The 72,089-nt window shown below is 43.7% G+C and overlaps 1 protein-coding gene across 2 annotated transcripts; it reads right to left on the bottom strand.

The window, feature by feature from the left end:
- Positions 1 to 16,304: 16,304 nt before the first annotated feature.
- LOC140734856 (alpha-1A adrenergic receptor-like) lies at positions 16,305 to 56,412 on the bottom strand. 2 transcript variants are annotated; one of them, XM_073059462.1, is made up of 2 exons: positions 55,115 to 56,412; positions 16,305 to 18,078 (listed from the first exon to the last, which is right to left on the bottom strand). In XM_073059462.1, exons 1-2 carry the CDS (start codon positions 56,025 to 56,027, stop codon positions 17,618 to 17,620), a joined length of 1,374 nt encoding a protein of 457 aa, XP_072915563.1. In that variant the 5' UTR covers positions 56,028 to 56,412; the 3' UTR covers positions 16,305 to 17,617. The 2 variants fall into 2 exon arrangements, with proteins under 2 accessions (XP_072915563.1, XP_072915572.1); XM_073059471.1 differs by having other exon boundaries at positions 17,917 to 18,078; positions 55,119 to 56,412.
- Between the last annotated feature and the right edge of the window lie 15,677 nt (positions 56,413 to 72,089).

The raw sequence follows: 72,089 nt of genomic DNA, 5'->3' as shown, positions 1-72,089 counted from the left end.
GCTCTCGAAGCTCCCATTTTAAATAACTGCCACCAACCTGCGAGAAATCCCTCTTGGTAAAGCTCTGTTGACACTGCTGATAGGCCATGTATGTTGTGAAATTTGTTGTTACATTGTCGTAGTACAATAAAATACATAATAATAGAGAAAACAAAAGTGAATTATGTTAAGTATATGTATATTAAATAGTTAAATTAAATAAGTAGTAGAAAAAAAAGTAATGAGGCAGTGTTCATGGGTTCAACGTCCATTCAGAAATTGGATGGCAGAAGGGAGAGAAGCTGTTCCTGAATCATTGAGTGTGTGCCTTTAGGCTCCTGTACCTTTTTTCTGATGGTAGCAATGAGAAGAGGGCATGTCCTGGGTGGTGGGGGCCCTTAATGATGGATGCCACCTTTTTGAGGCATCGCTCCCTGAAGATGTCCTGGTTATTATGGAGGCTAACACAAAGTACTCTGCAGATGCTGTGGTGAAATCAACACGTACAAACAAGCTGGAGGAACTCAGCAGGTCGGGCAGCATCTACCAGCCTTCTCCTTCCCACCCTCCCCCCACCTTCTTTATGGGGCCCCTTCTTCAGTCCTGACGAAGGGTCTCAGCCTGAAACGTTGACTGCTCGTTTCCACGGATGCTGCCCGACCTGCTGAGTTCCTCCAGCTTGTTTGTATTATGGAGGCTAGTGCTCGTGATGGAGCTGACTAAGTTTACATCTCTCTGCAGCTTATTCCAATCCTGTGCGGTAGCACCCACCCCCCACCCCTCAACCCATACCAGATGGTGCTGCAGCTAATTAGAAAGCTTTCCATGGTACATCCTGTAGAAATTTACAAGTGTCTTAGGGGACATACCAAATCTCCTCAAAAATGAACTACAGCCACTGTCATGCCTTCTTTGTAGCTGAATCGATTATATTGGGCCCAGGATAGATCCTCAGAGATGCTGACAACTAGCAACTTAAAATTGCTCACTCTTTCCACTTCTGATCCCTCTGTGAGGACTGGTGTGTGTTCTCTGTTCTTACCCTTTCTGAAGTCCATAACCAGCTCTTTGGTCTTTTCAACCAATGTACATTGGACGGTTGAATAAGATTGACTAGGAGAGTGGTATAATAATAGAAAATGCTGGGAGCTCTGAGTGGATTATTCAACATCAATGAAAAAAGCTGTTAACAATTCAAATCCTCGTCCCTTTACCAAATCAGCAGACTGCCCTGGTAATCCTGAATAATGTTATAAGTACAGGTCGTCTCTGGGTTATGACAGTTCCTGTGAACTGTTCGTAATCCTCTTCTGCATTTATAGGCGGTACTTAAGTTGGGTTTTCGTAAGTTGGTGAGGCCCTGTGACCTTATTTGACTTGGCAGTCTTGATTAAATTCTGCATTAAAAGTGAGTATTTTGGATGAACCATCTCGACACCTGTAATATTGCAGCAGTTTTGAGAACTGGGTGGAAGTAGCCAAGTTAATTTTTTCATCTTGGGTGCGGTCTGTGAAGAGTTTGTACATTCTTGTCACTGTGTGCGTTTCTTCTGGGTTCTCTGACACGGTTAGCCTAGCGGTTAGCGAAATGCTATTACTGTGTCATTGACCCAGGTTCAATTCTGTCACTCTGTGTAAGGAGTTTGCATGCTTCCCCCCTCCCCCCCCAGTGACCATCTGGGTTTCTTCCTTCAAGGGCCTGTTACCGTGCTGCATTTCAAAATAAAAGTAAATCCCAAAAACATACTGGTTGATAGGTTAAATGGCCACTGAAAATTGCTGCTGATGTGTACAGTACTGCGCAAATTCTTAGGCACATACAGTATATATATCTAGGGTGCCTAAGCCCTTTCAAGTCAAGTTACTTTTTATTGTCATTTTGACCATAACTGCTGGAATAGTACACAGTAAAAACGAGACAACTTTTTTCAGGACCATGGTGCTACATGAACAATACAAAAACTACACTGAACTACCTAAACCAACACAAAAGCTACACTAGACTACAGACCTACCCGGTACTGCATAAAGAACACAGAACAGTGCAGGCATTACTAAATAAGAAACAAGACAATAGGCACAGCAGAGGCAGTAGGTTGGTAGTCTGATGGCTTGAGAAGTAATTTTATGTATTGCACTGTATCGCTGCCGCAAAAGTACACAATTTTCATGACGTTTGTGAGTGATGATAAACCTGATTCTGACATGGGTCTCTATTGTGGACTGAGAGGGGGAAGGGGGCAATGAGAGGGGAATGATGGTTGGGAAAAGGGGAAGGGAAAAGTGAGGGAGGAGGAAGTAGCAGAGAGACATTCTGTAATTACCAATAAACCAATTGTTAGGAATCAAATGAACTTGCCTGCTGTCTCAGGTCGCTGCATGTCTGCACCTGCATCACCCCGCCCCGGCACTCCTTTCCTTCCGCCTGTCCCACATCCCTTCCGCTGTGCCCCAACCTCACCATTCCCAACATCCTTTGCTCCTGCCAGATTTACAAACTCACTCTCCGCTCCACATTGACAAATATAGTACTGTGCAAAAGTCTTAGGCACCCTAGGTATATACATGTGTCTAAGACTTTTGCACAGTACTGTAGCTGAGTCTTATACTCAGCAGGGGCTTGATGGGAATGAGGGGAGAATAACAATTGGATTAATGTAGAATTAAAATGTCAATGTGGTGGTTAGTGGTTGATATGGACTTGATCAGTTAAAGGGCCTGATTCTGCACTATATTTTCCAGTCTCCCCGACTCTTCAACTAAAGAGGAACTGGAATTCACTGACTTGGAAACAACTGAACAGCCAATTCCCCATGAGTGAGAGCTGGATTTACATGTCTCCTGTTCAGATAAGGGGACTGCAAGATGGGGGGCGATTTTAACTGTCAGGAGCTACAGAACAAAAGATCTGAAACAATGGCAAAGAAAGGTAAGTTCTGAGATAAATGGTTAAAATTTGATCTGTGTTATTACAAAAATGATGTGACAAGTAACATGGTTTGTAAGAACATACAATGTTTGCATTGCTCCAGAGGAATTTTCACATGACAGAAATAGCTCTGTTTAGAAGATTTGGGCAACCCAAACGAGTATTTTTTAAGCAATATTTTTATGCAATGATAAAACAAATTGTAAAGCTGGCCGGTGGCGTAGTGGCATCAGCATCGGACTTTGAGTTGAGTGGTCCCGGGTTCAAACCCAGCCGGTTCCTTGCGTGCTTTCCTTCTGAGCTGGGTTGAGTGCTGAGCTGGCGAATCGGCCTCGTAAAAAAAACCTGACAGAAGTGCTAAAGAAATGGCAAAGGTTGCTGCCCGATGCACCTCAAGGTGCAGGAAAGCTCAGCCAAAAAGGCCGCGAGTGAAGGTGGATTCAAAGTGGATGTTGCTCCTCTTTGGGAAAGGAGGTTTATCTTCTCTCTGTTTTACTGTCCCAAAATGCCCCTCTGAAATAGAAATTTATTTATTTATTGATGGAGATACAGTGTGGAATAGGCCCTTCCAGCCCTTCAGTCCACACCATCCGGCAATCCTCTAATTTTATCCCAGCCAAAGTCACAGGACAATTTACAACAACCAATTAACCTGGCAACTGATCCTTCTTTGGACTGCGGCAGGAATCTGGAGCTCATGGAAAAACCCCCTCGGCCATTTTGATATATCTGCTTTTATGTAAGTACATTCCCGAGATGTCGGCTTTACAGGCTGAACTTACATTCAATTGCTCTTCCATAACTGTCCTTGAGAAGGTGGTGGTGAGCTGCCTCCTTGAACAACTGCAGTCCTCACGGTGTGGGTATACAGTCCTCGCAATGCTGTTAGGGAGAGAGTTCTAGGATTTTGACCCGGTGACGGTAATATCTTTCCAAGTCAGGATGGTGTGTGGCTTGGGTTGCAGCTTCCAGGCGATGGCACTCCCCACGTTTTTGTCGCTGTTGTCCTTCGAGCTGGTGGAGGTCGCGGATTTGGATGGTGCTGTCTAAGGAGTTTTGGTGAGTTGCTGCAGCACATTCTAGATGGTACAATCTGCTGCTATTGTGTGGTAGAATGACTGAACGGTTATGGATGGGTACCACCCAGGTGGCCTGTTATGTCTTGTTGGATCTGTCCTCAATCAGATGAGCACATGGAAGTTACAAGAGTGGTATATACAGAACTGTGCAAAAGTCTTAGGCACATGTATATCCAGGGCATCTAAGATTTTTGCACATTACTATAGTAATTTTATGTACTGCCACAAAAAAAAAATTCATGACATATGTGAGTAATGATAAACATGATTCTGATATGGGTCACTATTGTGGATTGAGAGTGGGAAGGGGGCAGGGAGAGGGGGAATCATAGTTGGGAAAAGGGATAGGGAGAGGGGAGGGAGTGAGAAGCACCAGAGAGACTTTCTGTAACGTGTGTCTGCACATGCGACACCCCTTGCCCCCGGCACTCCTTCTCCGCGCGGTCCTCCCTCGCCATTCCCACCATCCTTTGCACCCGGCGGATTTACAAACTCGCTCTCTGCTCCACATTGACAAGTATAGTACTACGCCCAAAACGTTTGCACAGCACTGTAGGTTTGGATTGATAGTGTACGACCTCTGATTAACATATCGGAGTCAGAGAGTCATAGTCAGTTACAGAACAAAAACGAACCCTTTGACATAGCTCCTCCATGCTGACCAAGATGTCTGTCCAAATTAGTTCCATCTGCCTATGATGGTCCCATATCCCTGTAAACCTTTCCTATCCATGCATCTGTACAAATTGCTTTTAGGTATTGTACTAGTCCCACCTGCCTCTACAGCTTCCTCTGGCTACATGTTCCACATACACCCCACTCTCCGGAAAAAAATTGACCCCCAGGTCCCTTTAAGATCTTTCCCCTTCCACCTTGATTGATCAGGGAGGAGGTACAGGGCCTGAAGACACACTTTCAAAGTGTTAGGACCAGCTTCTTCCCCTCTGCTATCAGATTTCTGAATGGACAATGAACCTATGTAAACTACATCAATATTATTATATAATTTATTTTCCTCTTTTTTGGACTGCTCATTTAATTTAATTTAAAAATATGTATTTCTTATTGTAATTTAGTTTTATTATTGTTATGCATTGCAATGTGACGGCAAAGTTCACAACATATGCCAGCGCTATTAAACCTGATTCTGATGATTTATATAGTTCTACAAGGTCACCCTCAGCCTCTCTTTATAACTCGAGACCTGCAGTCCCTGTAACGTCCTTGTGAATCTTTACTGCACCCTTTTCCAGCTTATGATATCCTGAACAGCGCACGATGTGCGATGTCACCAGTGACTCATACGTGTCCTAACTCCTGTCCTCAGATGTCTGACTGATGAAGGCAAGTGTGTCAAACTCCTCTTTCACCACCCATTTATCTGTGTTACTCCTACCCCTCTGTCTTTCCAATCGACAACAGACTCTGTGTCCCGACTCTTTGCCGTGTGAGTCTTGCCCTGCTTTGAGTAACCAAAATACAACACCTCAAGCTTGTCCAAGTTTAACTCCCTTGCTCATTCCTTGCCCCACTTAGTATAGATCCTGTTGTAATAAGATCTTAACATCATAGGATATAGTAGCAGAATCAGGCCATTTGGCCCATCAAGTCTGCCTGCTACTCCATCATGGCTGATCGATCTTCCGTCTCAACTGTATTCTCCTGCCTTTGACACACTTAGTCATCAGGAACCTATCGACCTCTGCTTTGCAGTAAATACACCCAATCTGTCTGTGGCAATAAATTCTACAGATTCACTATTCCCTGGCTAAAGAAGTTCCTTTTTATCCCTGTCCTAAAGGATTCTGAGGTTGTGCCCTCTAATCCTAGACTCCTCCACTATAGGGAACATCCTAGAGAAAGCCTGCAGATGCTGGATATCAAAGTACTACTCATGAAATGCTGGAGGAGCTTAACAGGCCAGGCAGCATCAGAGGAAAAGAGTAAATAACTGATGTTTCGGTCCGAGACACTTCATCAGGACTAATCAAGGGTCTCGGATTGAAACGTCGACTGTTTGTTCTTTTCCATATATGCTGCCTGGCCTGCTGAGTTCCTCCAGCATTTATGTGTTTTAATAGGAAGCATCCTCTCCACAACCACTCTATCTAGGCCTTTCAATATTTGATAGGTCGCAATGAGCCCCCCCCCCCCACCCCATTCTTCTAAACTCCAGCGAGTACAGACCCACAGCCACCAAATGCTCACACGTTAACCCTTTCATTCCCAGGATCATTCTCCTGAACTTAAACAACCTTCTTCACTTTCTGTTACGCTGCCAGTTTGGATGTCATCTGCAAACACACTCAGCTCCAGAAGGATTTAGCCACAGATGCACAATAAATCATGTTGTTAACAGAAAGTGAGGCAGGGGGCCAGGACCTTGTTGCTCAGGAGCTCAGAGCGCTCACAGGGAGTTAACGTCTCTGGGCAACCATCTGGTCATTTGCTGCCAGGTTTCCGACGTTCCATTCCGTAGGAGGAAGGGGTATCCTCAGAGGGATCAGCATTAGGATTCCTGGGAAAGCGGGATGAGGCAGCAAAGCGTAGGAGCCATAGAAATGTCATGTATCTCAGCGTGAATTAGGTTGAGCTGGAAGAAATGTTATAAACCACAGAACAAAAGGGCATAGTGAAGGAAGTTTATGTATTTGACACCTGGACAGTGTCAATTGAGAATATAGCTGAGCCAGCTCTCCAGTCCTGTGGACCATCCCACGGTGAACCATCTAGAAGACTGGACAAGCAGCTGGTGGTGCTTGGGACCTGACATCTTGTGGGAAAAGTACTATTTGAGAGATTACAAATCTCAAAGGTTCCTTAATATTGTTATAGACGGGGGGGGGGGGGGGGGTAATGGAGACAAGCTCCCGCTACCTATTAAGTGCTCCCAATGGTGTGCACCTCAGGTAGCCTCTGACAACCCTATCCAGCTCATGGCCTTCAGGGTGGCTTAGCTACTAAGCCCAGCAGAACTGTTCCTACTGATAGAAGGAGCAAAGCTGGGTCACTGGTGCGTTGAAAGCATTCTCTTCAGGCAGATGAGGCTCTTCAACGATGGTTGACATCTCTTCTAGGAGAAGGAGAACTCTGATTTCAATCCTCCGCTGTCTGGCAGCTATACCTACTCATGGGGAAGGCTTTGGGAGTAAACTGATGGAAAACTCTGGACCTGGAAACCCTAAGGCAGTCCTACATTGAGTTCAATGCTGACGGGCAACTCCTGCGACACAGCTGGTACCAGACTGCATCAATCTCTGCTGTTCGTTTGGGTTCATCAGATGCATGGAGAAGGGAGCTTGCTACACGGGCAACAGAAAGCTCCCCATATTTTACTGCCCTGGTCTGCGTATCTAGAAAGCTAGGACGCAATGTTCATGGTTGACCCTGACTCCTGGAGGTCTCTCTATAAATCTCATATTGACACTTTGATAATTTATAAACCAAATGGTTAAAATAATAGGATTGCTCTGGTAGGAATTTGAAGAAATTAAGGCAGTGCATACTTGTATGGAGAACGACTGGGATTAAGGCTGTATAATAAGGAACTAAATAAGGTTTGGGATGTACGTGAAGAAATGTATAAGAAGTTGCCTTCCAAGTTGACCAGCAGCAGTGATGCCTCAGACCAACCACAGATGGAGATGACACTGAGTCAGCGACTCAGAAAAGAGCTGGCCAAGATTGAACCAGGTTCATCAGGAGTGGGTAATACATGAATACAGGTGGAGAGCTTTGGAAGTTGTGGAAGTAAAACTACAGAACTGGGCAAGTAACTGAAAGGTAATAATGAAGCTTAAGAATTAAGTGATTGCTTGAAACTATGTGGTGAAGCTTCAGAATCAGAATCAGGTTTAATATCACTGGCATTTATTGTCATGGAATTTATTGTCTTTGCACTAGCAGTGCAATGCAACACACAGTAATAGAAAAAAACTGAATTACAGTAAATATATACAGGTCTGCCCCGCTATCCGAAAGTAGAGTGTTCAGCGAAACATTTCGTAAGCAGAAATGGCATAAAGCGAAGAATCAATTACCATTAATTTATATGGGAAAAATTCTTGAGCGTTCCCAGACCCGAAAAATAACTTACCAAGTAACACATGAAACCTAAAATAAAACTAACGTATAGTAAAAGCAGGAATGATTTGATAAATACACAGCCTGTATAAAGTAGAAATAATGCATGTACAGTGTAGTTTCACTTACGACTATCGCTATTACACCCATCAATCCAGTCAAGCTATAGACTTTCCATTTTATCCATTACTGGATGCTGACTAAAAGAGACCACTTTGCTACTAGCAGAACCAATAGTAACATCGGCAGCTTTCAAGATTCGTTCTCTCTGCGTGTAAATAGTACGAATGGTGGACGCAGGCAAGTTCAACGCACGTATAATGTCTTTATTTCGTTCACCACGATCGAAGAGCTTAATTATGTCCAGTTTTACGCTAAGCGTAACACCCTTACGCGCTCTCTGAGGCTTTTCTGATACCTTAGGACACATCTTGCTAACGGATGCACAAAATACATCGAGATAGGCACCTTTCTGAACTATGGCAGTTTGATGCTGAGTGTAGTTCCCGGGGAAGGCGCTTGGTGGCGCTGCCTCTGTAACGACTCGCTGTAAAACAAACGCTGAACGCTATTTTCGCATTTCGTCTTTATTGTGTAAAAGCGAAAACCCTCTTCGGATTTCCTTTGGTTAGCGAAAACAGGTACTAATGTAGGTATTTCGTAAAGGCGAAGTGTCGTAAAGCGAGCTTTCGTAAAGCAGGGGATACCTGTATTTTAAATAAGCAGTGCACTAATGGAAATAAAAAAAGTACTGAGGCAGTGCTCAAGGGTTCAACATCCATTCAGAAATCGGATGGTGGAGGGGTAGAAGCTGTTCCTGAATCATTGAGTGTGCGACTTTGGGCTTCTGTACCTCCTTCCTGATGGTAGCAATGAGAACAAGGCATGACCTGGGTGATGGGGGTGCTTAACGATGAATGTCCCCTTTCTGAGACATTGCTTCTTGGAGATGTCCTGTATACTATGGAAGCTAGTGCCCATGATGGAGCTGACTGAGTTTACAACTCTTATGCAGCTTATTTTGATCCTGTGTAGTAGCCCCCCCTCCCCACTGCCCCGTATACCATGCAGCCAGTGAGAATGCTCTCTGCAGTACATCTGTAGAAATTTGCTAGTGTCTTTGGTGACATACCAAATCTCCTCAGACTCCTAATGAAATGTAGCCACTGATGTGCCTCTGTAGCTGCAACCCAGGTGCCAGGGTCAGGGATGTCTCAGATCGCGTCCACAACATTTTGGAGAGGGAGGGAAGCAGCCAGATATCTTGGTACATATTGGTACCGAAGACATTGGAAGGAAACACAATGAGGTCCTGAAAAGAAAATTTAGAGAGTTAGGTAGAAAGCTGAGAAGGGTAGTAATTTCTGGATTGCTGCCTGTGCCACGCGCCGGTGAGGGTAGAAACAGGATGACTTGGCAGATAAAAACCTAGAGAGAGCAACTAAAAAAATCATTAGAAGAGAAAAGATGAAAGCAAGCTACCAAATAATATCAAAGTAAACGTTTTTTCAAGTATGTTAAAAATAAGAGAGAAATGAGAGTGGATATAGGACTGCTAGAAAATGAGGCAGGAAAAATAATAACGGGGGACAAGGCGATGGCTGATGAACTAAATGAGTATTTTGCATCAGTCTTCAAAGTGGAAGACACTAGCAGTGTGCCAGATGTTGCAGTGTGTGAGGGAAGAGAAGAGGATGCAGTTACTGTTACAAGAGAGAAGGTGCTCAAAAAGCTGAAAGACTTAAAAGAACGTAAGTCACCCGGACCACAGGAACTGCACACTAGGGTTCTAAAAGAGGTAGTGTTAGAGTCTGTGATGGCATTAGAAATGATTTTTCAAAAATCATAGGACTCTGGTGTGGTGCCAGAGGACAGGAAAATTGCAAATGTTACTCCACTCTTTAAGAACGAGGAAGGCAGCAGAAAGGAAATTATAGACCAGCTAGTCTGACCTCAGTGGTTGGGAAGATGTTGGAGTCAATTGCTAGGGATGGGGTGATGGAGTACCTGGTGACACAGGACAAGACAGTACAAAGTCAGCATGGTTTCCTTCAGGGAAAATCCTGCCTGACGAACCTGTTGGAATTCTTTGAGATTACAAGAATGATAGATAAAAGGGATGCAGTTGATGTGGCATATTTGGACTTTCAGAAGGCCTTTGACAGGGTGCCACACATGAGGCTGCTTACCAAGTTAAGAGTCCATGGTATTACAGGAAAGTTACTAACATGGTTAGAGCATTGGCTGATTGGAAGGAGGCAGCGAATGGGAATAAAAGGATCCTTTTCTGGTTGGCTGCCAGTGACTAGTAGTGTTCCACAGGGGTTGGTGTTGGGACCACTTCTTTTTATGTTGTATATAAATGATTTAGGTGATGGAATAGATGGCTTTGTTGCCAAGTTTGCAGATGATATGAAGATTGGTGGAGGGGCAGGTAGTGTTGAGGAAACAGGTAGGAGGCAGAAGGACTTAGACAGATTAGAAGAATGGGCAAGAAAGTGGCAAATGAAATACAATGTTGGAAAATGCATGGTCATGCAATTTGGTAGTAGAAATAAATGTGTGGACTATTTTCAAAACAGGAAGGAAATAAAGGCATCTGAGGTGCAGAGGGACTTGGGAGTCCTTGTGCAGAACACCCTGAAGGCTAACTTGCAGGTTGAGTCATTGGTGATGAAGGCAAATGCCATGTTAGCATTAATTTTAAGAGGTCCAGAATACAAGAGCAATGATGTGATGCTGAGGCTTTATAAGGCACTGGTGAGGCCTCACCTTAAGTATTGTGAACAATTTTGGGCCCCTTATCTTGGTAGAGATGTTCTGGATTTTGAAAGGGTCCAGAGGACGTACATAAGGATGATTCCAGGAATGAAAGGGTTATCATACGAGGAACGTTTGATGGTTCTGAGTCTGTTCTCACTGGAATTTAGAAGGATGAGGGGGGATCTCATTAAAACTTTTCGAATGTTGAAAGGCCTAGACAAAGTAGATGTGGAAAGAATATTTCCCATGCTGGGAGAGTCTAGGACAAGGGGGCACAGCTGCAGGATAGAGGGGTGCCCTTTCAAAACAGAGACGCGGAGAAATTTCTTTAGCCAAAGGGTGGTGAATTTGGGATTTTTTTGCCACGTGCAGCTGTAGAGGCCAGATTGTTGGGTGTGTTTGAGGCAGAGATCGATAGGTTCTTGATTGGACATGGCATCAAAGGTTACGGGGAGAAGGCTGGGAACTGGGGTTGAGGAGGAGATAGAAGAAAAGGATCAGCCATGATCGAATGGCGGAGCAGACTTGATGGGCCAGATGGCCTAATTCTGCTTCTATGTCTCAGCATCTTATGGATATATTTGGTCCAGGATAGCTCTTCAGTGGTGTGACACCCAGGGATTTGCAATTGCTCACTCTTTCTACTTCTGACCCCTCTATGAGGACTAGAGTGTGTTCCCCTGTCTTACCTTTTCTGAAGCTCACAATCATTTCTTTGGTTTTGCTGATGTTGAGTGCAAAGACGTTGCTGCAGTACCACTCAAATAGCTGATACGTCTTGCTCCTGTATGCCCTCTCGTCACCATCTGATCTTCTGCCAACAATATTTGTATTGACAGAAAACGTACAGATGACATTTGAGCTGTGCCTAGCCACATAGTCATGGATGTAGAGAGAGTAGAGAGTAGAGCAGTGGGCTAAGCATACATCCCTTTGAGTTGTTTGAATCAATCATATTTAATAAAGAAGCATAGTCGTTAGGCAAAGTCAATTATCTGTTGTGTTTTTATAGTGTGGTGTATTTAACTGGGAATATAAGATTATAAGATATAGGAGCAGAATGAGGCTATTTGGCCCATCAAGTCTGCTGTGCCATTTCATCAGGGCTGATCCAATTTTCCTCTCAGTCCTAATCTCCTGCCTTCTCTCCATAACCCTTTATGCCCTGACCAATCAAGAATCTATCAATATCTGACTTGGCCTCCACAGCTGCTTGTGGCAAAGAATTCCACAGATTCACCACTCTCTGGGTAAAGAAATCCCTCCTCATCTCCATTCTAAAAGGATGCCCCTCTATTCAGAGGCTGTGTCCTCTGGTCTTAGACTGTCCCACCATAGGAAATATCCTCTCCACATCTACTTTATCAAGGCCTTTCACCATTTGATAGGTTTCATTGAGGTCACCCCACATTCTTATGAATTCTAGTGAATACAGGCCCAGAGCCATGAAATGCTCTTCATATGACAAGCCATTCAATCCTGGAATCATTTTAGTAAACTTCTTTTGAACCTTCTCCAGTTTTAGCACATCCTTTCTAAAATAAGGGGCCCAAAACTGCTCACAATATTCTAAGTGAGGCCTCACCAGCGCCTTATACAGCCTCAACATTACATCCTTGCTTTCAAGCTCTCGTCCTCTTGAAATGAATGCTGACATTGCATTTGCCTTCCTAGCCACATACTCAACCATCAAATTAACCTTTAATGAATCCTGCACAAGGACTCACAAGTCCCTTTGTGCCTCAGTTTTTTGTATCTTCTCTCCATTTAGAAAATAGTCAACCTTTTTATCTCATCTACCAAAGTGCATGACCATACACTTCCTGACAATGTAGTCCACCTCCCATTTCTTTGCCCATTCTCCTAATCTGAAGCCTCTCTACTTCCTCATAAAGGATTGCTCCCAACACAAACCCCTGTTGGACACCAGTGGTTACCGACAGCCAACCAGAAAAGTCTCCCCTTATTCCCAATCCCTGCCTCCTGCCAATCAGTCACTGCTTTGTCCATGATAGGATCTTTCTGTAACACCATGGGTTTGTAGTTTGTTAAACATCCTCATGTGTGGTACCTTGTCAAAGACCTTCTGAAAATCCTAGTACACAACATCAACCAATTCTCCTTTGTCCATCCTGCTTGTTATTTCTTCAAAGAATTCCAACAGATTTGTCAGGCAAGATTTTCCCTTGAAGATACCATGCTAACTATGGCCTATTTTATCAGGTGCCTCCAAGTACCCTGAGACCTCATCCTTAGTAATCGACTCCAACATCTTCCCAGCCACTGAGGTCAGACTAACTGGTCTATAGTTTCCTTTCTTCTGCCTCTTTCCCTTCTTTAAAAGTGGAGTGACATTTTCAATTTTTCAGTATTCCGTAACCATTCCAGATTCTTGAAAGATCATTACTAATGCCTCCCTGATCTTTTCAGCCACCCCTTACAGAACCTTATGGTGTACATCATCTAGTCCAGGTGACTTATCTACCTTCAGACCTTTCAGATTCCCAAGACCCTTCTCTCTACTTATGGTAACTTCACACACTTCATGACCTCTGACACCTGGAATTTCCACCATACTGCTACTGTGTTTTGCAGTGAAGACTGATGCAAAATACTTATTCAGTTTGTCCGCCATTCGTTATCCCCCATTACTACCTCTCTAGCATCATTTTCCAGTCGTCTGATATCCACTCTCATCTCTCATTTACACTTTATGTATCTGAAGAAACTGTTGGTATTCTTTTTAATACTATTGGCTAGCTTACTTTCATATTCCATCATTTCCTTCTTAATGACTTTATTAGTTGCCATTGCTTTGTTTTTAAGAGCTTCCCAATCCTCTAACTTCCCACTAATTTTTGCTGTATTATCTGTCCTGTATGCTCTTATGTTGGCATTCCCTTCTCTTGTTAGCCACTGTTGTGTCATCTTTCCTCGAGTATATTTCTTCCTTTTTGGGATGTGTATATTCCATGCCTTCCGAATTGCTTCCAGAAATTCCAGCCATTGCTATTCTGCCATCATCCTTGCCAGTGTTCTTTTCCAATCAATTCTGGCCAGCTCCTCTCTCATGCCTCTGTAATCTGCTGTAATACTGATACATCTAAATTTAGCTTCTCCTTCTCAAATTTCAGGGTGAATTTGATTGCATTATGATTAGATGCCCCTAAGGGTTCTTTTACTTCAAGAACTCTAATCAATTCTGGCTCATTGCACAACACCCAGTCCGGTATAGCTGATCCCCTAGTGGGCTCAACCTCAAGCTGCTCTAAAAAGCATCTCGTAGGCACTCTAGAAATCCCCCCTCCTGGAATCCAGCGACAACCTGATTTTCCCAATCTACCTGCATATTGAAGCCCCCCCCCCCCCCCCCCCCCCCATGCCCATGCCTATTGTAACATTGCCCTTTTGGTATGCACTTCCTATCTCCCATTGTAATTTGAAGGCCACATCCTTACTGCTGTTTGGAGTGTCTGTATACAACTCCCATCAGGGTCTTTTTACCCTTACAATTCTATAGCTCTATCCACAATGATTCCACATCTTCCAACCCTATGTCACCTCTTTCTAATGATTTGATTTCATTTTTTACCAAAAGAGCAATCTGCCCCTCTGCCTTCCTGTCTGTCCTTTCGATACAATGTGTATCCTTGGACATTAAACTCCCATGATTCTTTTTTTAGCCATGATTTAGAGATGCCTACAATATCACACCTGCTAATCTGCAGGTACTGCAGGTTCATCTACCTTAATTCTGTGTACTGCACACATTCAGATATAAGACCTTCAGGTCTGTATTCACCCTTTTTGATTTTGTCCGCCTTTTATGTTGCAACCCATCCTGTTGACTACAATTTTGCCCTATCAACAGCATCTCCTCACTACACATTGCCTCTGTTTGTAAAACAGTTACCTCATCTTCAGCACTATCATCTGCCTTTCTTATGATACTTCAAGCATTGAAATATAGGCAGCTCAGGACATCAGTCGCACCATGCTCAACCTTTCGATCCCTACCCTGCAATGGCTCCTGAATCGCTTTCCCCTTCCTGACTGTCACCCAGCTTGCTGTGTCCTGCACCTTGGGTGTAACTGCTTCTCTATATGTCCTATCTATCATGCCCCTCAGTGTCCTGAATGATCCGGAGTTTATCCAGTTCCAGCTCCAACTCCTTAACATGGATTGTTAGGAGCTGCAGCAGGATGCGCTTCTCACAATTGTAGTCATCAGGGACACTGGACGTCTCTCTGCCTTCCCTCATCCTGCAAGAGGAGCAATCAACTATCCTGCCTGGCATCTCCACTATCCTAGCTGAGAAGATATAAAGGAAGGAAGGAAGAAAGAAAAACTTAGCCTTGAGCTTTTCTTTCGTTTTGCCTTCTCTGACTGAAGCCTCTCTTCGCGGCACCGTCGAAGAGCTAAAGCCTCAAGATCACCACTCCAGATTTGTACACTCAGACAGCAAGGAGAGTAACTAGAGAAGCAGAGTGATTTAGAACATCTGTGCACAGATATGATGGATCTGGCTAGACACTTTCAAAGAACCACTGGCAACCAGCAGCTCCCCAACAGGTTGAGTCTCCGGGTTAATTGGATTCACCCAATATCTGGGATGTGACAAGTGGCAGGCATTGGGTCATTCTCCACTATTGTTGGACCCAACCGGAGGTCAAAAGGAAGTGCTTTAAGTTCCTCGGCATCCACATCACTGAGGATCTCACGTGGTCTGTATACACCAGCTGTGTGGTTAAAAATGGCACAACAGTGCCTCTTTCACCTCAGGTGGTTGAGGAAGTTTGGTATGGGCCCCCAAATCCTAAGAATTTTCTACAGGGGCACAATTGAGAGCATCCTAACTGGCTGCATTACTGCCTGGTATGGGAATTGTACCTCCCTTAATCGCAGGACTCTGCAGAGAGTGGTGCGGGCAGCACAGTGCATCTGTAGTTGTAAACTTCCCATGATTTAGGACATTTACAAAGATAGTTTTGAGAAAAGGGCCTGAAGGATCATTGGGGACCTGAGTCACCCCAACCACAAACTGTTCCAGCTGCTACCATCCAGGAAACGGTACCGCAGCATAAAAGCCAGGACCAACAGTCTCCGTGACAGCTTCTTCCACCAGACCATCTGACTGATTAACACACGTTGATTTGAGTGTATTTCTATCTTACAATGATTGTTCTATTTATTATAAATTACTATGATTGCACATTGCACATTTAGATGGAGACGTTATGTAAAGATTTTTACTCCTCATGTTTGTGAAGGATGTAAGAAATAAAGTCAGTTCAGTTCAATTCCCTCTCTTGTTTGCAGCCCATAGTGTTATACCAGGAAACCTCTCTCTGCTTGTATACCAGTGAGATCTAGACCAGGATTTGAATCATTATTCACTCATAGATGGAGATCAGAAAGAATAAATTACTTATTTCTTTATTTTACTTTTAAATTAATTAAGTGCTACAAAAATACCGATGTTTAAATGAAAATTCTTTCCAATGATTTACATCAATTTTAATAGTTTTTCAAATAACTTGAGTGTAAGAGAAGCTTAACTGAGTGTAAAATTGGCAGCCAACTTCAACAGAAGTTGGGAGTCAGCCTGCAATTTGCTGCCTGTTATGGCCTGTCAGGATCATAGAGTCATCAAGATGTACAGTTCATTTGGCCCATAGAGTCCACACTGACCATTCATCACCTGCTTTCACTAATCTTACTCTCTAATTTCATATGTTCTTAACAGGTATCATTTACAAATTAGCCCATGACTGGGACTAGGTTGTATAATACTGTTTTTGTTTCCTCGGACTCTTGTCAGCCTTATATTGATAGAGAGGGGAGGAATGGCAAAAAAGCTCTCCTCTTAACGAGAGATTTGCTGAAATTACTAATGAGTAACTTATACTGGCTACTGTCATCCTGAACCAGGCAGGAAACTAATCTGAGGCACATCTGAAATGTGCATCATCCATTTCCTTAAACCCAAGCTGTAAAACTTCCATTGGGAAACCACATTTAGAATAAACTTAAAACTAAAAATAACTAACTGGCCGATTTTGTAAAAACAGTGAACTGGGGTGAATAAAATAAAGATTACTTTATTTCCAAGCAAAATACTGTGATATTGCTTCAATTCTTACAACTGTCAAGTTGAATGTATAGCGCAGGTTTATTGTCGCAGAGCATTATGGGCAATAAAACCGCCATTGCAATTGGATGCTTATTTTGGCCATGTAACATGGAAAGATATCCTTTCTCTCTAAGTACCTCCTCCTCTGGTAGGAGGGATTTCACATTCATTGAACATAGTAAGATTTCACTTCATAGTTGAGATAAGAACTGGGAATTTTTTGTAGTACTTTTTAAAGAAATGAATTTATGTATATGCTAATATTTAGAACTGGTGTTAGAAACACATCACTTAAATTAAGTATAATGGATCCACATTCCAAGTAAACCTGCATGCAATTGATGAATTGTTCAAGATTGCAACTGAGCGAGCAGAGCTTGTTCATGCTTCAAGTAGATTTGTGTACAAGTGAAGAATTGTCTGAGGTTGTGAAGTCTCTCCCAGGGTGTTATACAACAGACAGGAGATCCTGTCCTTGTCGGGAATGGATTGAATAAATAACTTGGAAATTCTTTAATATTGTTTCAAAATTTATCACATTTGTTCAGACATGGAAATAAGCACATTTGGATAAGTCTTGAGATGCAATTTTTCAGTGTGTGTGGAAACAATGCTCAGTGTGGGTCGTTGTTCCATCGAGGGCTCCTCGTTTAAACAGGATCCCCATCATCGCCAATGGAGTCAGTGTGCAGTTTCATACTCGCTGTGCTGTGGTTGGAGACAGTGCAACAGGAACATATATTTGAGCCACCTTCTCCATCCAGATGGCGACAGTTTGGATTGCATTTACAGCTTGATCCATGATCCAAAAAGTACTTCCATTCGCACACCCTGTCCGACTTTGAGACCTTGTAGAAAGTTTCCTGGGATCCCAGGGAAAAACGTCTCATATCCTTGTCCCCTTCCTTGCCGTGGTTGCTCACTGACACATCAACCAAGGACGAACGTGTTCTGTGCCCACACTGGCCTTTCAGAATATTCTGGAATGCCTTTTTAAATTCTCGATTTGAAGAAGGATATATAATTGGGTTTATGCAGCTGTTGAAATAGCCGAGCCAAAATGTTATTTTGAAGATAATCTCTGGCGGTTTGTATGCTGGGAAAAAGGAACCTGTGTGGAAAAAAATGGGGGAAAAAGCTATTATTTAATTTTAAATCAATTATTCACTTTAGCAAACTTTCTTTAACAATACATAAGAAACAGTGTGACTTGATCGACACACAGTTCTGGATATAAGCCAAACTGTAATTTCAATAGTAGCTAAATTTAATACCCAACCGACCAAAGTTTCTATGTTTATTGGACTGAAGGTGGGATGAGAACACTATTTTTGATAAGGTAATTGGATATGGGAAATTGTCCCATGCAATTGGAAATGACTCTGCAGGCCAGACAGCATCCATAGAGAGAGAAACAGAGCTAATATTTCCAGGATTTCATGCGGAGTGAGCAACTGATACTGGCTACTGACATCCTGAACCAGGCAGGAAACAAAGCTAAGGCACATCTGAAATGTACATCATCCATTTCCTTAAACCCAAGCTGTGGAACTCCACTGGGAAACCACATTTAGAATAATCTTAAAACTATAAATAATGCTATTACAGCACCAGTGAATCAGGTTTGCTGGACGCTGTCTGTAAGGTGCTTGTACATTCTTGCTATAAGCATGTGGGTTTTCTCTGGGTGTTTCGGTTTCCATCAACTTCCAAAGACGTACAGTACAAGTTATCAGGTTAATTAGTCACATGGGTATAATGGACAGTCTGGGCTTGTTTAGCTGGAAGAGCCTGTTACTAAGCTGAATCTATAAACCTAAATCGAAATTTCCTGCTTTTAGATATCCAGCATCTGCAGACTTTTTGCTTCTTGAGAGAAACTCCAAATTAACTTTGCACTGAAAAAGGCTTTGCTGTTTTTTGCCCTAAATGTGCTTTTTCTTGTAAATACTGTGTGCAATTTATGTCTTTCTGTTTATACGATAGCACCTGCCTGTGCTGCTGCATGTATGTTTTTTCATTCTACTTGTGTGTGTGTGTGTGTATATCAGAATCAGAATCTGGTTTAATTCAGAATCTGGCTTAATTTCACTGGCATATGTGTTGTGCATTTAATACTTCAGTAATATTTGAGTTATCTTGTACATATATATAGTTTGATTAAACATTTTTATTTGTTTAAATAATCAATTATGGGTTATATGTATAAATATGTGAATTGCATATGTCATCACCCTACCACGTGATACGTGTGCACCTCACTTAAAGTAAACTCGAAGCTAGGCTCACATTTTGGACTCCTGTGTCTTCCGTTGTATTTGTTTAATGCTTTGAAGTCATAAAACATAATGACATGTAATGAAATTTGTCACTTTTCGCAGCTGTACATTGCAATACATAAAAACAAACTATAAATTACAATAATAAGAAAAAATATATATAAGGGGCAGTGCTTGTTGCTCTCACTTTCAGCTTTTGCCGCTGGCTAGCAGTCTTGCGAAAAGCAGAGCTGAATGTGTAACAGCAAGACTCATGTAGTGCCTTCTCACTGTTGACACACGGAAACTGAACTCCTTTTGGACTCAGGCTAAACTAGAGGATAGGGAGGAGGTCTGGCCCCTGCACACGTAGCACACAGGTCCACCGGTGTGTGGATATGCCCTGGTGAACCAGATCCCCAGCTGTGGGTAAATAGCCCCCACTGCCTTGTGGGCAGCCTCGGGCGAGATGAAACTGCAGGAATAAACCCAGGCAGCAGACCCAGAGTGGAGCTCCTAAGGTGGCTCGACATCACTGAACGTCCTTCTGGCAGCTCCTGCAGCCAAGCTGGTGCCAAACGTATTGCTTCATAAATTTTCCTTTGGACTACACTGATGAGGCTGAGAGGGGGATCTTGAGGACTGGGCATCTCAGGATCTCCACACCCAGCTTGTGATGATGATGTTCATCACCCAGTGTCCCTCGAGACAGACGGATGCCAACCACATATAATTAAATAAGTAGTGGAAAAAAAGAGCTAAGGAAGAAATAAGGAAATAGTGAGGTATTGTGCATGGGTTCATTGTCCATTCAGAAATCTGTTGGCAGAAGGGAAGAAGCAATTCCTTCAACATTGTCATATGTACCTGTGCTCGCCTCTGGCTTTGATTCCCAATATTTTTGCCCAACAGAAACAAAACAGACAAAGAGAAATGAGAGAGTGATATACCTGGAAGGTTTTAAATGCAAGGAAGAATCTGTTTTGTAGATGTCTGCAAAGATTAAGAATTTCAAGTTTTACACTACATACATTCTCTGATATTAATTGGAACCATTGAACCATTGAACAAAAATGTGACACAGTCATGTTCGTAAAATGTGTCAATTGTAGAACACTACGTTGATCAATTAATCTTCTGTATATATATGTGCTTGCTCTTGGGCTGATGTTGACATTCAATTATTTATTCCTTATTCTCGGTTGCTATCAGTGTGATTGGAATTCCCCTGCTGGCCAGACTGCATGGGGTTAATGACTTCTCTTTATTTATTTGTTATTTATATTTATTTAGAGATACAGCACAGTAACAAGCCCTTCTAAGCTTGTGCTGCCCAATTACACACGTGTGACAAATTAAGCTACTAACCGGGATGTTTTTGGAATGAGGGAGGAAACCCATGTGGTCACATGGAGAACGTACAAACTCCTTCCAGACATCAGCAGAATTGAATCCTGGTTGCTGGCTCTGTAACAGTGTTATGCAAACTGGTGTACTACCGCACCACCATTTTGTTCTTAGTGGTTTTGAAGAACTCTCTGGTAGATCCTGTTTCATAAGACCATATGATATAGGAGCAGAATTAGGCCATTTGGCCCATCGTTTGCTCCACCATTTCATCATGGCTGATCCATTTTCCCTCTCAGCTTCAATCTCCTGCCTTCTCCCCATATCCCTTCATGCCCAGACTATCAAGAATCTTATCAAGCTCTGCCTTAAACACCTCCACAATGTTTCATGTGCCTTGTTTGTTGAATTCCAATTCCAATCTGTGTTTGATGAGTAACACAGATCGGAACTCATAGCAGGTCAGTAATCTAGCACCATGACCACCATTACTGCCTAATCCCAATAACCGAGGTTAGTTCGGTGCAGCTCAGGAATGTAACCTTCTTGTTCACATACGAGGTGGCTGGAGCTACAGCTGAAGGAAGGTGACTTGTTTAAGTCATCTAATGCTTCAGTGCTCCCAGTATATCGCTCATGTCATGATGCAGCTAAAACAATTTCAGTGCTTTGAGTCTGCTTCTATAACCTGCGTCAATCCTCAAACAGATTCTTGCAGAAGTAGACCTGAAAAGAAGGAGATGAGGAGCACGAGGGATGGGGGAGGGCTGGGAGCACGGTGGTGGGTGAGGAGAAAGCAGTGGGATCAGTGGGGGGGGGGGGGGGGGAACGTGAAATGGTAAAGGGTTGGTGTTCATGAAAAATCATTGCACCAGGTTACTCTGCTATAATATATTGTAGGGATTGTGTCTATGACGATGACCCTATGGGCAAATGAAAATGGCATAAAAACAAAGTAAAATATTGGAAATACTCAGTAGATCAGGCAGCATCTGTGGAGAAAGAGACAGGATTAACCCTTCAACTTCTCTTCATCCAAATCAGGCAAGGTTAAGATGGACTAAAAAACAAACTGCTGGAGGAACTCAGTGGGTCAGGCAGTGTTTGTAGAGGGAAATGGACAATTGATATTTCAGTGTAACGAGCTCCGGCCTCCAGACAGCATTGGACTCTGAGGTTTTTAGAGTACTTGAAATGATTAATTGTTGCTTAACAAGATTCTTCAATTATTCAGAGTTCCTTGTGTTCTTCTCAGAATCAGAATCTGAATCAGGTTTATTATCACTGGTATCTGACGTGAAATTTGTTAACAGCAGCAGTTCAATGTAAGACGTAATCTAGCAGCGAGAAGAAAATAATAAATAAAATAATAATAATAATACAAAAATAAACAAGTAAATCAATTACGTATATTGAATAGATTTTTAAAAAACGTGCAAAAACAGAAATACTGTATAGTTAAAAAAAAGTGAGGTAGTGTCCAAAGCTTCAAAGTCCATTTAGGAATCGGATGGCAGAGGGGAAGAAGCTGTTCCTGAATCGCTGAGTGTGTGTCTTCAGGCTTCTGTATCTCCTACCTGACGGTAACAGTGAGAAAAGGGCATGCCCTGGGTCTGGAGGTCCTTAATAATGGATGCTGCCTTTCTGAGATACCGTTCCCTAAAGATGTCCTGGATACTTTGTAGGCTAGTACCCAAGATGGAGCTGACTAGATGTACAACCTTCTGCAGCTTTTTTCGGTCCTATGCAGTAGCCCCTCCATACCAGACAGTGATGCAACCTGTCAGAATGCTCTCACAGTACAACTATACAAGTTTTTGAGTGTATTTGTTGACGTTCCAAATCTCTTCAATCTCCTAATAAAGTATAGCCTCTGTCTTGCCTTCTTTATAACTCCATGGATGTGTTGGGACCAGGTTAGATCCTCGGAGAGATCTGGACACCCAGGAACTTGAAGCTGCTCACTCTCTCCACTTCTGATCCCTCTTTGAGGATTGGTATGTGTTCCTTCATCTTACCCTTCCTGAAGTCCACAATCAGCTCTTTCATCTTACTGACATCGAGTGCCAGGTTGTTGCTGCGGCATCATTCCACTATTTGGCATATCTCACTCCTGTATGCCCTCTCGTCACCACCTGAGATTCTACTAATAATGGTTGTATCGTCAGCAAATTTGTAGATGGTAGTTGAGCTACACCTAGACACACAGACATGTGTACACATAGAGTAGAGCAGTGGGTTAAGCACACACCCCTGATGTGCGCCAGTGTTGATCATCAGCGAGGAGGATACGTTATCACCAATCCCCACAGATTGTGGTCTTCTGGTTAGGAAGTCAAGGATCCAGTTGCAGAGGGAGGTACAGAGGCCCAGGTTCTGCAACTTCTCAATCAGGATTGTGGGAATGATGGTATTAAATGCTAAGCTTTAGTCGATGAACAGCATCCTGACGTAGGTGCTTGTGCTGTCCAGGTGGTCTAAAGCCGTGTGGAGAGCCATTGAGATTGTGTCTGCTGTCGTGCAACTTGCTCTTTGTAATGTGGTCTCCCAGTGCATCTGTTTAAGCTTACTAACGTTATTTAGGTAGGCTCGGGGTTTCTGTGTAACTTGTATTATTTAAGTAGATGCCAAATTAGCACTAATCACAGGGTCCTTCTTTTGAGAATGTTACGTCTCGCGGTTTTGCTTGGCTGAGTCACCGATGTTCTGTTCTAATAATTACAAATAAATTCTCATCATCGGCTCTACATCAGAGTCTGTCTTTCCTCCTCACTTGGCTTCCGATATTGCCAGCGCTCTTCATGGCATTCAGGTTGAAAAGCTTCATGTGGATCGAAAAGAGTGACAGGAGAAAGGCTATTAACCCTCTACTCCTACAGTTCAGATGAAGGTTCTTGACCTGAAATGTTGACTGCCCATTTCTTTCTACAGACGCTACCTGATGTCTATTTAGGCACCACGCCAGAGCGAAAAGCCCAGGGTGTCAGGGCCCAAGGTGAGGGATAGCCAACTCAGCTCTGGGTTGATCTATGAGACTCTGTTTGTGGACTTTGGATCAGAACACTATTTGCTTGCATATATTGTCTGCATGATGTGTTTTTTTTCTCGGCACATTAGGTGTTTGATGGTCTTTTGCTTATACAGTATGGGTTTTTTTTTCACGGCTAACTGTTAGGAGATGAATCACAAGGCTGTATAATTTATACATACTTTGATAATAAATGTATTTTGACCTTTCATCTGTTGGGTTCATCCAGAAGTTTGATTTTTTTTGTTCCAGATTCTAGCATCTGCATTTTCTTCTGCCTCCAAAGTTTGGAAGGAAGCAACTTTCTTTTCAAACATTTTGCATAAGAAAGATTTCACAAAGACTTATAAAATGTGATGCATTTTGAAGGTGTTTATTCAACTCTGCCAGGTCACCTATTATAGTTAGCAAAGAACTTCACTCACTGAGTGGGAAAGCAATCTGGAGTGATAACTGAAGGACAGTGCTTATTTAGTGAATCATTCTTTTCAAGGTACTTTGGACAAATAGATAAAGGTTTATTATGAGTATAATAACTACTCTTCATGTTGTGTGAATGTGATTCTGGACCCAGGATGTAAATGCAATCATGAAGAAAGCATGGTAACGCCTCTACTCTTCCTATAAAGCGAAAACCCAGTGGTATGAATGATGCTTCACTAACAGATGAACTCAACGCCTTCTATGTCTGCTTTGAAAGGGAGAACACAACTACAGCTGTGACGATCCCTGCTGCATCTTATGACCCTCTGATCTCTGTCTCAGAGGCTGATGTTAGACTGTCTTTAAAGAGAGTGAACCCTTGCAAGGTGGAAGGTCCTGATGGAGTACCTGGTAAGGCTCTGAAAACCTGTGCCGACCGACTAGTGGGAGTATTCAAGGACATTTTCAGCCTCTCACTGCTACGGGCAGAAGTTTCCACTTGCTTTAAAAAGGCAACAATTATACCAGTGCCAAAGAAGAATAATGTGAGCTGCCTTAATGACTATCACTCGGTAACACTCACATCGACAGGGAAGAAATGCTTTGAGAGGTTGGTTATGATTAGACTGAACTCCTGCCTCAGCAAGGACCTGGACCCATTGCAATTTGCCTATCGCCACAATAGGTCAACGGCAGATGCAATCTCCAGGGCTCTTCACACGGCTTTAGATCACCTAGACACACAAACACCTATGCCAGGTTGCTGATCATCGACTATAGCTCAGCATTTAACACCATCATTCACACAATCCTGATTGAGAAGTTGCAGAACCTGGGCCTCTGTACCTCCCTCTGTAATTGGATCCTCGGCGTCCTAACTGGAAGACCACAGTCTATGTGAATTGGTGATAACATATCCTCTTCGCTGACTATCAACACTGGTGCACCTCAGGGGTGTGTGCTTAGCCCACTGCTCTACTCTCTGTATACACATGACTGTGTGGCTAGACATATCTCAAATGCCATCTACAAATTTGGTGATGATACAACTATTGTTGGTAGAATCTTAGGTGGTGCCGAGAGGGCATACAGGAGTGAGATATGCTAACTAGTCGAGTGGTGCTGCAGCAACAATCTGGCACTCAACTTCAGTAAGACAAAAGGGCTGATTGTTGACTTTAGGAAGGGTAAGACGAAGGAACACATACCAATCCTCATAGAGGGATCAGAAGTGGAGAGAGTGAGCAGTTTCAAGTTCCTGGGTAGTGTCAAGATCTCTGAGGATCTAACCTGGTCCCAACACATTGATGTAGTCATAAAGAAGACAAGACAGTGGCTATACTTTATTAGGAGTTTGAAGCAATTTGGCATGTCAACAAATACACTCAAAAACTTCCATAGCTGTACTGTGGAGAGCATTCTGATAGGCTGCATCACTGTCTGGTGTGGAGGGGCTACTGCACAGGACCAAAAGAAGCTGCAGAAGGTTGTAAATCTAGTCAGCTCCATCTTGGGCACTAGCCTACAAAGTACCCAGGACATCTTTAGGGAGCGGTGTCTCAGAAAGGCAGCGTCCATTATTAAGGACCTCCAGCACCCAGGGCATGCCCTTTTCTCACTGTTAGCATCAGAGAGGAGGTACAGAAGTCTGAAGGCACACACTCAGCGATTCAGATGCAGCTTCTTCCCCTCTGTCATCTGATTCCACATATAACCATATAACAATTATAGCACAGAAACCAGGCCATCTTGGCCCTTCTAGTCCATGCCGAACGCTTACTCTCACCTAGTCCCACCGATCAGCACTCAGCCCATAACCCTCCATTCCTTTCCTGTCCATATACAGCTATTCCTAAATGGACTTGGAAGCTTTGGACACTACCTCACTTTTTTAACATACAGTATTTCTGTTTTTGGATATTTTAAATAAATTTTCAACATATGTAATTGTTTATTTATTATTATGTTTTATTTTATTTAGTATTTTTTTCTCTCTCTCTGCTAGATTATGTATTGCATTGAACTGCTGCTGTTAACAAATTTCACATCATGTGCCGGTATAATAAACCTGATTCTGACTTGCTGTGAAGTCTGTGGAGATTTGGCATGTCATCAAAAACTCTGACAAACTTCTATAGATTTGTAGAGGAGAGTGTATTGACTGGCTGCAGCACAGCCTGCTATGGAAACACTAATGCCTTTGAATGGAAAGGTAGTGGATTCAGCCCAGTTCATCACAGGTAAAGCCCTCCCAACCATTGAGCATATCTACATGAAACACTGTTGTAAGAAAGCAGCATCCATCATTGGAGACTCCCACCACCCAGGCCATGCCCTTTTCTCGCTGCTGCCATCAGATAGAAGGTACAAGAGCCTCAGGATTCACACCACCAGGTTCAGGAACAGTTACTACCCCTCAACCATCAGGCTCTTGAACGAAAGGGGGTAGCAAAATGGTTTTGGCATGGACTAGATGGGCTGAAGGCCCTGTTTCTGTGTTGTACCTCTCTATGACTCATTTGCCCATCCGTTGAGATGTTCCCCCAACCAATGATCTCCTTTTAAGGAGTCTTTATCTCATTATCTCTTATTGCTATTTATTTATATTTGCATTTGCAGAGTTTGTTGTCTTCTGCACTCTGGTTGATCTTTCACTGATCCTGTTACAGTTACTATTCTATAGATTTGCTGAGTATGCCCACAGGAAAATAAATCTCAGGGGTAGATGGTGACATATATGGACTCTGATTATAAATTTACTTTGAACTTTGAACTTGGTGCAATAAGACATCCTATTTTTTTTAAATACCCTGAAATGACTTATCTAAAAAATGATATTTCAAGATGATCTTTTAGAAATGTGAAAACAACGTGACGAAGAACATGTATTACAAGCTTGTAAAGGACATAGTACTTGGTGATCATCAGTGACTGCCAAACTATTTGGATGTAATGGCAAAGTGCCACATTTTCTCTGACTGTATCATCATAATTCTTATGTCTGTATGAAAGCCAATGAAACCAAGAGGTCTTCGCTGACGTGCACAGCTAATCCCTCTTTGCCATGGTTATAATTCATAGTTGTCCTTGTGGCAACTGTGTCTTATTGGGTAGAATCCTGATCCTGCAACAAAGACACGTGACTCCCATTCTAGTGACGAGTATGGAAATCAAGACTGAACCTTCAGCGAAGGACTGAAGAAAATGTCGGTTTGAATAAATGAAAGTTAAGTCAAGACACAGTTTGCTGTCTTAGGTGGGAATAAAGGATCTTGATGATCTGCAGTGTCCCAGACATACTTTTAAGCTGATTATAGGACGGGGTGGGGAGGGGGTGTCACAGGCAGGTTTTTTCTTTACACAGAAAATGGGAAGTACATAGCATGCACTGCCAGGGAGGTTGGTAGAGTTGGATACATTCATCATCATTATTATGTGCCAGGTCATATAACGTAGAAGATCATGGTTTTCCATTTGTCTTTAACTGGACTGTGGTGAAGACCCCCTTCATGCAGTTGTTCTTACTCTTTTCTCTATACATGCCCATGATTGTTCTTGGCAAATTTTTCTCTAGAAGTGGTTTGCCATTGTTTTCCTCTGGGAGTGTCTTTACAAGACGGGTGACCCCAGACACTATTAATAACACTCTTCAGAGATTGCCTGCCTGGCATCAGCGGTCACATAGCCAGGACTCGAACTGCTGTAAAGAAGATTGAGCAGCTCCATGGGACCACAGAGAAATGCAATATCTCCATTCTCTCTTGGTTTGAAGACAAAAAAACCATGGGGTGAAACCAAGGATTCCCGATTCTGCTCATATGACCGCTCCCATGGCTTCACGTGACCCTGATGGGGAGGGGCTAAGCAGGTGCTACATTGTGCCCAAGGATGACCCACAGGCTAGCAGAGGGAAGGAACCCCTTTCACCTCCTTTGGTAGAGATGCTTCTTCACCCTGCCACCTATTATACATCAGTGAGCTTTAAAAGACTCTAAAGTAGGCACATGGATTGATGAAAAGTAGAGTAAGCTTTGTGAAGTAGCCACGTGAAGTTTGATAACGTTGGATCTGGAGTAGATGTGGAGATCAAGAAAGTGGCAACATAGAAACATAGAAAACAGGTGCAGGAGTAGGCCATTCGGCCCTTCGAGTCTGCACCGCCATTCAGTATGATCATGGCTGATCATCCAACTCAGAACCCTGTACCTGCTTTCTCTCCATACCCCCTGATCCCTTTAGCCACAAGGGCCATATCTAACTTCCTCTTAAATATAGCCAATGAACCGGCCTCAACTGTTTCCTGTGGCAGAGAATTCCACAGATTCACCACTCGCTGTGTGAAGAAGTTTTTCCTCATCTTGGTCCTAAAAGGCTTCCCCTTTATCCTTAAACTGTGACCCCTCATTCTGGACTTCCCCAACATCGGAAACAATCTTCCTGCATCTAGCCTGTTCAATCCCTTTAGAATTTTATACGTTTCAATAAGATCCCCCCTCAATCTTCTAAATTCCAGTGAGTTCCAGCAACAGGGAAGGGTGTAGGATGAAGGGTGATTGTCCACCAGGATCTTGGAGAGCCACATAAGCATAATAACCCCTGCTGGCCAGAAAGAACTACAATCTATAAATAAGCATACAGGAATGGAGGTTCACTTCCATTCCTTGTAGCCATCATTTTCTGAACTGTTTGGTGAATTGATTCTTGCTCCAGGATAAGTTAATTAGAGCAGTTGAATGTCAACACACAAAATTTCTGCTAATGATATTTCCTGTTGCCAGTTGGCAGGTGGGCAATATGTAACTTCTTTTGGTTGAGGGTTCGAAGTTATAGTCGCTGTTTTTTTGTGTGTGAGGGGCTTGATGTTTGTGCTGCTGTATCCTAGTGGGCAATCTGTTAGGTTTTGTGCAAGGGAGGGGTTGGGGTTTGCAATTTTTGTTTCTTTTCTTTCAATGATTACCTTGGTTTTTCCGTATTTCATGTCTATCTGTAGAAGACAAATCTCAGTCTTGTTTTCTGTGTAATACTGTGATAATAAAATGATCCTATGAACCTTCAAAACCCGAGACCATTCTCAAATAAGAAGCTGTTTGCAATGTAAAATGTCAGGTTTACAGAAGGAACAGCCTGTGACCTGGTCGGCTGCGACCAGTATTTTATATCAGTTCATGAGCCAGTCCATTATGGAGAACTCACAGAATTTTAGTGCTTTCTTTTCATGGTCTATTTCAAATTGACAATGCTCTGAAAAATGCAAAGTATATCTATAGTATGTAGATGTGTTTATCATTTGTTTGGGTGAATTGGTTAGACTGGTTTGAACCAGCTGGGTTGAACAGAACAAAATTAATTCCCGAAGGCACAAGGCTGAAAGGGGAGCGAAGATGCAATATTGATTGTTGCCTTGGGCTACTTCCAGGCAGACGCTGACACGGGTCAGACAGATGACCTTGAGCCAATGAAATTCAAACATCGTAGATTGCTCTGATAAGGAAAAGAATAAGAATGAAGATTTTTGGAGCATAAGTAGCGACAACTCTCTGAAGACCAATCAGCGTGGATGTGGAGGACCCCACATTGGATATGTGGAGATCAAGGACTGCAAGGAATACCTGGCCAGAGTAGACTCTTTTTCCCAGTTATTATCTTTTATCTTCTTTGACTGCTCATGGAGAGTCAGGGAGACCTAGTAGGTGTGCACACAGTTAGTAGTGTAAATTCACATGCTTGTGAACTTGCTCATCCTTTGAGATGTTCCCACAATCAATGATCTCACTTTAAGGACTCATTGTTATTCATGTTCTCACTATTTATTGCTACAGTGCATAAATACACTCAGATACACTCAAAAACTTCTAAAGTTGTACTGTGGAGAGCATTCTGACGCACTGTCTGAGCATCACTGTCTTGTATGGATGGGCTACTGCACAAGACCAAAAGAAGATGCAGAATGTTGTAAATCTAGTCAGCTCCATCTTGGGCACTAGCCTACAAGGCACCCAGGACATCTTTAGGGAGCGGTGTCTGAGAAAGGCAGCATCCATTATTTAGGCCCTCCAGCACCCAGGGCGTGCTCTTTTCTCACTGTTACCATCAGGGAGGAGGTACAGAAGCCTGAGGGCACACACTCAGCTTCTTCCCCTCTGCAATCCGATTCCTAAATGGACATTGAAGTTGGACACTACCTCACTTTTTTAAATATACAGTACTTCTGTTTTTGCACATCCTTTTAAATCTATTCAATATACGTAATTGATTTACTTGTTCGTTTATTATTATGTTTTATTTATTACTATTTTTCTCTCTCACTCTGCTACATTATGTATTGTATTGAACTGCTGCTGCTAAGTTAACAAATTTCACATCACATGCCGGTGATAATAAACCTGATTCTGATTTTGATTAAAGGTATTAACCTCCTCGGAAGTTTTCATGTTTTATTGTTTTACAACATTGAATCACAGTGGAGTTTGTTTGGCTTTTTTGACACTGATCAACAGAAAAGGACGTTCGTGTTGAAGTGAAAACTGATTTCTACAATGTGATCTAAATTAATTACAAATATATAAAACACAAAATAATTGGTTGTATAAGAATTTGCCCCTTAAAATGACACACAGAATCTGGTGCAGCCAATTGATTTTAAAAGTCACATAATTTGTTAAATGGTGATTTGATTTTGGAGGCCTGTGGGCAGTCAAGGTGTTCAGATTGATTGTGTATCTGGAAGGTCCAACTACTGGTGCGTCAGTATCCTGGCAAAAACTACACCATGAAGACAAAAGGACACCCCAAACATCTCTACAAAAAGGTTATTGAAGAGCACAAGTCAGGAGATGGAAACAAGAAAATTTCCAAGTCACAGAATATCACTTGGAGTACAGTTGAGCCAATCATCAAGAAATGGAAAGAATTTGGCACAGCTGTAAATCTGCCTAGATCAAGCCATCCTCATAAACTGAGTGACCGTGCAAGAAGACTAGTGTGGGAGGCCACCGAGGGAGCTATGACAACTCTGGAGGAGTTACAAGCTTCAGTTTCTGAGAGAGGAGACAGTGAGCATACAACAATCGTTGTCCAAGTGCTTCACCAGTCGCAGCTTTATGGGAGAGTGGCAAAGAGAAAGCCACTTGTGAGAAAACTCACATGAAATCTCAGCTAGAATTTGCCAGAAGGCATGTGGGAGACTTTGAAGTCAGATGGAAGAAGGTTCTATGGTTCGATAAAACCAAAATTGAGCTTTTTGGCCATCAGACTAAATGCTAAACTAAACACCCCACATCATCAAAAACTCACCATCCCTACCATGAAGCTTTGTGGTGGCTGTATCATGCTGTGGGGATGCTACACTGCAGCAGGCTCTGGAAGGCTTGTGAAGGTAGAGGGTAAAATGAAAGTAGCAAAATACAGGGAAATCCTGCAGAAAAACCTAATGCAGTCTGCAAGAGAACTGCGACTTGAGAGAAGATTTGTTTTCCAGCAAGGCAATGACCCCAAGCATAAAGCCGAAGCCACACAGCAATGGCTTAAAAACAGCAAATTTAATGTCCTGGAGTGGCCAAGTCAGAGTCCAGACCTCAGTCCAATTGAGAATTTTTGACTGGACTTGAAAAGACTGTTCACTCATGATCCCCATACAATCTGACAGTTCTCGAGCAGTTTTGTAAAGAAGAATGAAGAAAAACTGCAGAGTCCACATGTGCAAAGCTGATAGAGACCTATCCACACCCCCTCAAGTCTGCAATTGCTGCCGAAGGTGCAGCTACTAAATGCTGACTTGAGGGGTGCGGTGAGTAATTATGCAATCAAGTACTTTTTGTTTTATATTTTTAATAATTTAGATCACATTGTAGAGATCTGTTTTCACTTTGACATGAGTCTTTTTCTGTTGATCAGTGTCAAAAAGAAGTCAAATTAAATCCACTATGATTCATTGTTGTAAGACAATAAAACATGGAAACTTCCAAGGGGTGAATACTTTTTATAGGCACTGTATTTATTTATACTTGCATTTGCACAGTTTGTTGTCTTCTGTACACTGGTTGGTCTTTCATTGATCCTGTTATAGTTACTATTCTATAGATTTGCAGGAAAAGGAATCTTGGTGTTGTATGTGATGACATATATAGAAACACAGAAAACCTACAGCACAATACAGGCCCTTCAGCCCACAAAGTTGTGCCGAACATGTCCCTACCTTAGAAATTACTAGGCTTTCCCATAGCCCTCTATTTTTCTAAACTCCATGTACCTATCCAAAAGTTTCTTAAAAGACTCTATTGTGTGTGCCTCCACCACTATATATATATACAATTCTCTCTGTACCTAACTGATTATACAGAGTACAGAGTTATACAGAATACAGAATAGTTCTTGTAACAACCCTGACTCAACTATCAAGGTACCAAACAGCAAGGAAATGGAATGCACCCTCGTGTTCTGAAGGAAGTAGCAGTGGAGATTGTGAAGGCATTAGCAATGATCTTTCAAAAGTCGATAGATTCTGGACTGGTTCTGAAGGACTGGAAGATTGCAAATGTCACTTCACCATTTAAGAAGGGGGCAAAGAAGCAAAAGGGAAATTATGGACCTGTTAGCTTGACATCGGTGGTTGGGAAGTTGTTGGAGTCGATTGTCAAGGATGAGGTTACGGAGTAGCTGGAGGCTTATGACAAGATAGGCAGAACTCAGCATGGTTTCCTTAAAGGAAAATACTGCCTGACAAACCTAGTGCAATTTTTTGAGGAAATTACAAGTAGGCTAGACAAGGGAGATGCAGTGGATGTTGTGTATTTGGATTTTCAGAAGGCCTTTGACAAGGTGCCACATATGAGGCTGCTAAACAAGACAAGAGCCCATGGAATTACAGGAAAGTTACATATGTGGATAGAGCATTGGTTGATTGGCAGGAAACAGAGAGTGGGAATAAAGGGATCCCATTCTGGTTGGCTGCCGGTTACCAGTGGTGTTCCGCAGGGGTCTGTGTTGGGGCTGCTTCTTTTTACGTTGTATATCAATGATTTGGATTATGGAATAGATGGCTTTGTGGCTAAGTTTGCTGATGATACAAAGATAGGTGGAGGGGCCAGTAGTCCTGAGGAAACAGAGAGTCTGCAGAGAGACTTGGACAGATTGGGGGATGGGTAAAGACGTGGTAAATGAATTGCAATGTCGGAAAGTGTACGGTCATGCACTTTGGTAGAAGAAATAAATGGGCAGACTATTATTTAAATGCAGAGAGAATTCAAAGTTCTGAGATGCAACAGGACTTGGGAGTTCCCATGCAGGATACCCTTAAGGTTAACCTCCAGGCTGAGTCAGTGGTGAAGAAGGCGAATGCAATGTTGGCATTCATTTCTAGAGGAATCGAGTATAGGAGCAGGGATCAGAATCAGAATCAGACTTTAATCGCCAAGTACCTATGCACATACAAGGAATTTACTTCCGGCAGATGTTGTCTCTCTGCTCATAACAATAATAATGATAAATATAAATGAAAATATAGATTATACATACAGGTAGTGCAATCCAAGTAATAGTTAGCCGACAGTTAACTGGCAGTTAACTATTCAGCAAAGTGACCGTAGTAGGGAAAAAACTTCTCCAGTGCCTATTAGTCTTAGTCTGGAGGGATCTGAAGTGCCTACTAGACGGAAGCAGATCAAACAGTCCGTGCACAGGATGGGAGGAGTCCTTTATGATGTTCCCCGCCCTCTTCTTCAACCTGGAAGAGTACAGGTCCACAATAGAGGGCAGGGAGGCTCCAATGATACGCTTGGCAGTCCTCACTGATGTGATGTGATGTTGAGGCTCTATAAGGCACTGGTATGACCTCACTTGGAATACTGTGTGCAGTTTTGGGCTCCTTATCTAAGAAAGGATGTGCTGACATTGGAGAGGGTTCAGAGAAAATTCACTAGAATGATTTGGGGAATGAGAGGGTTAACATATGAGGAACGTTTGACCGCTCTTGGACTGTACTTCTTGGAGTTTAGAAGAATGAGGGGGGACCTTATAGAAACATTTCGAATGTTGAAAGGCATGGACAGAGTGGATGTGGCAAAGTTGTTTCCCATGGTGGGGGAGTCTAGTATGAGAGGACATGACTTGAGGATTGCAGGGCGCCCATTCAGAACAGAGATGAGAAAAAATTTTTTTAGCCAGAGGGTGGTGAATCTATGGAATTTGTTTCCACGGGTGGCAGTGGAGGCCAAGTCATTGGGTGTATTTAAGGCAGAGATTGATAGGTATCTGAGTAGTCAGGGCATCAAAGGTTATGGTGAGAAAGTGGGGGAATGGGACTAAAGGGGAGATTGGATCAGCTCATGATGAAATGGCGGAGCAGACTCGATGGGCCGAATGGCTGACTTCTGCTCCTTTGTCTTATGGGCTTATGGAATTGGGATAGTAAAGAGATGGAAAGGAATTGCAAATCATGACAGCAAAATTGTTGATGGTATTGAAGATAACTTCAAAAGGTAGTTCCTCAAAAGTTAGTATCTATCATTAAGGACCCCCACGACCCAGGACATGCTCTCTTCTCATTGCTACCATCAGAGAGGAGACATAGGAGCCTGAAGACACACACTCAGCACTTTAGGAACATCAGATTCCTGAACGGACAATGGACCCATGAACGCCACCTCACTATTTTTTTGCACTAATTTAACTTTTATAAATATTTCTTATTATAATGTGTTATATATTTTATGCATTACACTGACTGCTGCCACACAACAGCAAATTTCCCAACACATGTCAGTGGTAAAAAACCAGCTTCTGATTTGGATTCTAGAGTGGCTGCCAATGGTGAGCCGAGAAGTGAGAGGGAAGAGGGGAGGATTGGTGGTGAAAGCTGGAGTCTGTACAGGGTGGAAATTGTTGATACAAGTGGTTAGAGTACGGACTTGTTGGGAGAAGTGGGCAGGTGCTGAAATGTATGGCTGGAAGCCACGGAAATGGGGGTGGTGAAGTGCAGGCGGACTGGAAATCCAAGGATAGGGATTTTGGGCATTTGAATTCAGTCCTTCTGGTCTGATTCACCATGAAATCTCTGCGAGATGATACACTTCCCTGTTCCGTGATGTGAAATGCATCACTTACTGATTTCCAGTCTGTCCTTCCAGCCAACGGCCGCCTGAGATACCAAGCGGAAAAATAATGCTGCTCCTACCATAGATCTAACTGGTCAGGTTGATGAAGTGGGCTTGAAGCTAATGATCACGGCAACATTTTGGGTCATCAAACACCTTGCAAAAGCCAAATTGCTATTTCCCAACCCTCACCACACAAGCCTCTACCACCTTCCTGCAAGACTGTGGATTACTCAATAGGTCTGCAATTCATATTCGTACTTTACACAAGTCCCCCTCTTGCATCAGTCAGGCTTTTCTTTTTATCAGGAAACATAAATTTGCTGCAAATCTGAAACAAAAGCAGAAAACACTGGAAGTAAAGGCAGGTCAGGAAGGAGAGTGAGAGCGAGAGAGGGGAGAGAGGGAGAGAGAGAGAGGGGAGAGAGAAAGAGAGAGAGAGAGAATGTTTCAGGAAAAAGCTCCTTCATCAGAAATTTGAATGTTTCCTCTTTTGTTGCCTCTCCATTACCTTGTGCATCTGTCCTTTAAGTGCACTACATTGCTCTTACTTTTAACAACTGCCTATTGTGGCAAGCACACATTCCCCAAAGAAAGTTACTGGTCATCTTTGATTAGTATTTATGTTATTTTGATTCCTCCAAGATTTATTTCATCTTAAATGATTTACTTATTGCTCCGAGAGGACCACAACCTTGTCAAAGGGATTGAGGCTTGTGTGCCTCAGTGACCCAGAGAGCTATGTTGGCTGGAGTCAGGGCCTTGTGCTTTGGCTCTTGGTAGGGTCACTCATGCCAAACTGGTCAAAGGGTAGAGGCCAGACTAAGAGTGGTCCACCGGTCCTCCAGGTTCGGGGGTTCAGCTCAGGGCTAACAACCCTGACTGGTCAAACAAACATTGTTACGGAAACAGCAAAGAAGATTCCATCTATGCAGACAGAGATGGAGGACCGTCATTGCTGCCATCAACGTCAGTGGCATCATGGGTGGGAAATAATTACTTCTTGTGCAAATCCCTCCAAGTCTCTGTGCAGAGAAAGGGAGAAAAATACACTTTCCTCCTGTGATTTGTTTCCATTAACAGTCTATTTTGTGTGTCACAGGTGGAGATTAGTTTTGATCAGTTTAATTTTCTTTTGTTCCTTGATGGACGTGAGAAGCACAAAACAGCTGTACAAAATGAAGATGACTATGAAAGGACACGCTCCTCTGTTCCTATTAAATGCTCAATGTTTTTCTGGGTAGCAGACAATCTTAATCACACCTGCCACTGAAGTGAGGAAGATGTAACTTGCTGAATTAATTTGACAATACAGAGCACCAAGAAAAAAAGGTTATGATGAAACCAAACACCTGCTACCTCACTTGAAAGGAAGGTGACATCTGTTGGCAAGAGTCAATTGTTCAGTTTTAGATCGGAAATTACACAGACAGATTAGGATTTTCTTCCACAATGATAGACCAGCCAAGATCACCCTATCACATGCTTCAGTAAATCTGTGGAAAAGATGCACTGAAGCAGTTTCAAACTGCCTCACAACCGCTGGGTCCCAAATGCACAACCACCTATCAACGCACTCAACCAAAACTACTATTGTCTCAGATCTTGCTCGCCCCTATCAGCATGGATCCCCATTATCCAGACCATGCCCTCGTGTTGTATTGAGAGCATCCTGAGCAGCTGCATCACTGCCTGGTTCGAAAATTGCACCGTCTCGGATCGCAAGACCCTGCAGCGGATAGTGAGGTCATCTGAGAAGATCATCGGGGTCTCTCTTCCCGCCATCACGGACATTTACACTACACGCTGCATCCGCAAAGCAAACAGCATTATGAAGGACCCCACGCACCCCTCATACAATCTCTTCTTCCTCCTGCCGTCTGGGAAAAGGCTCTGAAGCATTCGGGCTCTCACGAACAGACTATGTAACAGTTTCTTCCCCCAAGCCATCAGACTCCTCAATACCCAGAGCCTGGACTGACACCTTACTGCCCTATTGTCCTGTTTATTACTTATTGTAATGCCTGCACTGTTTTGTGCACTTTATGCAGTCCAGGGTAGGTCTGTAGTCTAGTGTAGTTTTTTTTTGTTCTTTAGGTAGTTCAGCCTAGTTTTTGTACTGTGTCATGTAACACGATGGTCCTGAAAAACGCTGTCTCATTTTTACTATGTACTGTACATAGCAGTTATGGTCGATGTGACAATAAAAGTGACTTGACTTGACTTGTGTCACTACTACCTTATATCCTGCATTCCAACCATATTTGGTGTATGGATGTTGTGTAAACCTTACATTTTGTGAACTCACTGCTATTGAGTACCATATAGCTGATTATTCCACAAAGAAGAAAAGAACATGTATCCCTGTATCGTGTATATTTTATATAACATGGGTGGCGTTGTGGAGAAACATCTCTACCAAAGGAGGTGTAAGACACTCTTTCTATCTGCTAGCCTTCTGGTCACCCTTGGACAAGGTGTAGCACCTGCTTACTCCCCACCCCCCAATCAATTTCACGGGTAATCATGGGAGCAGGTGGTCGATGGTTGTTTGAGGAGCTGGTGCATATCACAGATCCTAGCTATGTGACCACAGTACCAGGCAGACAATCTCTGATAGTACTCCAGAGGACTCTCTAAAAACACATCCAGAGAAATTATGATTTCCCGAACCTCCTGTAATTGTGCTCTCCCGCTTCACCATTCCCCATTCCTATTTCCATCTTTCAACTTATCTCCTTGCCTACCCATCACCTCCCTCTGGTGCTCCTCCTCCTTCCCTTTCTTCCAAGGTTGTTCATCCTCCTCGATCAGATTCCCCCCTTCTCCAGCCCTTTATCTATTTCAGGCATCAACTTTCCTGCTCTTAACTTCACCCCTTCCCCCCTCCCAGTTTCACCTATCATCTTGTACTTCTTCCTCCCCTTCCCCACCTTCTTACTCTGATTTCTCATCTTTCTTTCCAGTCCTGATGAAGGGTCTCAGCCTGAAACATTGATGGTTTTCTCATGTCCATAGATGCTGCCTGGCCTGCTGAGTTCTTCCAGCATTGTGAGTGTGTCTGTGTTGCTTTGGAATTCTAGCACCTGCAGATTTTCATGAGTTTGTGTGACAGTCTCTTGAGAGTAATGATACCCTGAAGAAACCACTTCTGTAGAAAAATTTGCCAAGAATAGTCATGGTCACAGAAAGACCATGTTTGCTCACATCATGCATCATAGCACATAACAAACAAAGTAAAAATGCTTATTGAATAAATCAAGGAAACCAAACTTTCCCAGAGGAGATCCGGCTCTGTGCCAGGAAGCAGTCACCTACAGTGGAGCCCACACCACTCTCATTCCCACTGGCCGATGTTAGGGACAACATCTGCCTCATACCAACAATTGGCATCAGAAACCCTACCCTCCAATACATGCAATTGGCTGCTTCATCATGGGTCTGGCTTTTCATTGGTTGGGATCCCATTTTCACCAAGCTTCCTTGATGACCTCATAGGACACTAGAGGTTCATGGGCCACTGTTCGGGAGCCATTGAGTAAACGGTGCTATGTAAGTGCAACCTGTTGATGCATCAATCAATAGTCTTGGATTCAGTTCTATCTGACTGACCTTTTGTGATGCTTCTACTTAATCTGTACAATTTCAGCTGGTGCTCATTTAGTACATCCATAATTAATGGATGTATAATCATTAGTGAAGTGGGATTAATGCAAAAGACATGCTGACATCTGGCACATGTATTAAAACAGCTCCTAGGGCCACAGGGAATTAATATGCCTGGAGGGAAACAACTTGTAAGCTACATGGAAATCATATGCTTATCAGGAAATAATCTCTAAAATGAGAGAGGAGGGAGGAAAATGGATCTGCCATTTCCATTGGCTGTTGGATTGACTGTACAAAGAGATGGCAGTGACTTGACTGGCTGAACGGTAATGATTCCTGATGTCAGCAGGTCATGCATCCCATCACACCAATCACACTCCTGATCTTGTGCAAACCCTCAGCCATGCAATTCCCTTTGCTATTGGCTCACCTGCAAAGAGCCACACCTTGTGGGGCACCAGTCTTAATACCAGGACTAAAATGACTGAAGTGGGTGACCATGTACACTCTGCGATCTTACTTTGCCCTAAATGATATTCATCTGAGAATATCCCTAAAAGCAGTCCAACACTGCCCTTTCACTGACTCCCTGACCACATTGAACATCATCGCACTAAACCCCACTCCTTCTCCCTCATCCTCACCATTTCCCCCTCCCTCACATACACACTCCTATGCATTCACATTGTTCCCCCCTTCACACACTGCTCCATTCCCTATCCACAGTTTAACATCTCCCTGTCCCCATCATCTCCAACCTCTCTCCTACTCCAGACCTTGCACCCATCTGCACCCTATCACCTGCCTCACTCTCCCATTGCACTCCCCCCACCCCCATCTCAACTCTTTGCCTCTTTTCAGTTTCAGATGCTGATTTATTTATCATGTGAACATCAAAACATACAGTGAAATGTGTTGTTTTGCATTAATGACCAACACATCTATGAATGTGCTGGGGGCAGCCTGCAAGTGCCACTACATATTCAACTTACCGTGCCCACAATGCATGGCAGAACAAGCAACAAGACAACAATAACAAAACAAGCCCCTTTCCTCCCTCCCAGCCACACACTCACACAGACAGTCCTCCAGCCCCAGTACAGGCCTCAGACCCTGTAGTCTCCAGGATTCAACCCTCAGGCTTTGACTCCCAATCATCTCTCAGGTTTCATTTTTCAATATTGAACTTCCCCTCCCTGACTAGCCAACGATGGGATCCTGCTCCTCTTCTCCATTCTGTCCCAATTTTTCCCGCCCCAGCGCACCTTCTCCCTCTTCCACACTCCACTCTCTCCTCTAAACTCCAAGCAGCCCTTTATTTTGTGAATGAACTTCGGAATGCAAGGACCCAACTTTCACATCAGTATCCTAAATTGTGATCCTCAAAATTCCATACATGTGGGTTCAATCCATTTCTTATGGATTTTTCCCCTCTGTGGCCAAGGGCTTTTTCCATGAGGAATGAAAAAGCACAAGGACACAGGGGAAGAAAGAGTACCCCTCCCAGCCTCTCAGGTCTATCCAGCCTTCTTTCCCTCACCCATGCATTTGGCTGATCAGCCCCAAAGCTCAGTACTGAAATATGCCTTGTGATTTTGTGCTTTATACTCTGTACTTTTCGCTCTTTGTTGCTGTTTGTGTGATTTTTTTTGCGTGCGGTGGGGAAAGGGAAGGAGGTTTGATGTTTTTCTTTGCGTGGATTGGTTCCATGGTTCTTTGTTTCGTGACTGTCTGTGAGGAAGACTAATTTCAGGGTTTGTATACTGCATACATGCTATGATAATAAATGTACTTTGAGTCTTTTTTTGACTCTTTGAAGACTCAACTCCTCCTCTGTGCCCCTTCCCCATAGTCCTCACTTCCCTGATCTTTCAGTTTATTCCCCTCCTCATTGCTTGCTTCTAATGATTTAACCTCTGCGACTCTCTACGAGCGAGTATTTCAGAGATTCTTCAACCATTTCGGTAAGATGTTTTAGGGAAATTGCTTTCCTTTATTCTAAGCCCTGACCCCTTTGCAATTAACCTCAATAAGCCAGTTGCCTTTGAATTAATTCTGCACCAGCTTGTTAACTTTTGTATTTCATGCACCAGAACACCTCGATCTCTACACTGAGTGGCTGCTTTATTAGGGTACCTCCTGAATGTTCCAGTGACTGAATGTAAGTTATTGGCCTTCTGCTGCTGAATATGTTTTTCACTTAAAAGTTGCTACTTCAGGACTTTGAAAATACTTTACAGCCATTACAGAAAGTTTTGTTATATAACAAGTGTCGGAGTGAAACATGAAAGGCAATTTATATATTGAAAGCTCCTGCAAGTGGATTGTCATAATGGAACATGCACTCAGAAGCCACTTTATTAGGTACTTCCTGTAACTAATAAAGTGGCCACTGAGGGTATGTTCCTGGTCTTCTTCTGCGGTAGCCCATCCACCTCAAGGTTCAGCATGTTGTGCTCTTCTGCACAGCACTGCTGTAACGGGTGGATTGTTTGAGTTACTGCCGCCTTCCTGCTAGCTTGAACCAGCCTGGCCATTCTTTCTGAGCTCTCTCGTTAACACGGCGTTTTCACCTAAAGAACTGCTGCTCCCTGGGTGTTATTAGTTTTTCACGCCATTCTCCGCAAACTCCAGAGACTGCCATTGTGTGAAAATCCAGGAGATCAATTCCAAATGATGCACTTGCTCCTCGCGGTGTGGTCCTCTCTACACGGGAAAATGAGATGGAGGTTTGCTTTTCCGTTTGCAGGACCCAGACCTTCTTCTTCCCTCTCATCTTTGTTCTCTGCCTCAATCCCAATCTGACCTCTCTCGTCTGTGGTCTATTTTGCTATCCCGATGAAGATCACGCTGTGCTTGAGAAACAGCACCTCTTCCTCTGACTCACCAGCTCGCAGCAATTTGGGAGTTCACTAAATAAAAAAAAACTGTAGATACTCGAATTTTGAAATTGAAGAAGAAAAATGCTGAAAGGCACTCAGCATCCAGATAAAGGGTCTCAGTCCAAAGCGTTGACTCTTTATTTCTCTCCATAGATGCTGCAGGCCTGCTGGGTTCCTGCAGCATTTCTGTTTGGTATGAGAATTGAAAGCCAGTGGATAACTAGACCCTATAGAAGATTGCAAAGATTGCTGAGAGGGTCATCTGGAGTCACCCTTCCACCCACCTGATATATTTTTCAGGAGAGCTCCATGCACAGGGCTCATAGCAGTGTCCCATCTGTCTAACAATCTCTTTGGCTCCCTACCATCAGGGAGGAGGTACCACAGCTTCAGGACAAGGATAGGAAACAGCTTCTTCCCCCAGCCCACGAGACTACTGAACCACCTGCCACCACTATTATCTTATATTGCACTTGGGTAACCTTCAACCTGATGGCATGAATATTGATTTCTCCTTTTGGTAAACAAATACCCCGCCTCCATTCCTCACGCTGACCTTTTACTTCTTCTCACCTGCCTAATATTTCCCCTGGGTTCCCTCCTCCTCCTTCTCTTTCACCTATGGTCCGCACTCCTCTCCTACTGGATTCTTTCTTCTCCAGCTTTTGACCTTTCCCACCCACCTGGCTTCACCTTTCACCTTCCAGCTAGCCTCCTTCCCCTCCCCCCCCCCCACCTTTTTATTATGGCGTCTTCCCCCTTCCTTCTCAGTCCTGAAAAGGGGCCTCAGCCCGAAACGTCGACTGGTTATTCATTTCCATAGAGGCTGCCTGACCCGCTGAGTTCCTCTAGCATTTTGTGTGTGTTGCTTTGGTCAATGGTTATACTCCAAAGTAGTGGCTAGGTTCCTTCCTTCACAGAAAGTGAAGGGCTCTTCTAACACTCAATCTTGCTTTAATGGAGAATGCTGGAGAAACTCTGATCACTTGAAGACAGTCACCTGAGCTGAAAAATTCTCTAACACTCTTCACAACCAGAAATGATCAAATTTGCTTTAATCTTGTATTTATCTTGCAACGTGCTGTTTAATTTACCGAATATAGCATTAATCAATAAGTAAAATCCATCACTATCGTGAAGTCAGCATTCTTAATCTACAGGGTTACTGTGCCTCATCAGATATAAAGATTTACAAGGAAAATCAGTTAATGACCTTGCAACAGGGAAGGGAAATTATCAGTGAGCCTGTGATAATAATACACAGGATGTCTGTCTTTGCTCGGTGATCACTAATATTGCAGTAACCTGTGTCTATTGCATCATTCACAGGAATGATTGGCAATATAAACTGAATGCTTTATAACGCTAATCTAATCTGGCAGGGAGCAAACATGATTTATTGAAAATAAGCAAGATATGAAAGGCTTGTGTAATTATTCTGTGGAATACCTAGGATTGTTTCGAATTTTTCTTTCCAGGACTGTCCATGTTGGCTGTCACAAACACATCAGGAGGGGCACAGCTATAAGGCCATATGATATAGGAGCAGAATTAGGCTATTCGGCCAACAGAGTCTGCTCCACCATTTCGCCGCGGCTGATCCATTTTCCCTCTCAGCCCCAGTCTTGTGCCTCATCCCCGCATCCCTTCATGCCCTGACTAATCAAGGATCAAGCAACCTCTGCCTTAAATTTACTCAATGATTTGGTCTCCACAGCCGCCTGTGGCAATGAGTTCCTCAGATTCATCAGTCTCTGGCTAAAGAAGTTCCTCCTCATCTCCGTTCTAAATGGACGCCCCTCTATTCTGAGGCTGTATCTTCTGGTCCTAGGCTCCCCACCATAGGAATCATCCTCTCCACAACCACTCTATGGAGACATTTCAGCATTTGATTCGTTTCAATGAGATGCCCCCTCATTCTTTTGAAAATATTTCTGAAGTAATTCCAATCACTATAATGAGGCTGTAGGTCAGAAAATCAAAACAATACAATCAAAAATTGCTCAGACTTTGTTTCAGGAATGTGGGAGAAAGAATGGAAGGTATGGGACAGGAGTGGGCCTCATGAGCAAGCTCTGCCTTTCAATATGATAGGTCACCAGTTTAAGACACTGGCCCCATTGCTGCCTGAAACTGTTGAGAATTTCCGGTTTTCCTTGGTTATCCGCAGTTACTTACTTCTATTTGTATTAAGAACACATTGCCATTTCCCTCATCACAGCAGCATGAGGTTATGGAGTCGGTTTTTAAACTCTTGGAAATAAAAGCGATCAATAAATGTGAAGCCGTTGTACAGTAGAGAAGTTCAATTGCTCATTAATATCCTTGATGAAAGATAATCCTTAATGAGTCTTGATGAAGGACCTCAGCTCAAAACATTGACTCTTTATTCCTTTCCATAGATGCTGCCTGACCTGCTGAGTTCCTCCAGCATTTTACGTGTGTTGCTCTGAATTTCCAGCATCTCTTGTGTCTTTATGAAAGACAACCTATTGTTCGTACACAGTCGGACTAGTTTGTGACTTCAGCTCCACACTTCTGTGACTAACCTTTGAAGTGGTTCCCTAAAATTTTGAGCTCACCCTCAATGGGCAGTAAATATACATCTTGTCATCAATACCTAGTTCGTGCAAATCCATTAAAATAAGTTAAGCTCCGTCATGACAAGTCAAGTCAAGTCACTTTTATTGTCATATCGACCATAACTGCTGGTACAGTACATAGTAAAAATGAGACAACGATTTTCAGGACCATGGTGTTACATAGCACAGTACAAAAACTAGACTGAACTACACAAAAAAAAACAGAGAAAAAAAAACACACAACAACTACACTAGACTACAGACCTACCCAGGACTGCATAAAGTGCACAAAACAGTGCAGGTATTACAATAAATAATAAACAGGACAATAGGGCAGTAAGGTGTCAGTCCAGGCTCTGGGTATTGAGGAGTCTGATAGCTTGGGGGAAGAGACTGTTACATAGTCTGGTCATGAGAGCCCGAATGCTTCGGTGCCTTTTCCCAGACGGCAGGAGGGAGAAGAGTTTTTATGAGGGGTGCGTGGTGTCCTTCATAATGCTGCTTGCAAACTAAAGTTGGAGAAAGAAACAAATCAAAACAGAAAGTTCGAAACATCTGTGGAAGGAGGGACTGACAGGGAGAGATTAAAAATGGACAGTTACCTGGAATTTTTATGTGTCGCATTGAATTGTGATGACTGTAAATTGCCTATTGAGCACAGGCTTACGCTAGGTGTAGCTGAATAAACTCAGAGGCTGAGTCAGGAAAGTCAGAGTGAGTAAGGAAGGGAAAATGAAAGTGACAGGCTACTGGAAGCTCAGGGTCACCCATGCAGACTGAACTTCAGGTACTTGGGAAGTCGAAGGCCTAACGACTCTGAATCCCCGAGTCCGCTGGAGACTGAAGACAACCTGGCCTGGAGTCGGAGGACTGCGTATGTGCTTGGGTGGGAGAGGGGAACGGGGCAAGGTTTGATGTTGTTGCTTTGTATGTCGTTTTTTTGTTGTGTTCTGTGTTGTTCCGCCAGGCATGTTGGGAAAGCTACGTTAGTGTCGGAATGTGTGGAAACACTTGCGGGCTGCCCAATGCAAACACCACATTTCAGTGTATGTTTCAATGTACATGCGATGGTAAATCCGAATCCAAATCTGAATCTGATCTGCAGATCTGAGAAAAGCTGAGGACCTTGGTTTGAAGCCATACAGACACTCTCCAGGTTATGACAAGTTTCCATTTCTGGGAACTATTCCTAAGCACAAATGAACAAAGTCAGTGTGTGGGAGAGGGTCACAGAAGCAGTGGTGAAGGGAGAGCGAGCACGTGCAGAAAGAGCAGTTGCCAACCGGCTCACGGAGTGAGCGAGTAAGTTCTGCTCAGTGCTTCTAGCTTTTCTCGGTTCCGGCCAGCCCAACACTTGGGAGGGAGAAGTGGAAATGCCCCATTTCCTACCCTGCAGCAGCTAAGAGATCCACCCCACAGATCTTCCAAAAGCTCGACTGTATGTACAGGCTGTCCATACACGGAACATTCACAACCCAGGAAGGACCTGCATTCAGAAGACCTGCATTTCAAACATCCCAGTTCTCTTTCCGTACTGCACTGAAATGAAAATCAATTTATTTTGGATTGCCCAGGTTTCTGTAAAGCCAAATACGGTAGCATGCAAAAGTCTTAGGCACATCAGCAGTGTACTGTAGTACTTTTCTGTACTGCTGCCACGAAAAAGAACGGCACATGTGAGTGAGGATAAACCTGATTCTGATATGGGTCTCTGTTGTGGACTGAGAGTGGGAAGGGATCAGGGAGAGGGGAATCATGTTTGGGAAAAAGGAGAGGGAGAAGGGAGAGAGCGGGAAGCACCAGAGAGACATTCCGTAATGATCAATAAACCAGCAAGCTTGCCTGGTGTCTCAGGGCTGGGCTTGTCTGCACCCGCGCCACCCCCCTCACCTCTGGCATTCCTACTCTGCCTCTGGTCCCACACCCATCCCGTGGCATTTCACTCTCACTATTCTCACCATTCTTTGTTCCCATCAGATTTACGAATGCGCTCTCCGCTCCACATTAACAAATACAGTACTGTGCAAAAGCCTTAGGCACCCTAGCTATATAAATGCGCTGAAGACATTTGCACAGTGCTGTATGTATAGACAGTCTCTTATTCTGCTGCTATTTCTCCATTTCTCTCTGTTTTGATTGCAGATTAAGCTCAAACATCTTGACATGGTTCAACATCTATACTCAGTGTAAATATTTGATTTGGTTGATGGCTAATAGAACTATAAAAAAGTTTGAAGAACTTTCGTGAGTATCATCTGAGAACAATTGATATTTTAACTTGCAGCTTATAATATCAAACCCTATCATCTTCTGTTTAAAGTAGTGTAAATATTTTATTAAATGCAAATTTTTACCAATAGTGCTTATTCCATTGAATCTAAAACCCAGTGGTGTCTCTTCAACCCCAAACTATATTACACAAAATGTCCCATGTCTCTACAACCGCAACCTACATTACTCCAAATATCCTGTGTCTCTCAACACCAACCTACATTACTCCAAATATCCTGTGTCTCTACAAACCCAACCTATGTTACTCCAAATATCCTGTGTCTCTAAAACCCCAACCTACGTTACTCCAAATATCCTGTGTCTCTACAACCCCAAACTACGTTACTCCAAATATCCTGTATCTCTACAGCCCCAACCTACATTACTCCAAATATCCTGTGTCTCTACAACCCCAACCTACGTTACTCCAAATATCCTGTGTCTCTACAACCCCAACCTACGTTACTCCAAATATCCTGTGTCTCTACAACCCCAACCTGCGTTACTCCAAATATCCTGTGTCTCTACAGCCCCTACCTGCGTTACTCCAAATATCCTGTGTCTCTACAATCCCAACCTGCGTTATTCCAAATATCCTGTGTCTCTACAAGCCCAACCTATGTTACTCCAAATATCCTGTGTCTCTACAACCCCAACCTACGTTACTCCAAATATCCTGTGTCTCTACAACCCCAACCTACGTTACTCCAAATATCCTGTGTCTCTACAACCCCAACCTGCGTTATTCCAAATATCCTGTGTCTCTACAAGCCCAACCTACGTTACTCTAAATATCCTGTGTCTTTACAACCCCAACTTACGTTACTCCAAATATCCTGTCTCTACAACCCCAACCTACGTTACTTCAAATATCCTGTGTCTCTACAACCCCAACCTGCGTTACTCCAAATATCCTGTGTCTCTACAACCCCAACATACGTTACTCCAAATATCCTGTCTCTACAACACCAACCTGCGTTACTCCAAATATCCTGTCTCTACAACCCCAACCTATGTTACTCCAAATATCCTGTGTCTCTACAACCCCAACCTACATTACTCCAAATATCCTGTGTCTCTACAAGCCCAACCTGCGTTACTTCAAATATCCTGTGTCTCTACAAGCCCAACCTACGTTACTCCAAATATCCTGTGTCTCTACAAGCCCAACCTACGTTACTCCAAATATCCTGTGTCTCTACAACCCCAACATACGTTACTCCAAATATCCTGTCTCTACAACACCAACCTGCGTTACTCCAAATATCCTGTCTCTACAACCCCGACCTATGTTACTCCAAATATCCTGTGTCTCTACAACCCCAACCTACATTACTCCAAATATCCTGTGTCTCTACAAGCCCAACCTGCGTTACTTCAAATATCCTGTGTCTCTACAAGCCCAACCTACGTTACTCCAAATATCCTGTGTCTCTACAAGCCCAACCTACGTTACTCCAAATATCCTGTGTCTCTACAACCCCAACCTGCGTTACTCCAAATATTCTATGTCTCTACAACCCCAACCTACGTTACTCCAAATATCCTGTGTCTCTACAACCCCAACCTACATTACTCCAAATATCCTGTGTCTCTACAACCCCAACCTATGTTACTCCAAATATCCTGTGTCTCTACAACCCCAACCTACATTACTCCAAATATCCTGTGTCTCTACAACCCCAACCTACATTACTCCAATTGTCCCGTATCTCTACAACGGTAGCCTACATTACTCCAAATGTCCCATGTATCTACAACCCCAAGCAACATTACTCCACATTTCCTGTGCCTCTACAACCCCAACCTTCACAAGATCCTGTCTAATTGCCTTTTAGTGAAGGTGAACGTGCTCCTCTTAAACCTCTCACCTTTCACCCTTAATCCATGACCCCTAATTGAAGCCTCAGCCAACCTCACTGGAAGTGCCTAGTTGCATTTACCCTATCTCTACCCCTCATAATTTTGTAAACCTCTATCAAATTTCTCCTCAATCTTCTATGTTCCAAGGAATAAAGCCCTAACCTATTCAATCTTTCCTTATAACTCAGGTCCTCCAGTCCTGGCAACATCCTTGTATATTTCTTCTGCACTCTTTCAATCTTATTTACATCTATCCTGTAGGTAGGTGACCAAAACTGCATACAATACTCCAAATTAGGCCTCACCAACATCCTATACAACTTCAACATAACATCGCATCTCCTGTACTCAATACTTTGATTTATGAAATCCGAAGTGGCAAAAGCTTTCTTTATGACCCTACCTACCTGTGCTGCCACTTCCAATGAATTATGGACCTGCATTCCCAAATCCGTTTGTTCTACCACACTCCTCAGTGCCCTACCGTTCATCGTGTGAGACTGGTTTGTCGTACTGAGGTGCAACACCGTACACTTGTCTGCATTAAATTCCACCTAACATTATTCTGCCATTTTTTCTAACTGTTCCAGATCCTGCTGCAAGTTCTGAGGGTCTTCTCGCTGTCCACAACACCCCCAAACTTGGAGTCATCCGCAAATTTGCTGATCCAGTTAACCACATTATCATCCAGATCACTGATATAAATGACAGACAACAATGGACCCTGCACTGATCTCTATGGCACTCCACCAGTCAGAGGTCCCCTATCTCCCTGAACTCACTTTGCAGAAACTTATCACTCTTCCTACCAATGTCATCGGACCACGACCTTTGGCTGCTCAACCTCCCACTTAAGAATCTGGAGGATTTGTTTCAAGATGTCCCAGACCTTAGCACCCGGGAGGCAACATACCATCCAGGAATCTCATTCTCGTTCACGGAAACTCTATTCTATTCCCCTAACTAATGAATTCCCTATCACTACAGCTTGGTTCTTCCCCTTCCCTTCTGAGTCACAGAGTCAGACCAGTGCAGTGACTTTCCTCTGTTAGATCATCCCCTCCAAGAGTATCCAAAGTTAGTGAGGGAGATGGCCCCAGGGTTACTCTGCACTGGCTGTTTAATCCCTTACCCCTTCCCGACTGTCACCTAGTCTCTTGCGTCCTGCACCTTGGGTGTAACTATCTCTCTATATGTCCTGTCTATCATCTCTTCAGCCTTTTGAATGATCTGGAGTTCATCCAGATCAACTCTTTAACGTGAAGTGTTAGAAGCTGCAGCTGGATGCATTTCTTGGAGGTGGAATCGTCAGGGACACTGGAGGTCTCTCTGCCTTCCCACATCATGCAAGAGGAGCATTCAACTATCCTGCCTGACATCAGTACTGTCCTAACTGTGCAAATGTAAAGAAGGAAAACACAAGTAAAAGGATAATAGCGAGAGGGTGGGTCCACTCAAGGATAAAACGGGTAACATTTGCTTTGATGCAGAGAATGTGAGTGAGGTACTTAATGAGTAATCTGCAACAATATTAACTAAGGGAAAGGATATGGAGGACCAGGAGATCAGTGCCGAGTGGACAAATAGGTTAGGGCAGTTAGCGGTCAAGGAGGAGGAAGTGTTGTGCCTCCTAATGAGTATTAAGGTAGATAAGTCCCCAAGTCCTGATAGGATTTACCCCAACTTATTGAATAAGGCAAGAGACGAGATTTCTGGGCCCTTGACCATCTTCATGTCCTCCTTAGCCACAACAAGGTCCTGGAGGACTGGTAATTGGTGAACGTTGTACCTCTATTTAAGAAGGAAACAAGGGAAAATCCTGGGGACTATCCACCAGTGAATCTCACGTTAGTCATAGGGAAATTGCTGGAGAAAATTTTTAGGGATAGGATATATGAGCATTTGGAAACCCACGGCCTAATTAGGGAGAGCCAGCATGGCTTTGTGTGGGGCAGGTCGTGTCTTACAAACTTGATTGAGTTTTTAGTCAAGGTGATGAGAGAGCTTGATGAGGGCAGGGTAGTGGATGTTATCAACAACAGTTTTAGTAAGACATTTGAGAAAGTCCCTCATGGGAGGCTAATCTGGAAGATTAAGATGCATAGGGTCCATGGGAAATCGGATGTTTAGATTCAGAACTGGCTTGTACAAATAAGACAGAGGGTAGTGGATGAAGGGACTTATTTGAGCTGGGGATAGTTAGCGGTGTTCTGCAGGGATTTGTGCTGGGACTACTGTTGCTTGTACTGTAAATAAATGACCTGGATGATACTGTGGATGAGTGGGTTAGGATTGGTGGAGTTGTGGATGGTGTAGAAGACTGGCAAAGAATACAGCATGATATAGATCAGTTGCAGATATGGGCTGAGAAATGGCAAATGGAGTCTAACCCAGATAAATGTGAGGTGTTGTACCTCGGTAGGCAAATGCAAGGAAACAGTATGCTGTTAGGGGCAGGATCCTTTCACAGTGTTGCTGAGCAGAGAGATTTTGGGATCCAAGTCCATAGCTCCTTGAAAGTGGCTGCACAGGCCGATAAGGTGGCTAAGGCGGCTTATGAAATATTTGCTTTTATTAGTTGAGGCATTGAGTTCAAAGGACAGGAGGTTATGTTGCAACTTTATAAAACTCTGGTTTGGCCACATCTGGGATATTGCATACAGTTCTAGTTGCCCCGTTACAGGAAGGATGTTGAGGGTGCAGAAGAGGTTCACCATGATGCTCCCTGGATTAGAGGGCATGTGCTATCACGAGAGGCTGCATAAACTTGGGCTGTTTTCTCTGGAGCGTCGGAGGCTGAGAGGAGATCTGATAGAGGCTTACAAGGTTATGAGAGGCACAGATGGAGTGGACAAAGAGTATCTGTTTCCCAGGGTTGAAATGTCTAATAACAGAGGGCATTGGAGGTGAGAGGGGGTAGGTTCAAGAGGATGTGAAGGGTAAATTTTTTTACTCAGAGAGTGGTGAATGCCTGGAATGCACTGCCTTGTATGGTGTTAAAGGCAAAGACATAAGAGGTTTTTGAGAGAGATTTGGATAGGCACACAGACATAAGGAAAATAGAAGGATACGGACATGGTGTAGGCAGGAAGGTTTAGTGTTTGGGCATTTTGTTTTTTAGCAGATTCAGAACAACATTTTAGGTTGAATGGCCTGTTATATCTCTCTTTCTATGTAATTACTAAAGTGGGGGAGGAAATCTACCTACAGTTTTTTTTTGCCTTCTCTCACTCAAGCCTTTCTGTGCCGAAGCTTCAAAATCCCCACTCTAACAAGTTTTCAACACTTTATTGATAATGTGTCTCAGGCAATCACATCTGTTCCCCCCTATGGATGTGATTTGCCTGTGTAAGGCTCACAATTCTCGTGATTATCTGAGATTTCCACGCTGTCAATTTTAATTCAGCTCAAGATATTTTCTGGTGTTTTACTAACTTGATGCACTAATGACTAGAATGATCTGATCGGATGGTGGCAAACAAAAGCTTTTCACTGTATCTTGGTTCATGCAACAATAATAAGTCAATATACAGCAGAAAGGCTCTCGATATTTTCACATCCATGAATAGCTTTATAGAGATCACCTTTAATTTTCACATGTACATCGAAACATATGGTGAAATTGATTGTTTTGAGTAAAATCAAATCAGCAAAGACTGTGCTAGGCGAGGGTCACCATACTCCCGGCGCCAACATAGCATACACACAATTCGCCAACATTTGCCATACATTGTTGGAATTTAGGAGGCAACCAGAGCACCTGGAGGAAACCTACGATGTCATGGAGAGAATGCACAAACTCCTTACAGGGAGCTTGTCTCAGTTTGTTGTTGAGGTGAACGAAAGCAGGGAAAATAATACAGGTGAGAAGATGTTCATCTCTTCAAAGACACTCAGTCAAGTTCCAAACAAGAGAAAATCTGCAGATGCTGGAAATCCAAGCAGCACAGACAAAATGCTGGAGGAACTCAGCAGGCCAGGCAGTCCATTAGTCCTGATGAGGGGTCTCGGCCCAAAACGTTGACTGTTTACTCTTTGCCATAGATGCTGCCTAGCCTCCAGCATTTTGTGTGTGCTGCTCTCAATCAAGTTCTTTTTTTTAAAATGCATGAGGACAAAACATACCTTAGCACAGCAGAGCTAGTTGTCTGTTTGTACTACAAGTCAGATTCTCTGTTCTCTGGGCTGGTACCTGAGGGATTTTACATCTCTCTTTCTGTTTTAATCAGTTCTGTTTTTATTTCTTCATTGTTAAATTTGTCTTCTATGTAGAAGTGTACATATGCAAAAAATAGTGTATATACATATATGTACATATACATACACCATCATCCCTTACTCTTCTGATGCTTTAGTGACCTGCTTTTGCATTCGATCTGTATTCAGTATATACAACTGGCATTCTTACTCCACTGGTTCCCACCCTCATTGCAACCGGCTGCTCTAATTTACTCTTCACTTCCACACTGAAAGCTGGAATTTGTTCCCCCCCCCCACCATTGAGGATATCTTCACAAAGGTAGCATCCATTATTAAGTATCTCCACCACCCAGAATATGCCCTTTTCTCATTACCACCATCAGAAAGGTGAAAAAAAGCCTGAAAAAACCACACACACACACACACACACACACACACACACACACACACACACACACACACACACACACACACACACACACACACACACACACACACACACACACACACACACACACTCTTTTATGAACAGCATCTTCCCCTCCACCATCAGGTTTTTGAATGGACAATGAACCCATGGACACTATCTAACAATTTTTTGCTCTTTTTGCAATAGCTATTTCATTTCATTTATATACACAAACACAAACAAAATTAATTACATAACTAAAATTGCATTTATTTAAAATTAAGATTTATATATATTATTGTAATTTTAGTATATTTTCTCTATTACACTGTATTGCTGCTGAAAAACAACAAATTTCTTGATAAATGTCAGTGATTATCAACCTGATACTGATTCTGTTTCATCAGCGTAGCATTGCCTCCTTAAATACTTGGCTTTACATCATCTGAATCAAGGAAACGCTTACTCAATGGACCTTGACCCCTCTTGAAATTGGATTATTAGTTTTCAATCACCCTTGCAGCTTAAATCATCAAGCTGAATAGGGCAATATCTTTTTCAGACTGAGTTGAATGAACCCAGTTCTTCTCTTCAGATGTGACTAACACAGACAGACAGGAACACACACACACACAGACATATGTATATGTGCATATATACGTATATATGTGTGTGTGTGCGCCAGAGAGAAATTTTTTTTTGCACAATACTGTTGTAATTTTTTGTGTTGCCTTGTGCTGCTGCCACAAAAAGAAACAAACTTCATGACTTACGAGAGTGATGACAAACCTGATTCTGATACGGGTCTCTATTGTGGACTGATGCACCAGAGAGGCATGGTGTAATGATGAATAAACAATTGTTTGGAGGAATGGTGAAAAGTATCTGGAACTAACCAATAAAAGTGGAATTCTAGTGATGCCCAGCAGGGCAGGCAACATCTGTGGAGGAAGGCATAGTGTTGACATCCCAACACAGCATGTATACAAAGGAGAGAAGGATAAGGAAAAGAGATGAGATAACAAAAGAGTTTTAGTGCAAAGTTTCACAGAAATCACTGATGTACAAATATAGCTTTTGGAAGGTGCTGTACTCCATTTAAAAGCTTTGCCTTTTGAAGCCAGACAATCAAAAGACAAACGTAGAAAGCTGAGTGTTGAGCTTATAGAGGTGTAGAAAATCGGAGGGGGCACGATAAGGTGATAAGGCTGCAGTCTGCTTCCCTGGGCGTGGGTTTCACAAGAGACACTCCCCAGAGCAAGGAAGTCTTGCACCTGAAACCCTAACCTCATTTCTCTGTCTATTGATACAGAAGAGTATTTCTAGCATTTTCTCTTTTTAAATTTCAGACTTCAAGAATTCGCATTTTGTAACCTTTCTTTTACTGAAGAGGAAATGTAAAAGCAAACATTGCTGAAGCTGGGCATTGGAGGTTGTGCAATTTTAGAAATCAACCGATAATTGCTAGCAGGCTTGTCCCTGTCCCGACTACTCTGCCATTTTAATCCAGCCTTCACCCCCCATAATGAGGTTCAGAATCATTGACATACGGTTCGTCGTAAATATTTTTTTGTTTTGCGGCAGCAGTACAGTGCAAGACATAAGAAGAATGATATAAGTTACAAAGTAAATAAATAATGCAAAAGAGGAACAAGGAAGTAGTGCTCATGGACGTTCGGAACTCTGATGGTGGAGGGGAAGGTGCTGGTACAAGGTTGAGAGGGTCTTAATGCTGAGTTCTCCGAATTCAGTTCCCCGTTCAGTTAACAAATTAATCTCATTCAGTAACTAATGTGGTTAAACGGTGTCTGATTATTACTGCCTTACAGTACGTGCTCTATCTCGACGGGGATAATCTACTGTCTTCCTCCACTGTTAACAAACACCCAGTTAAGACTCGCCTAATTCCTTTTCTGCCTTGCAGGATGCGGTAAGGTCCCAGCCATCAACGCTTATCTTCGGACTGAATTTATAGCACTGTGCGACTCATTTAAGTGCCACAGTCAGACGCAATATTGTCTGATAACGAGAAGATTTGACACTCAGGGATGGCATCTTAAGGTCATATTAAAGAAATGTGCGTTTTCACTGGCGCATGTAATGGTGAACTAGCAAACATACCAACTTCCATAAAACTACCCAGAACTTCCAAGAAGTTGTGACCCTAAACAAAATGCACCCTTACCTACAGGTAGAACCACAAAGAACGGCAGCCAGCAGAGTATGAAGCCTCCCACTACTATTCCCAAGGTCTTGGCGGCTTTCTTCTCTCTGGAGAACTTGAAAAGTAAGATCGAAAAGTGCGTCTTAAGTTGAGTGCTTTTGCTTTTGGAGCCGTGGTCGGACAGTCGGGGGGAATTCTCCGCCTGGTTGTCTCTGCGGTGGATGCGCAAGGTTACCTGGTCCGCCCGCAGCCTCTCTCGCTTGGTCCCAGCATACAGACTCTTGGTTTCTCGTTTGGCCACAATGTACACCCTGCAGTACATAACAAGGATGATGATCAGGGGAGCGTAGAAAGACCCAAAGGCGGAGAACAAGACGTAGCCCGGTTCCTCAGTGATTTTGCAGATAGTCTCGTCTTCTGGAGGAGGTTCCTTCCAACCAAACAACGGGCCAACGGATATAACTAGAGCCAGCATCCAAACCGCTACCAGAGTTAACAAAGCCCTCTTCTCCGTCATGATGCTTGGGTGTCTCAACGGGTAGCTTACTCCGATATTTCTGTCGATTGAAATAACGCACAGACTCATGATGGACGCGGTAGAGCACAGGACGTCCATGGCCGCCCACATATTGCAGAAGATGCGCCCAAATGCCCAGTAGCCAAGGATCTCCATGGTGGCAGAAAAGGGTAGCACGGAGCAGCTGAGGAGGAGGTCGGCGATGGCGAGGTTGATAATGAAGTAGTTGGTCACCGTCTGCAGGTTTCTGTGGCAGGCCACGGAGAGGACGACCAAGATGTTTCCCAGGATAGCGAAGAGAATGAAAGACCCCAGCACAATGCCCAACACCACGGCTCGGGTGGGATTCACCGGGTGACTGCAAGCCGTGCAGTTCTGGATGAGCACCGAGGTCTTGTTTTCCGAGAGGAGCCCCATTTCATCTGGGGGATGGGGAGGGCGGGGTGGTCGGGAGAAGAGACCTCGCTCTTGCACAAAACTTCCACAGAAAAGCCTCAAACTCAGCGCTGGGAACCACCCACGCCGTGCCCTGCGCCGCTGTTCGAGAGGAGGAGGCCGAGGAAGTTCTCGGTGCCTTGGCGAAGAATTTTCAGGTCCACTTTACAGTTCCCTGGGTCTGTCCTTCTCTCCCACCAACAGGGTCCTGCAGGGAGGGGAAGAGCGCGCGCAAGTCAGTGGGCAACAGTTTGTTCCCTCGAACCGCTCTGATAGCCAGTACGCGTCTGAACTGTATTGATTTCCAGTTGACACTTATATCCCCTATATCTCATCAACATGCCCCACCCCTAGCTGAAAGAAAGCCCATTTCAATTCCAACCAGAGAGCCGCTACTTACAGTTGAATTTCCCGAGCACTGACCTCTTGCGTCTGTCCTGCACTTCTCGCGTCAGCTTACCAAAAGGACTCTTCAATAACTGGAACGCCGTCGACCAGAAGACAGCGGACCGTGGGCGAGTGTGAGGATGTCTGAACAAAATGTTTTCCAACGGATCGCGAATTCTGGTGCGGGGGGGGGGGGGGGGGGGGGGGGGAAGAGAGCCAGGAGTATTTAAACGTGACGGGTCGAAACCAGTTCGTTGCTGCGCATTGCAATGGTCCCACTAACATCCCTAAGTTAATTAGACAAAACCCAGTCTCTCATACAGCGCTGTCACTGTTTCTGATTCCCACCTTGCCCCCTGCATACGTACTCGCATTATAGCCCGCGAAACCTTGTATCTCTCCTCGCCTTTTATAACATTACCACGTTCTGCCACCCAGAAGCTGCGGCAGAGAAATGCTAGCGGTCCCTGGACTTGCAACTGGTGCGTGTTAGCTCAGGCGGCGAAATGATTCGCAATTCCAAGAGCGCCTGTTGCCATTGAGTCTCTGACAAATCGTTCGAGTAGATGGAGGGAGAACCAACCTGGTCGACTGTCGCACCATGTAGTAGCCCCGCCGTCTGGAAATATGAGGACCTTGCAAACGCTGGGATGTTTTCCCCAGAGCGGAGGCGACCGCGCCGTGGCTGATTAGAGATATATAAAATCATAGCAATAGTTAGGGTGGATAATAAGAACCCCCCCCTCGACCTTTTTATGATGGCGTCCCTTCCCCTTCCTCTTTAGTCCTGAAGAAAGGTCTCTGCCCGAAACGTTGACTGTTTACTCATTTCCATGGATGCTGCCTGGCCTGCTGAGTTCCTCCAGCATTTTGTGTGAGATGCTTTGGATTTCCAGCATCTGCACAATTTCTTGTGCTTATAATAAGAGGCTTTCCTCGTACAGTACTGTGCAAAAGTCTTTGGACACGTAAACAATCTGTAATGTGAAGATGCTTTCAAAAATAAACGAAAAGTTTCTAAATATCAAAAAAAAATGCAAAGAGCAGTAAACAGTAAAACCAAATGAAATCAATATTTGATGTGACCACGGCATCAATTCTCTTAGGTACACTGCCGTGCCGTTTTATAAGGAAATCGGCTGGCAGTTTCTTCCAAGCATCTGGGGGAACTTGCCACAGTTCTTCTGTAGACTTTGGCTGTCTCGGTTGCTTCTGTCACTCCAGGTAATCCCAGGCAATCTCGATGATGTTGACATCAGGGCTCTGCACAGGCTGTTGCAGAACTTCGTGTTCTTCCTTTTGCTCAAGATAGTTCTTTACGACCTTGGCCAAGTGTTTGGGGTCATTGTCTTGCTGCAGAACGAAGCTGTGACCAATCAAATGCCTCCCTGATGGTATTGCCTGATGGATGAGAATCTGCTTGTACTTCTCAGCATTCAGGATTCCATTAATCACAAGTTCAAGTTCAACAACTTCATTTGCAGAAATGCAGCCCCAAACTCTGCAGCTTCACTGCTGATTACAGGCACTCATCTATGTAGCACTCTTCAGCTCTTCTAAGGACAAAACTTTCAGCCAAAAGTTTCAAATTTTGACTTCAGTCCAGAGCACTTGCTGCCATTGTTCAGCACTCCAGTCCTTGTGTCTTTGTGAAAAGATGAGTCTCCTGACTTGTTTCCACTTTTTGTCAGCAAATGTTCTATGAAGACCACTTCTGATAGGACTTCTCCAGACTGTAGAGGGGAGTACTTAAATGGCAGTGGTTTCTCTGTAAATTCGGAGCTGATGCAGTGCTGGACTTCCAGTTTACAAAGGATGTCAGTTTGATGCCCAGAAGGTGTGATCAGGAGGTTTAGAGGAGATGGAGGATGGTGGTTTAGAGAAGGTCTGAAAGGTTACATCACCATTCACAATGGTTGGACGCAAGAACGTATTGCTCGAATACGTGGCAGAGTTAGGTACTCTTCCAATGCTTACTGTAGGTAGTTTTTAGACAAGCACTTCAGTCTCTAAGTGCTACATATCAAATACCAATATAAATCAGCACAATATTTGGTATGAAGGTGGAAGGGCGAAGAGCCTCTTTCTGTGCTAATCACGCTAAGAACCTAGTTGTCACATTTGTTATAATGCATGGATTTAGGTGTCAAGTGATCCCCAACATACCAAGTTGATTCATCACCACCCTCGATTTGGCCAACAACAGTGGTGTCATCAGGAAACATACGGCGTTTGAGCTATATTGTAGTATATGGTGTCAAATAAGTACTTTGATAATAAATTTACTTTGAACTTTGAAGTGCTTCAGATCTTGTTCACTTACCACATGATGACTTGCATTAATAGGGGACTCGATAGTGAGGGGAACAGACAGGATATTCTGTGGACGTGTTAGAGTCAATTGTTAAGGATGAGGTGATGGAGTGCATGGTGACCCAGGACAAGATAGTACAAAGTCAGCATGGTTTCCTTCAAGGAAAATCCTACCTGATGAACCTGTTGGAATTCTTTGAGGAAATTACAAGTTGGATCAATAAAGGGGATGCAATGGATGTTGTATCTTGGACTTTCAGAAGGCCTTTGACAAGGTGCCACACATGAGGCTGCTTACCAAGTTAAAAGCCCATGGTATTACAGGAGAGTTACTAACATATAGCAGTGGCTGATTGGTAGGAGGCAGTGTGTGGGAATAAAAAGATCCTTTTCTGGTTGGCTGCCAGTGACTAGTGGTGTTCCACAGGGGTCAGTGTTGGGACCACTTCTTTTTGTGCCGTATATAAATGATTTAGATGATGGAATAGATGGCTTTGAAGCCAAGTTTGCAGATGATATGAAGATTGGTGGAGGGGCAGGTAGTGTTGAGGAAATAGGTAAGATGCAGAAGGACTTGGACAGATTAGGAGAATGGGCAAGAAAGTGGCAAATGAAATACAATGTTGGAAAATGCATGGTCATGCATTTTGGTAGTAGAAATAAATGTGTGGACTATTTTCTAAACAGGGAGAAAATAAAAGAATCTGAGATGCAGAAGGACATTGGAGTCCTTGTGCAGAACACCCTGAAGGCTAACTTGCAGGTTGAGTCGGTGGTGAGGAAAGAAAATGCTATGTTAGCATTCATTTCAAGAGGTCTAGAAATCAAGAGCAAGGATGTGATGCTGAGGCTTTATAAGGCACTGGCGAGGCTTCACCTTGAGTATTATGAACAGTTTTGGGCCCCTCATCTTAGAACAGATGTGCTTGTTTTCAAAAGGGTCCAGAAGAGGTTCACAAGGATAATTCCAGAAATGAAAGGGTTATCATCCGAGGAACAATCTTGTAGTCAGGGATCATCTTGGAAAGAGTGATCATAGTATAATTGAATTTTGCATACAGATAGAGGATGAAATAGTTAGATCTAAAACTACCGTATTATGCTTGAACAAGGGAGACTACAATGGGATGAGGGAGGAGATGGCTAATGTGCATTGGGAGCACAAGCTATTTGGTAGGACAGTTGAGGAGCAGTAGAATACTTTCAAAGAGATTTTTCACAATGCTCAACAGAAGGATATTCCAGTCAAAAGTAAGGACAGTAAGTGTGGGGAGAGCCAGCCTTGGATAACTAAGGAAATAAAAGATAGTATCAAATTAAAGGCTCATTTGTACAAAGTTGCAAAGAGTAGTGGGAGACTGGAGGATTGGGAAAACTTTAGAAAGCAACAAAGAACAACTAAACAAGAAATAAGGAAAGGGAAGATAGAGTACGAAAGTATATTAGCACGAAATATAAAAACATATATCAAAAGTTTTTATAAATATATAAAGCGGAAGAGGGTGGCTAAAGTCAACGTAGATCCTTTGGAAGATGAGAAGGGGAAATTGAAGAAGAAGAAGAAGAAGAATAGTCCTTAACTTGGCTGTGGAGTTATCGGGGCACCGTCTTTTGATGGTATTTCCATAGCAAGATATTCTTGTTTTTACAAGGCCGAGTTGCTAGCTCAACGCTCATCTCGACTTTGATTCGAACTCAGGAAACTTCACTCTGGAGTCCAGGGTTAATATTATTGTGCTACCAAGTGGAACAAATTGATATTGGGTGATAAGGAAATGGCTGAGGCATTGAATGCCTATTCTGCGTTGGTCTTCACGGTGGAGGACATGTCTAATATGCTAAAGAATGATGTTATGGACGAAATGGGAGGTGAGGACCTAGATAAAATCACTGTCGCTAAAGAGATAGTGCTGTGCAAACTAGCGGGCCTAAAGATAGATAAGTCCCAGGGTGCTGAAGGAATTGGCAGAGGTTATAGTAGATGTGTTGGTAATCATTTACCAGAACTCTCTAGACTCTGGGCAGATCCTGGCAGATTGGGAGACAGCAAACATCATGGCACTTTTAAAAAAAGTATGTAGGTAAAAGACAGGCAACTATAGGCCAGTTAGCTTAACATCTGTAGTCAGGAAAATGCTTGAAGCTGTCATTAAGGAAGAAATAGAGAAACATTTAGTAAGGAGGGGTTCCATTAGACAGACACAGCATGGATTCAGAAAGGGCAGGTCCTGTTTAACAAACTTACTGGAGTTCTTTGAGGACATAATGAGTGCAGTGGATAGAGGGGAACAGGTGGATGTCGTATACTTGGAAATCCAGAAGGCGTTTGATAAGGTGCCGCACAAGAGACTTATAAATAAGATACGGAAGCATGGAGTTGGAGGAAATGTATTGGCATGGATAGTGGATTGGTTAACCAATAGGCAGAGAGTTGGTATAAATGTGTGTTTCTCTGGTTGGCAGTCAGTGGTGAGTGGGATGCTACAGGGGTTGGTGCTGGGCCTGCAGCTGTTTACCATTTACATTGATGATTTGGAAGAGGGAATTGAGTGTAGCGTAGCAAAATTTGCTGATGATACTAAACTGAGTGGAAAAACAAATTGTACAGAGGATGTGGAGAGTCTGCAGAGGGATATAGATAGGTTAAGTGAGTGGGCCCAGGTCTGGCAGATGGAATACAACAATGGTAAATGTGAGATCATCCACTTTGGAAGGAATAATAGATGAGCAGATTATTATTTAAAAGGTGAAAGATTGCAGCATGCTGTTGTGCAGAGGGACTTTGGAGTGCTTGTTTATGAATCACAAAAAGTTGGCTTGCAGGTACAACAGGTTATTAAGAAGGCAAATGGAATGTTGGCCTTCATTGTTAGAGGGATTGAATTCAAGAGCAGGGAGATCATGTTGCAACTATACAGGGTACTGGTGAGGCACCTGGAGTACTGAGTGCAGTTCTGTTCTCCATACTTGAGGAAGGATATACTGAGTTTGGAGGCAGTGCCGAGAAGGTTCACCAGTTTGATTCCAGAGATGAAGGGGTTAACCTATGAGGAGAGATTGAGTCGCCTGGGACTATACTCTCTGGAATTCAGAAGAATGAGAGGAGATCTTATAGAAACATACAAAATTTTGAAAGGGATAGATAAGATAGAAGTAGAAAAGTTGTTTCCATTGGTAGGTGAGACTAGAACTTGGGGACATTGCCTCAAAATTCAGGGGAGAAGATTTAGGATGGAAATGAGAAGAAACTGTTTTCTCCAGAGAGTGGTGAATCTGTGGAATTCTCTGCCCAGGGAAGCAGTTGAGGCTTCTTCACTAAATATATTTAAGATACAATTAGATAGATTTTTACATAGTAGGGGAATTAAGGGTTATGGGGAAAAGGCAGGTAGATGGAGCTGAGTTTATGGACAGATCATCCATGATCTTATTGAATGGTGGGGCAGGCTCAATGGGCTGGATAGCCGACTCCTGCTCCTATTTCTCATGTTCTTATGAATGTTTGATGGTTCTGTGTCTGTACTTGCTGGATTTCAGAAGGTTGAGGGGGGGGGGCATCTCATTGAAACCTTTCTAATGTTGAAAGGCCTAGACAGAGTAGATGTGGAAAGGATGTTTCCCATGGTGGGAGAGTCGAGGACAAGAGGGCACAGACTCAGGATAGAGGGGCGCACTTTCAAAGCGGAGATGCGGAGAAATTTCTTTAGCCAATGAGTGGTGAATTTGTGGTATTTCTTGCCACGTGTACCTGTGGAGACCAGGTCGTTGGGTGTATTTAAGGCAGAGATTGATAGGTTCTTGATTGGACATGGCATGAAAGGTTATGGGGAGAAGAATGGGAACTGGGGTTGAGGAGGAGATAGAAAAAAAGGATCAGCCATGATTGAATGGCGGAGCAGACTCGATGGGTCAGATGGCCTAATTCTGCTCCTATGTTTTATGGTCTTATTAATCTTATTTGCAACTCCTCTCTCAATTAGCAGCCCGTGATTCCAAATGGCATGTGATAGGGACAACTCTGCCCAGTGCTTGAGAGTGCAGCAGGGTGCTAATTGACTAGAGTTACATTTGTAGGACGCGGAAAAGCTTTTAATGGAGATTTGACTGTGTCCTTTCCTGTAATCTGGTTGTTGAATTAGAATTGGTTTTAGTTTTTTATTGCCATGTGTATTCAGGTGTAACGCCCTGGGAAAGGTTTCGCTGCTAATGGTCTTTCTGTAGAAGCAGGGTTTGGATGATGGTTAGAGATAACGGATGCTTTGGAATGTGAGCCCTCCAATGAGGGGAGAGTGTTTTTGTGTTGCGTGAGCTGGACCTTTGCTCGGCCTGAGATGAGAAGAGAAGATGCTGGAGAGAACCAGTTATCGGATATGACCCGGTGGGGAGATTGTGATCTGATGGAGCCACGCAATGAGGTGGACTGAGAAGTGACGAATTTAGCTTCAACTGGTGCACATTTGACTTTTTAAATATATCTATGGGCCCTTTCTGATTTCTCTTTCTTTTCTTTACTAATGCTTTAAGATTCATAAATATAATTTCTTTAATCGTATGCAGTGTGCTGAGTTTTGTTTCTTCGCACTGAGTTGTAACAGGGTCGCAAATTACACAGCATCCACATAAACCGAGGGTTGGGGTGGGAGAGCTGTCTCAATCTCGCAGGGTTGCTGGGACCGGAGTGTGTCCTCCCTAGACTTCCGGAGCCAAGGAAACCAGCAGGGTTTCACAGGTACAGTGAGAAGCCTGTCTTGTATATTGTTCATTCAGATCAAATCATGATACAGTGCAGTGAGGTGTGGCACTCCTTTGGTCGAAGTTGACCCTGGCAGTGGCATCCTAGCTATCTGTGATGTTGGTGTAGCACTGTCTGTCGATGAGGAGACCAATACTAGAGTGGCGGTCTCTGTTGCAATGGTCTTGGCTCTGCTGGAGATGCGACTTTCCTTTCTATGGGCCTGTTTGTCTTCTGCAGCCGTAAGGAATTTTTCCTCGCCTGACTTATGGTATCGTTGATATCCACCACCTCCATGTTCCGCTTGCAGACATCCTTGTAGCACAGTTGCAGGCGGCCAGTGGTTCTCTTTCTTGAAGCCAGCTCAATGTAGAGGACAGAAAGTACACTGCAGATGCTGTGGTCAAATCAACATGTACAAACAAGCTCAATGAACTCAGCAGGTCGGGCAGCAACCGTGGAAACGAGCAGTCAACGTTTCAGGCCAAGGCCCTTCGTCAGGACTGAAGAGGGAGGGGGCAGGGGCCCTATAAAGAAGGTGGGGTGGGGTGGGAAGGAGAAGGCTGGTAGGTGCCAGGTGAAAAACCAATCAGAGGAAAGATTAAGGGTGGGGGAGGGGAAGCAGGGAGGGGATAGGCAGGAAAGGTGAAGAAGGAATGTAAGGGGAAAGCACTATGAGTAGTAGAAGAAGACAGAAGACAGAATCATGAGAGATGTTCAACCTAGGTATGAACATTGAATTCTCCAACTTCCAATAATTCCCTCCCTCTCCCTTCCCACCTTCACTCTGCCTCCTCTTGCAGCTGCCTATCACCTCTCTCATGATTCTGTCTTACATTCCTTCTTCATCTTTCCTGCCTATTCCCTCCCTGACCCCTTGATGTTTCCTCTGACTGGTTTTTCACCTGGCACCTACCAGCCTTCTCCTTCCCACCCTCCCCCCACCTTCTTTATAGGGCCCCTGCCCCCTCCCTCTTCAGTCCTGATGAAGGGTCTTGGCCCGAAATGTTGGCTGCTCGTTTCCACGGATGCTGCCCGACCTGCTGAGTTCCTCCAGCTTGTTTGCATGTGTCAATGTAGAGGATGTCTTTCGGGATGCAGCAGATGTGGCCCAACCAGTGCAGCCGAGGCTGCCTGAGCAGGGTGCACACCCGAGGGATGGGGGCACGAGAGAGGACCTCAGCTTTGGGTACTCTCTGACTCTCCAGGAGATGAGGCTCAAGATGAGATCAAGGCACTTTAAGTGGAGGGTGTTGAGCCTTCTCTCCTGCTTGGTGTAAACTTCGTCCATGTCTCGCTGCTGTACGGCACTGTGCTCGCGAGACAAGCGTTGTACACTGCCAGCTTTTATTTGACTGAGAGTTTGGAGTTCACTCATGGGGTGAGTCAGGCCAGAGTTGTTGCAGCCTTTCCAATGCGCTTGTCAATTTCTGCATCCAAGATAATGGACCCCGGGTACGTGAACTGATGAACAATATCCAGTTTGTTATTTATCGGTGGTAATGACTCATGGTGCTTCCAGTCTTATACAGCACATAGAATTTACAGCGCATTACAGGCCCTTCGGCCCACAATATTGTGCCGACCATGTAATCTACTCTAGAAACAGCCTAGAATTTCCATAGTGCATACCCCTCTAGTTTTCTAAGCTCCATGTGCCTATCTAAGAGGCTCTTAAGAGACCCTATTGTATCTGCTTCCACCACCGCCACCAGCAGTGCATTCCACACACCCACCACTCTCGGTGTGAAAAACTTACCCCTGACATCCCCTCGGTACCTGTTTCCAAGCATCTTAAAACTATGTCCCCTCGTGTTAGCCATTTCAGCCCTGGGAAAAGCCACTGGCGATCCACACGATCAATGTCCCTCATCATCTTATACACCTCTATCAGGTCACCTTTCATCCTCTGTTGCTCCAAAGAGAAAAGACCAAGTGGATTCAACCTATTCTCATAAGGTACGCCCTCCAATCCAGGTAACATCCTTGTAAATTTCCTCTGCACTCTCTCTATAGTATCCACATCCTTCCTGTAGTGAGGTGACCAGAAATGAACACAGTACTCTGATTGGGGTCTGACCAAGGTCTTAAATAGCTGTACTATTACCTCTTGGCTCTTGAACTCAAACCCATGGTTGATGAATGCCAATACACCATATGCCTTCTTACCAACAGTGTTAACCTCTGCAGCAGATTTGAGTGTCCTATTGACATGGACCCCACGATCTCTCAGATCTTCCACACTGCCAAGAGTCTTGCCATTTATATTATATTCTGTCTTCAAATTGGCCCTACCAAAATAAACCACTTCAGACTTAACCTGGGTTGAAGTTCATCTGCACTTCTCAGCCCAGTTCTACATCCTACAGTCCCGCTGTAACCTCTGACAACCCTCCAGACTACCCACAACACCTCCAACCTTTGTGTCATCAGCAAACTTACTGACACACCAGCCTACTTCTTTGTCCAAGTCATTTATAAAAATCAGAAAGAGGAGGGGGTCGCGGAACCGAACTCTGTGGTACACCACATGTCACCGACCTCCATGCAGAATATGAACCATCTACAATCACCCTTTGCCAATTCTGGATCCACAATGCAAGGTCTCCTTGGATCCCATACCTCCTTACTTTCTGAATGAGCCTCGCATGGGGTACCTTATCAAATGTCTCACTGAAATCCATATACACTACATCCACTGCCCTACCTTCATCAATGTGTTTTGTTATATCCTCAAAGAATTCAGTCAGGCTTGTAAGTCATGACCTGCCCCTAACAAAGCCATCCTGACTATCCCTAATCAGATTATGTCTCCCCAAATGCTCATAAATCTCACCTCTCAGGATCTTCAACTACATACCCACCACTGAAGTCAGACTCACTGGTCTATAAATTCCTGAATTATCTCCACTCCCTTTCTTGAACAAGGGAACAACATTTGCAACCCTCCAATCCTCCGGTACTTCACCCATCCCTATTAATGATGTAAAGATCATCGCCAGAGTCCCAGCAATCTCTTCCCTTGTTTCTCACAGTAGCCCGGGATATATCTCATCCAGTCCCGGTGACTTATCTAACTTAACGCTTTAGTAAAGCTCCATTACATCTGTCCCAAGTTGTTTTTCTTTTTCAGGCTGATGGTCAGACCAAGTTCCTTGTAAGCCTGGGAGAAGTGATCCATCAAGCTCTGGTGTTGCTGCGGAGTGTGGGTTGCAAGTGCTGCATCGTCAGCAAACAGCATAACTCTGACATAGCCTCTCACACTTCGGTTTTGACACTTAGAGGGGTGAGGTTAAAAAGCCTGCCATTTGATCTAGTGCGGAGATAGATTCCCCCCTGTAGCAGTGCCAAATGCATGTCTTGGGAGAAGAGCAAAGAAGATTCCCGAAGAGCGTTGAGGCGAGAAAGCGGCCTTGTTTAACACTGCTGCTTATGAAAAAGGGCTTTGAAGAGCTACCATAGTAGTGCACAGTCCTCTTCATGTTCTTGTGGAAGGATATGATCACACTCTGTAGACTTGCCGGGCAGCCTACCTTAGAGAGGATTTGAATGGGCACATTTCATTGGTGAGATCAATAAAAGCAAAGTAAAGGGGCTTCTTTTGTTCTCTGTAATTCTCCCGGAGTTGATGGTGGGAGAAAACCATGTCCACAGTTGACTATACAGCACAGAAGCCACTCTGTGACTCTGGGTAGACACAACTTCTGTAGGTGGACCAAGGAGATTTGGACAAAGATTTTGCCAGGAACACAGAAGAGGGAGATGCCCCTGTACCTGTTACCATTGCTTCTCTCTCCTTTGTTTTGGTAGAGGGTAAAGCTACAGAGAAAGTGAAGATCATAACGGGGTAGATTTTGATGTTGAGTCCGTCTTATAGTACAAGAAGTCCAAGAATCTGTTAACAATGGGGTAGTAGCTGTCCTTGAGCCTTGTGGTATTTGCTTTTGGGCTTTTATACCTTCTCTCTGATGGGAGGGAAGATAAGAGAGAATGACTGGGGTGGGTGAGGTCTTTGATTGTGCTGGTTTGCTTTACTGAGGCAGCGAGAAGAATAGATAGAGTCCATGGAAGGGAGACTAGTGCCATCCAAATACTTGCTTAGCAATGAAGGCCCAGTGGACTATTTGAATATTTGGTGGAAATCTTGAGCGATACAAAGTTTTGACTGGTGTGGCATAGGCTGTGATTCGTCAGCCAGTTGGTGGAATATACTGCATGCCATCATCCATTCTCTTACCGTTGTGGTAGGGTAGTGGTCAGTGCAACACTTTGCAGCTGTAAGATCAGGGTTCGATTCCTGTCGTCGTCTGTGAAACGTTTGCACGCTCTCCCCATGACTGTGTGATTTTCCACATTCCAAAGACATGGGGTTAGGGATCGTTGTGGGCACGCTACGTTGGTGCCGGAAACATGGCTATACCTGTGGGCTGCCCAGCACAATCCTCGCTGACTTGCATTGACAAAAAAAAAATCACTATATATTTTGATGTACATGCGACAATAAAGCTGATCTTTAAATCTTTACCTTGACCATACTGGTGAGGTCAGTAAACCTCTTCTACACTATATTCTGAGCATCTGAGCCAGTCTCCTGCTATCGTTCTTAAGACCATCCGTGCTTATTGAGTTCCGAGTGCGTGCCTTGCAAGATCTCTTGTTAGATGCAAGGAAGTAAGCAGCCCAGTGGAAGGGTCTCCATATGAAGCATTGACTGTCCATTTTCCACCATAGACTCTGCCTGATGCATTGAGTTCTTCCAGCAGTTATTTTTTCAATCAGATTCCAGCATCTGCAGTATCCTTTGTCTTCTTTTCTGCTATGCATCTGCCACACCAAGAATACATTAGAACCTGCCATTATCAAGCGCTAATTTTCCAGGTAATATCCACCTGTAGAATCTCTGCTGTGGCCATAGTGTGCTTCTGTTTTACTGTATGTACTAACTTCTCAGTCCTACTCACTGTTATGAGTGGTGGAGTGGAGATACGTCTCTACCTAAGGAGGTGTAAGTGTCCCTTCCCTCCACTAGTCTGCAGGTCATCCTTGGGCAAGGTGAAGCACCTGCCTAGCTCCATCCCCACCATCCAGTCAGGGTCACGTGAAGCCATGGTGGATGGTCGTCTGAGCAGCTGGTGCATAGCTCAAGTCCTGGTTATGTGACCACTGATGCCAATCAGGCAATCTCTGAAGAGTATTGATAATGGCTGGGGCTACCCATGTTGTAAAGACTCTGCCCAGATGAAGGCAACGACAAACCACTTCTGTAGAAAAATTTGCCAGGAACAGTCATGGTCATAGAAAGACCATGTTCGCACACATCATATGACACAGCACATAATGAATGGACAATTACTCAGTCCAATTTTACTCAGTATTACTTATTTACTTCTCTCCACTAATTTAAGACCATAAGACCATTAGATTTAGGGGCAGAAGTAGACCATTTGGCCCATCGAGTCTGCTCCACCATTCAATCATGGGCTGATCCAATTCTTCCAGACATCCCCAGTCCCCTGCCTTCTCCTCATACCCTTTTATGCCCTGGCTAATCAAGAACCTATCTATCTCTGCCTTAAATGCACCCAATGACTTGGCCTCCACAGACGCTCGTGACAACAAATCCCACAGATTTACCACTTTCTGACTAAAGTAATTTCTCTGCATCTCTGTTCTAAATGGATGTCCTTCAATCCTGAAGTCATGGCCTCTTGTCCTAGACACCCGTATCATGGGAAATAACTTTGCCATATCTAATCTGTTCAGGCCTTTTAATATTCAGAATGTTTCTATGTGACCCCCCCCCCCCCCCCCCCATTCTCTTGAACCCCAGGGAATACAGCCCAAGAGCTGTCGGACATTCTTCATACTTTCATTCCTGGAATCATTCTCATTAATCTTCTCTGAGCCCTCTCCAATGTCAGTATATCCTTTCTAAAATAAGGAGCCCAAAACTGCACACAATACTCCAAATGAGGTCTCACGAGTGCCTAACAGAGCCTCAACATCACATCCCTGCTTTAATTATGTATTTATTTATTGTTTTTGCACAGTTTGTCTTCTTTCCTGCTTTACTTGCCTTATAATTATGTCAGTGAAACTAAGCACAGCTGCAATGCCATTTTTAGTTTGTTGACAACAGCACTGTCATTGGCTGAATCAAAGGTGGGTGATGAATTGGCATATAGGAGGGAGATTGAAAATCTGGTTGAGTGGTGCCACAGCAACAACCTCTCACACGATGTCAGCAAGACCAAAGTGCAGATTATTGACTACAGGAGGAGGAAGCTGGATGTCCATGAGCCAGTCCTCATCGGGGGAAATCAGAGGTGGAGAGGGTCAGCAACTTTATTATTTCAGAGCATCTCTCCTGGGTCCAGCGAGTAAGTGCCATTAGAAGGCACGGCAGTACTTTCTACTTTTTTAGAAGCTTGTGAAAATTTGGCACGTCATCTAAAACTTTGACAAACTTCTGTAGAAGTGTGGAGACGCCTGGTACGGAAACACCAATACCCTTGAATGGAAAAACCTACAAAAAAGTGTCGGGTAAAGCCATCCCAGCCAATGAGCACATCTACATGAAATGTTGTCGCAGGAAAGCAGCAGCCATCTTCAAGGGCCCCCACGGTCCAGGCCATGCTCTCTTCTCATTGCTGCCATCAGGAAAAAGGGAGAGGACCGCAAGTCCCACACCACCAGGTTCAGGAACAGTTATTACCCCTCAGCCCATCAGTCTTAAACCAAAGGGGATAGCTTCACTCTATTTCATTTGCCTTAAACACAGATCCCCCAACTCATGGACTCACTTTCAAGGAGTCTTTATCTTATGATCTTGATACTTATTGCTTATATAATTATTTGTATTTTTCTCCATTATTTTAATTCTTTGTTGTCCTTTGCACATTGGCTATTTCTCCTTTGTCATGCATGCTTTTTAATTGATAGTATTATCTTTCTTTGTATTTACTGTGAATGCCCTCAAGAAAAAAAAATCTCAGGGTAGTAATGGTTACATATAGGTACTATAATTATAAACTGAATTTGACCTTTGCACATTGATTGTTTGTCAGTCCTTGTGCGTAGCTTTTCACTGATTCGATTCTATTTCTACTGTGAATGCCGGCACAAAGGTCAATCTCAGGCTGTATGTGGTGGGATATATGTACTTAGATAATAAATTTACTTTGAACTTTGGCTAGGTTACTTTACTTCGATCGGTGCATTTTCAGGAGTTGCCGAATTTGGCCAGCTACGTCTTGTCTGCATCTCTGCAGCACAAAAAAAAACTCCCTACTACCGATGATTAACTTTTAGTGAAGGAAAAACTACCTTGAGATGGAACAGAGTTTATGTGACTCTCTGAAATTCATCACATCAGTTCACAACTGCTGACTCTAGGCTTGGGGAACAAGCCAATCTTAAATTAACAGGCAAGCACTTTGAGGGCAAGTGAAGATTTTGCAGCTGTGTGTAAAGGCAATGAATCACTGGCATCTGTGCATTACCTGTTGCCTCTGTGGCTCGAGTCCCTTTATACAATGGTTTCTGTGCTGAAGTATATCGATTCAACAATATTTTAAACTTTTGAGCAGCCTTGTGGCTCACTATAATTTCTTGCAATGCTTGCCTCTGAATGGGAGCTGGGGAACTCGCGACTTTGCAATACCAAATATTCTCTCAGTCAAGTGGCACAGGCAGAAGACTGGCTCTAAATCTGTGTGGTGCTGATAAGGAGCAGGTGGAAATCCAGGGATTAAGTAGGGATTTTTGACTTTAACAGTTTACTAGCATAATATGAATTCAGACAGACGTGCTAAATAACTGTGCTGTCACTGGGAATTCGTGTCAAAGTAGGCTGTTTATTTCTTATCTATGGAGAGCTGACTTTTTGGGCTGAGACCACCCCACCCCACCCCAAGTCCTGTAGAACAATACTGTTCTATGCAGTTAGTTAAAACTTTCAAAGAGCGACCTTGTTTAAAACACAGTTCTTTAAGCACAGGGCTGATTTGGAAAGGGAGGGTTTGGGCCAGAACCTGGCGGTAGGGTCCAGGCCCAGGGAGTATCTATATGACAGGCTCTGGGTCTTAGTGAGGGATGACCTGTTGTTTGGGCGGTTTAAACACTGGGCCGGATGGATCGGGTGTGGGGGACTGGAGGCGAAGTCTCTGCTCACTGCTCCACTCTCACGGCACTGGGGCTGAGGCTGTGGGCCTGCTCCAGCCGTTTTACCCCGCTGTGTGTGGAACTGAGGCTGAGGCTGTGGGCCTGCTCTGGCCGTTTTACCCCGCTGTGTGTGGAACCGAGGCTGAGGCTGTGGGCCTGCTCCAGCCGTTTTACCCCGCTGTGTGTGGAACCGAGGCTGAGGCTGTGGGCCTGCTCCGGCCATTTTACCCCGCTGTGTGTGGAACCGAGGCTGAGGCTGTGGGCCTGCTCCAGCCGTTTTACCCCACTGTGTGTGGAACCGAGGCTGAGGCTGTGGGCCTGCTCCGGCCGTTTTACCCCACTGTGTGTGGAACCGAGGCTGAGGCTGTGGGCCTGCTCCGGCCGTTTTACCCCGCTGTGTGTGGAACCGAGGCTGAGGCTGTGGGCCTGCTCCGGCCGTTTTACCCCGC

This window comes from Hemitrygon akajei, chromosome 1 (assembly GCF_048418815.1).
Source record: "Hemitrygon akajei chromosome 1, sHemAka1.3, whole genome shotgun sequence".
NCBI classification, from domain to species: Eukaryota; Metazoa; Chordata; class Chondrichthyes; order Myliobatiformes; family Dasyatidae; genus Hemitrygon; species Hemitrygon akajei.
The sequence above is the reverse complement of the archived record's forward strand: the minus strand, read 5'-3'. Positions and strand labels throughout refer to the sequence as shown.

Coding starts and splice junctions, on each gene's coding strand:
- LOC140734856 (XM_073059462.1), bottom strand. CDS start 56,027: ATGGGGCTCCTCTCGGAAAACAAGACCTCGGTGCTCATCCAGAACTGC. Junction 18,079..55,114: donor CTTTGTGGTTCTACCTGTAG/GTAAGGGTGCAT, acceptor TTTTCCACACAG/GTTCCTTTTTCCCAGCATAC.